The sequence below is a fragment of the Lathyrus oleraceus genome, chromosome 5, assembly GCF_024323335.1.
Source record: "Lathyrus oleraceus cultivar Zhongwan6 chromosome 5, CAAS_Psat_ZW6_1.0, whole genome shotgun sequence".
NCBI classification, from domain to species: Eukaryota; Viridiplantae; Streptophyta; class Magnoliopsida; order Fabales; family Fabaceae; genus Lathyrus; species Lathyrus oleraceus.
In genome coordinates, this window is record NC_066583.1 from 143,678,478 (window position 1) to 143,750,566 (window position 72,089).

Sequence of the window (72,089 nt, forward strand, 5' to 3'; positions counted from 1 at the left end):
GTCAACCATATTTTTTTGGTATTTTTTTGAATTAAAAGTAAATGCAAAATAAAATAAACAAAATAGGGTCAAACCTCAAATTTAATTCAAATCAACTTCAACAAGTCCAATTAAATTCTCATAGGTCTAACATGGTCAAACAAACTTTGACAAATTTTTTCAATAATTTTTGAAATCAGAAACTATTTAAAAACAATTAAAAAATAATGAAAAATAACACAATATGAATTAAAATCTCAAATAAATCTCAAATCAAATAAGAAATTGATGAGACTATTTTTCATTGACTTATCATGATCCATAGGTGTTAGGAAAATATTTTTGGATTTTTAGATATCAAAAAGTATTTTAAAGTGAATTAAAACTATTAAAAACCAAATAATTCACAAAAATAATTAAATGAAGCCACAAAAATAATTAAAAATCAAAATATGAAGCTAGATTTTTCAAGAAATTTTTTGGCATTGGTCTCATATTTTTGTGACTTCAAATAAAATATTTATGAATTTTTGAAAATAAAAGGAATTATCTGAAATTAAAGGAAAATAAGAAAATAACAAAAATGTGCAGCCACTGGATCACTTCATTAATTGACGTGGCAACGCATCAAGGGCTCAGAGGCGCGGTCACATGGTATACTGGAGTCAAGCGCGCAGCACAAAGATTTAAAATAAGTCAATACATTGGACGCATGAGATTATGACATAGCAACATGATCCAATGGCTCTGAAGCAAACACGTGGGGATGGTGGTGGAAACCACCATCTTCTCCGGCGATCTAACCAGTTCCGGCCACCACGCGCAGGAAAACAAAGTGTAATGAAAATAAAATAAAAAAGGACATCAAAATGAAGTTGAGGTGATGTACATCACCCCTGTAACCATGGATCATCCTCACAGTTCCTATTTAGAGAGAAACGTGAGCTTGAAGATCATGGTGCATGAACTGAAATGGCACGATTTGCAAAATTAAGACCACCACTGGCCTGCCTCATGTGAGAGGACTTCAGAAAACAGCATAAACCAAAGGAATTCACATTGTATTGCAAGATCTAAATCAAAAAAGTTTGAGGTTCTACCTCTGAATTGAAGCTTCAAACAGCACGAATCCTTCAAGCTCTTGATCTACTTTTGCTCTGGAAGTGTGATGGTGATGCTAGGTTAAGGAATTGAGCTTTGAAAATCAACTAATGATGTTGAAATTCAAGCTTGAAAAAGAGAAAGAAAACTGAAAATTCCTTTAGTGAGGGTTTGGATTTCAATTCAGCAGCAATTCAGATCTCCACTTGGTTACCATTTGAATGAGATGCACTCTTATTTATAGCTGAAATGTGATGCAAGGCAATGCTTCCCTCGTGTGCATGAAGTTTGAATCCTCCTTGCATGGGCCTGTACAGGCGTATGTAAGGCCCAATAATGAATGAAAATCCATGATAAGATCAAATGGAAGTGAATTGGACGTGCACAAGGGACTGCAGAAGCTTGCACACCAAGTTATAATGTGAAATGCAAAAATGAACATAAACATAAAGCTCTTCGAAACTCCCACATGAAAAGTACAAAAGATTAATGTGGGTAATGGTTGGAAAGCCCTTGAAATAAGGAACAAAAGTCATGTTGGTAAAAAAATTCATTTCGAAATTGGAAATTTATGAAAACTGGCTGTGAAGGTTTGGGTGCAAAACATGTCTAGGTCACCCTTTGAAATTTTCACCCAAACCAAGCCTCTTCAAGCCCTTCTATTTCAATGATGCAAGCTTTAAATGGAAAAACGTCCAACATCAAAGTTGTATATCTTTTCAATATGATAAATTTAGACTTAAATTTTGCATCATTTGGATTTTTCATGAGAAAGTTATGGGCACTTGAAGTTGGGAATTTTTCAAATTCAATGACTTAGGTCCAAAGTGACCTATAATGTTTTGTATTATCACATGTGTTTATTTTAGGATTATGAAATTTTGTCCAACATAAAATTTGAAGTAGACATCTTAAAGTTTCCAATTCATTTGGTCTCACCTCAAAATAATAAAAATTAAGGAAGTTAGGTCCTTGGGAAGTTGACCTAAAATTAGGTTTTCAGTCAAAATGACCTATAATATTTTGAAATGAATGATGACCTTAAAAGTTTCAAATGAATTTTTGATGAACATGAAAGTTGTTCATATGGTTCTTAAGAACACTTTTTATCTTGGGGTCATCTTCATTGTACAAACACATCACAAGTTGTATCTCAGTGATCCGCAGTTTAGTTAGATGACTTGACTGGTCAACTTTTCAAGGCCAAAATTCCAATCTTGATGAATGAATGATTGAGGGGACTCAAATAGGCTCATATATGCATAAAATAATGATTGAAAGAACTTCCCTTGATTAAATTTGATCATAGGTTGAGGTTGCTTCATGAGCAAGGCACAGTTGAAGCACAATGAAATTAGGGTTTCCTTGGGAAACATCCTCAAGCCCTTTGGGTTATCTTGATCAAATTGGAAAATTGAGATACTTGGGAGACATACATGAGGATTAGGAGCTTTGTGGACCATTGTCATGCTTGTTCTCATCTTCATCTAGCCATTTCATTGAGCTTAGAAGCCTCCTAGGAGGATTGGAGCACATGATCACTTGAGCTTCAAAACAAAAGAGTCAATGACATATTTTTGTGCTTTTGGTTAGTAAACAAATAAGAAAAGCAATAATATACAATACAAGCATGATTGGTGATCTCAAACCAACTCACACAAGTCCCATCCTTAGGGTTAAGGAGCCAAACATGCTATGATCCTTGAGGCAATGCACTGAGCAATGACATGACGCCATGAGGGATCTTAGGGTCAAAATTAGGGTCTTACAGATGCCCCTATTTAAGGTCATTCTAGTCGGAGATATGAAGGTTAAAATCTTCGTCTCGACGCGGTAGAATGGGCTTAAATAATAACAAAGAAACGAATTTTGGTCCCTAAGAGACCTCATGATGCAAATGTATGCATGCAAAAATAAAATCTTCATGGTGAATATTTGCCACAAAGGAAAAGAAATCAGAAGAGACTGAAAAATCCGTAGGAGTAACACACTCACTAGGGAGACAGAGACTCCAGGGGAAAGTAAAAATGCGTGAGCAGATCACGACTTGAAAACTTGTTGGGAGACACGATGGGATTCCACGAAAATAAATCGATCGAAAGACTCGAGCTAACGAAAGGATGCATGTATTGGAGAATATGCCAATACACCAGAACTATCCACAAAGGATACATCGGATAAAAATCCAGACTCAGATGGGGACGCCCACAAAGGACTCAGCTGAGAAAGAAACAACGAGATATTACCGATTACTGGGTAATAAACTCAAAGAGAGACATGTTAACAAAACACCGGTTACTGGGTGAGAAAACAACATGCTCAGGGAGAAAGATTATCTAAGACCGGTATAAGGGTGAGAGATATCAATCATCCAAAACATCTGAGGAGGACCCGAAAGGCACATCTCAACTCAGGAAAATCTGACTCCACAGGGGATAAAAGTCATAATAGGGAGCAGAAGGAAGGAACACCAGGGATACCGGTTACTGGGCATATAATAGGTGACCAACCAGGCGTGAATTGGGAACATATCCAAGACACTCATCATCCGAAAGGAGGGCTGAAAAAGCAAACTAGACTTACAGGATGGACATTCGATTCCACAAGGAAATACGAATCTTACTCAACTGGGGAAGAAAAAAAAGACTTCGACTGAAGAGCGCATGAGATATATTATTTATTACCGTCATAACGTAGATAACATACTTGCATGGAAGATTATCCATAACCGGTTATTGGGTTAATAAAGGATAAATCGACCGAAAAGAAGGGACATTGGGACACCAGTTACTGGGTATATAATGATGACCAATCAGAAGGAGAAACAATCATTACCAAACAAGGGTAAATGAAAGATGACTCGGGGGGGATGAATTGCTTGATAAGAGCAATTATCCAAGAGATATATCACCGGTTACTGGGTGGTATACTCAAAACGAAGGAATATCAATACCGGTTACTGGGTAAAGATAACCAACAAATAGGGGATTACATATACCGGTTACTGGGTAGAAAACCACAGAAATCCACCGGGGAAGAAGGTGAACAAATACTGGTTACTGAGCAATTGAACAACCGAACCACAGGGAATCGCAGGGTATAATAAGAAAGGAGTCAGTCTAGGAACAATCTAGAGAGACACAATTAAACAAGACTCGACCCAATGAGGATATAACTCAGGGGAGTAATTCCATTCCCATACATAATTGGGGTGGAAGCTGAAGCAATAATCATCCACGAGGATTTAACTCATTGGGGAATAAAGAAGAAAAGATAGACACTTTCTGCCTATGAAGCTGACTCTAAATGGAGAGATCAGACACTAACATCTGCTTGGGGAAGAACATTTCACCAATAGCAGGAGATAATAAGCAAGGATATATGGCAAAAGATGCAACATGAATATCTGAATGCTATAATTATGCATGTATATGTATGATTTGTGTATGATTAATGCTGACAGACAGACATATCCAACACGAAAAGGCCAAGGATCAAGAACGGACACCCGACATAACATCCCAAAAAGAGAAGGCGCAGCCTACAGGAGAACTCAGTTCTGGTGGGGATGATCAACATCTCCGGGGATAGGTAAGGTCACAACTGCCAACTGCTAGGGACTTCTCGTCCATTCTCGGGAACAAGTGGCAGAATATCGATAAGATCCACCGTAGGAGAAACTCTACTCGGGAACTTATCAAGGAGAGATATAAAGTTATATGGGGAACAAATGCCAAACAAATTCCCATCCATCAAAACACTCCCTTCTAACCGCTGGAGAGACAATTCTGCAAAAGGGGAGGAAGGACAATTTGCTCCGTCGGGGAAGGAAGCAACACATTTTCCTCAACATTTCTCAATTAGGAGAAATCTTCAACCATAGAGGGAATACAAATTATCAAAATCGGGTCAGGTAACTTGCCGGGGATAAATTGTAGGCAACCCTCAAAGGATAACGCCTCGGTTGAGGGAATCAGAAATGGATCCTCTGTTAACACGAGTCATGTTGGGGATGAAAAGGGAAACAAGCCTTTCACCACCTGCTCTAAACCACTTCCTGCTGAGGAAACAACATGAAGGCTGATGAAGAGGATATAAACATGCCAGAATATGAACAAATGTCTTACCCTTTGGGAAATCGTACTATCCTTGGGAGAGCACTGAAGACGTTTCGACTATCCTTTCAGTCATTGTGAATGTTCATTTTGTTTAAAAACAGTTTTATAAAACTTTATTTGTTTAAAACAATGATATTTATCAATTAAAACATGCAAACATTTGTTAAACAGAAACAAGTAAGAGTGCCAAGAATTGGATAAATGCTCAAATTTATTTAATATAATGGTAGTCCGCAAATGGAGAGACTCCATGGATCTTTACAAATTTGAAACTGGTGATATATATTGGAAAAAGGGCTACATTGAGCATAATGACTATTTCTCCACCAACTCTGAATCCAATGTATTTGAAGCTTCAGTTGACGATGACTGAGCGAAAATCTTTGACAGAAGACAACTATAGAACAAAGTCTTGTTAGGATGCAGTTACTTGCCAAATCTCCAATTTTTGCCTAGATTGCCCCAGTGTGAGGTACTCAATCTAGCGGGATATATATATTTATTTTTCAATGTCTCTAACTTTTGCCTGGACCACCCTTTCAGGTTTTCAATCCACCGAGATGCTCATTTTTGCCTAAGCCGCCCTTTCGGGTTTTCAACTTAGCGAGCTATTCTGTTTTTATTTTAGGCGAAGTATTTCTTGACTGCATCTGAATTCACAGGACAAGTGAAATCCTTCCCATCCATAGTTGTGAGCAACAAAGCACCGCCTGAAAAGGCTCTCTTAACAACATATGGGCCTTCATAGTTTGGAGTCCACTTGCCCCTGGAATCGGGCGCGAAAGATAAGACCTTCTTGAGCGCGAGGTCACCCTCTCGGAACACACGAGGCTTGACCTTCTTATCAAAGACTTTCTTCATCCTTTGCTGATACAACTGATAATAGCACATGGCAGTTAATCTCTTCTCTTCAATCAAGTTCAGTTGGTCAAAACGACTCTGGACCCATTCAGCCTCAGTCAACTTGGCTTCCATCAAGACTCTCATTGGTGGGATCTCAACCTCTACGGGGAGCACCGCCTTCATGCCATATACAAGGGAGAAAGGGGTTGCCCCTGTTGAAGTGCGGACAGATGTACGATAGCCATGCAAAGCAAATGGCAGCATCTCATGCCAGTCTTTGTACGTAACAACCATCTTCTGGATAATCTTCTTGATGTTCTTGTTAGTAGCTTCAACATCCCCATTCATCTCGGGTCTATAGGGAGAAGAGTTATGATGTACAATCTTGAACTCGTTACACAGCTCTTTCATCATCTTGTTATTCAAATTAGATCCATTATCAGTAATGATCTTGTCTGACACACCATATCGGCATATGAGTTGGTTCTTGATAAACTTCACAACCACCTACCTGGTCACATTTGCATACGATGCCGCTTTAACCCACTTGGTGAAGTAATCAATAGCTACAAGAATAAAACGGTGACCGTTCGACGCCTTTGGTTCAATCATGCCAATCATGTCAATTCCCCACATGGAGAAAAGCCATGGTGAGGAAATAACATTCAAAAGTGTCGGGGGAATATGAATCTTATCCGCATAAATCTGACACTTATGGCATTTCTTCACATATTTGCAGCAGTCAGACTCCATTGTCAGCCAATAGTAGCCTACTCTCAACATCTTCTTTGCCATAGCATGTCCATTGGAATGAGTACCAAATGAACCCTCATGGACTTCAGTCATTAACAGGTCTGCTTCGTGTCTATCCACACATCTGAGCAAAACCATGTCAAAATTTCTCTTGTAAAGCACATCACCATTGAGGTAGAAAATGCTAGATAATCTCCTCAAAGTCTTCTTATCTTTAACAGATGCCCCAGGCGGGTAAGTCTGACTTTGGAGAAAGCATTTGATATCATAGTACCATGGCTTATCATCTTTCACTTCTTCAACTGCAAACACATGAGCTGGTCTATCCATGCGCATCACGGTAATATTGGGGACTTCATTCCAGTACTTCACCACAATCATTGAAGCAAGTGTAGCAAGAGCATCCGCCATCCGATTCTCATCTCGAGGGATATGATGGAAGTCAACCTCAGTAAAGAAAGTTGAAATCCTCTTCGCATAATCTCTATATGGGACGAGGCCAGGTTGATTCGTCTCTCATTCACCCTTGATCTGATTAACAACAAGGGCCGAATCACCATAAACATCAAGATGCTTGATCCTAAGATCAATACACTCTTCCAAACCCATAATACAAGCCTCATACTCCGCCATATTATTCGTCCATTTGAAAGTTAGTCTTGTTGTAAAAGGAAAATGTGTGCCTTGAGGAGTAATAATCACTGCCCCAATACCATTTCCGTATTGATTAACAGCACCATCGGACATCATACCCCATCGGGAACCAGGCTTTGGCCCTTCATCGAGCGTAGGCTCATCACAATCTTTCATCTTCAAATACATAATCTCTTCATCAGGGAAGTCATACTGCACAAACTGATAATCTTCAATTGGTTGATGTGCCAAATGGTCAGCCAAGATACTACCTTTAATAGCTTTTTGAGCTCGATACTCAATATCATACTCAGATAACAACATCTGCCAACGGGAAATCCTCCCAGTTAAAGCAGGCTTCTCAAAGATATACTTGATTGGATCCATTTTGGATATCAACCAAGTCGTATGATTTAACATATACTGGCGTAAGCGCTTAGCAGCCCAAGCCAAAACACATCATGTCTTCTCAAGCATTGAGTACCAGGACTCACAGTCAGTGAACTTTTTACTCAAGTAATATATGGCATATTCTCTCTTTCCTGATTCATCTTGCTAACCCAATACAAATCCCATGGAATCATCAAGCACGGTCAAGTACATAATCAATGGTCTCCCTTCAACAGGCGGAGACAGAATCAGAGGCTTAGACAAATACTCTTTAATTCTGTCAAAGGCCTTCTGGAAATCCTCGGTCCAATCATGACGCTGATCTTTCCGGAGGAGCTTGAATATAGGCGCACATGTGGCAGTCATGTGGGATATAAATCTGGAAATGTAATTCAAGCGGCCAAGAAAACCTCGGACTTGCTTCTCAGTTTTGGGTGCAGGCATCTCTTGTATTGCTTTGACCTTGGCAGGATCAACTTCAATACCTCTTTCACTGACAATGAAGCCCAATAACTTGTCGGAACAGACTCCAAATGTACACTTGTTCGCATTCAGGCGGAATTTGTACTTCCTCAAACGCTGGAAAAGCTTCAACAAGTGTTCTACATGTTCAACTTCCGTTTTTGACTTTGCAATCATATCATCGACATATACCTCAATCTCCTTGTGCATCATATCATGAAACAAGGTAGTCATAGCGCGTTGATACGTGGCTCCTGCGTTCTTCAAACCGAAGGGCATCATTCGATAACAGAATGTTCCCCAAGGTGTGATGAATGTTGTCTTCTCCATATCCTCGGGTGCCATTTTAATCTGGTTATAACCGGAAAATCCGTCCATAAATGAGAAGACATTGAATTTAGTTGTATTGTCTACCAACATATCAATGTGTGGTAGAGTAAAATCATCTTTCGGACTAGCTTTTATTCAAGTCACGGTAATCCACACACATTCGGACTTTTCCATCTTGAAGTTGGGCATTTTTCAAATTCAATGACTTAGGTCCAAAGTGACCTATAATGTTTTGTATTATCACATGTGTTTATTTTAGGATTATGAAATTTTGTCCAACATAAAATTTGAATTAGACATATTGAACTTTCCAATGCATTTGGTATCACCTCAAAATCATAAAAATTAAGGAAGTTAAGTCCTTAGGAAGTTGACCCAAAATTAGGGTTTCAGTCAAAATGACCTATAATGTTTTGAAATGAATGATGACCTTCCAAGTTTCAAATGGATTTTTATGAACATTAAAGTTGTTCATATGGTTCTTATGAACATTTTTGCTCTTGGGGTCATATTCATTTGACAAACACATCACAAGTTATGTCTCAGTGATCCTCAGTTTAGTCAGATGACTTGACTGGTCAACTTTTCAAGGCCAAAATTCCAATCTTGATGAATGAATGATTGAGGGGCCTCACATAGGCTCATATATGCATAAAATAATTAATTAAAGAACTTCCTTTGATTAAATTTGATCATAGGTTGAGGTTGCTTTATGAGCAAGGCACAGTTGAAGCACAATGAAATTAGGGTTTCCTTGGGAAACATCCTCAAGCCCTTTGGGTTATCTTGATCAAATTGGAAAATTGAGATACTTGGGAGACATACATGATGATTAGGAGCTTTGTGGACCATTGTCATGTTTGTTCTCATCTTCATCTAGCCATTTCATGGAGCTTAGGAGCCTCCTAGGAGCATTGGAGCACATGATCACTTGAGCTTCAAAACAAAAGAGTTAGTGACATATTTTTGTGCTTTTGGTTAGTAAACAAATAAGAAAAGCAATAATATACAATACAAGCATGCTTGGTGATCTCAAACCAACTCACACAAGTCCCACCCTTAGGGTTAATGAGCCAAACATGTTATGATCCTTGAGGCAATGCACTGAGCAATGATATGATGCCATGAGGGATCTTAGGGTCAAAATTAGGGTCTTATAGTAAGGTACATACCTATAAGGCAACACTGATTGCAAAAGGATATACACAAATTCATGGGGTTAACTATGATGAAATCTTTTCATCAGTTGTAATGTTTAAATTTGTTCGGATTTTACTTGCTATCGTTGCATATCATGATTATGAAATATGGCAGATGGATGTCAAAATTGTTTTCCTTAATGGGAATCTTTTTGAGGATGTGTACATGACACAACCTGAAGGATTTGACATACCAGAAGAAGCCCAAAAGTTATGCAAGTTACAGAGATCAATCTATGGATTGAAGCAAGCTTCCAGAAGCTGGAATATTTATTTTGATGAAACAATAAAATAATACGGATTCATCAAGAATGAATATGAGCCTTGTGTCTACAAGAAGGTTAGTGGGAACATGATCGTCTTCCTGGTATTATATGTATATGACATATTACTTATTGGAAACAATGTCCCTACCCTACAACAAGTAAAGACTTGGTTGGAGAAATGCTTTTCTATGAAGGACCTAGGTGAAACAGCTTATATATTAGGAATCGGGATCTATAGAGATAGATCATAAAAACTGCTTGGCCTAAGTCAGAGTACCTACATAGACAAAGTGCTGAGACGCTTTAATATGCATGATTCCAATAAAGGATTCATACTTATGCAACATGGCCAGTGTTTATCAAAAACATAATCCCCTTCAACTAAGGAAGAAATGGATCACATGAATAATATTTCATATGCATCTACAATAGGATCTATCATGAATGCCATGTTATGTACTCGACCAAATGTCTCGTATACTCTAAGTGCAACGAGTAGGTACCAATCTGATTCCGGTGATGCTCATTGGGTAGCTGTCAAGAATATTCTTAAGTATTTGAGAAGGACTAAGGACTCATTCTAGATATATGGAGGTCATGAAGAGCTTGCTGTAATTGGATACACCAATGCTAGCTTCCATACAGATAAGGATAACTTTAGATCGCAATCTGGTTATGTATTCTGCTTAAACGGTGGCACTATGAGCTGGAAAAGTTCAAAGCAACATACAATTATTGATTCTAGAATCGAGGCCGAGTATATTGCTACCTCAAGTGCAACAAAGGAAGGTGTTTGGATCAAAATATTCATTAGTGAACTTGGCATAGTTCCTAGCATTGTGGATCCCATTGATCTTTATTGTGATAACAATGGTGATATCGCACAAGCTAAGGAGTCTAGATCTCACCAACGATCCGAACACAGACTTCGGTGTTATCACCTCATTCGAGAGATAATAGATAAAGGAGATGTGAAAATATTCAGAGTACCTACACTTGACAATATTGCTGACCCATTGACAAAGTCTCTTGCGCAGCAGAAGCATGATGACCATACTAGATCTATGGGTATTAGGGGTATGCCCGATTAGCTCTAGTTCTAGTGGGAGGTTGTTCGTGTAAGACATAGAGGTCAATAATTTTGGTACTTATATTGAATTATTTATTAATAATAAAATGCTTTTTCTTTATTATGTTTGTTTAATAAAGTCCTTAGAATAGCTAGTCTGTTTAATGTATCAAGTGTGACTTAATCATGAGATCCTATTAAACATAAGGACATTATTCTTAAAGTATCCGTAGTAGAGCTTTGTTGTGAAGTGGGATAACATTAAATCATTAAGACTATCATGTATATAGACTGATGATCACATCTCATGAATCATGGATAAGGAGTTATCAAGTCTTAAACATAGGTATGAATAGTAGGAGTAATATTTATATTGGATTGCCCCACTATGAGAATACTACATAGAATGTTATATAAAGTGTCATAAGTTATTCTCATGGTGATAGTGGTGTATACCACCCTTCGACCTGAAACCACTATGGACCCTAGATGTAGAGTCGAGTGCTTTATTGCTGATCAAACATTGTCTGTAATTCGATGACTATAAAGACAGTTGATAGGTACTCCACGAAGCATGCTGAGGGTCATGAGTTACCTAAATGGAATTTTCCCATCCTACGTAATAGGATAACTGTCTGAGGGTTCAATATTGAACTGGACAAGAATGCCATAATCTATGCCTTGTGTTCAATATAGACATAAGGGCGAAAAGGGTAATTATACACACAAGTATTATCACAAAAAAAGGTTTGTCAGATTACATGACATTTTCGTGTCTTGGGTAGCAGTGATGTGTTTCTAGATACCTCTCACTGTTTATTATGTTAAATACGTGATTTAATATAATTGCCAATGTCGCAAAAACCTACAGGGTCACACACAAAAGGACAGATTGATGAGAGATAGAGTAAATAAGGAACATTGTAAGGTACAGTGCACTTAAGTGAATTGTAGAACATTGTAAGGTACAATTCACTTAAGTAGAATACAAAATATGGTAAGGTACCACGCGCTTAAGTGATTTTTGGTATACCATAAGATATGGGCCACATACACTTAAGTGGATTTTTTAGCTTGTAGCCCACACAAGTGGTTCTATAAATAGAACCCTTGTGCAGAAGCATTTCACTTGATTAAATTTTCTCTCTCTCTCTCTCTCTCTCTCTCTCTCTCTCTCTCTCTCTCTCTCTCTCAAATCCTTCATTCGTAGCAGCTAGCACTAAGACTGAAGGAATCCGTTTGTGTGGACTGAGTAGAGGCGTTGTCACCATTCAACGCTCGTGATCACTCCTTAGGTCTACATCAAATGTTTCAATCGCCACAAGAGGTAACAATTTCTATCACTGATCATGCCCATTCGTAAGGATCACTAAAGGAAAAAAATTTAATTTTCGTTGTGTTTTGGATCGCAATTTTCCTACAGTTCTAGCAGGAGCTCCTGAAGCTAGAATAATGGATTTCGACAAAGAAAGCCAAGGATTTACTCTTATGGTTCTAATTAATATTTACTCTTTGATTCATTTTAGACATCAACAAAGAAAGCCAGAGATTTCCTTCCATTTCTTCACCGAAGTAGAATGGACCCCATGGTCTTTATTGAGGGAATCTGGATTTGGTAAGGGGGAATCACACAAAAAAATCTTATAGGGGGTGAAATCAAAACTCGCTACATTGGCAGGGGGTGACATATATTTAACCCTTCTTTAAACCAACTTTAAGAGCATACTGACATATTCATTTATAAATATTTAACAAGTATGTCAGACATCACATACTCATCAAGCCTACCATTTTTTTTTTTGATATTCCTCATTTGAAAATTATAATTCCCTTTTTAAAAGTTATAAGCAAGGAATAACCCCATCCACTAAGCTAAAGTCCTGTAAAATAGAAGAATTATTAAATAAGTCATGAAAGTGCTCTACCACATGATTGGTTATTTAATCCCTTTATGTAACTAGGGAGAGTATCAACATGGTTTCATTATTGATCTTATCTATTCTATGGAAGAAAAAAACATTGTGTTCATGTCCCCATCAAAGTTCCACTTAGAATTTAACCTTTTCTCTCCATAAAATCTCCCCAATGTTAAGGGCATGGTCAAGGTTATGTTAAGCCTATTTTTCTTGGTCTGCAAGAATATCATTGTGACCTGTAGATTCTATTGAAGCATGAATTATTTGGAGATGAACCTCAACTTGTTTCACATTATCTTGAACATTTTCAAATGTTTCTTTATTCCCTAACTTCAGTTTGGACTTAAGAATTAAAAGTTTCTTATTTAAAATGTACATTAGGAAACCTACCACATTTATAGCCCAAGAGGATTCAATAACATATAAACATTCAGGATGCTTTCTCCACATTTGGAGAAACCTAATTTGTGATGTAAATTTGGTGTCACTGCATTCAAAATCTAGCAAAAGAGGATAGTCGTCTGAGTTGGTTTTGATAAGGGTAGAGCAAGATATTGTGGTACATATATCAATCCATTTGTGATTGTAAATGGACCTATCCAATCTTTTTTTAGTGTTAGCTCCCCATATCCTACCATTCTCCCAAGTGAATTTAGTTCATATGATGGGAAGGTGAAGGAGATGGTTAGAGTCTGACCAGTTAGAAAAGCACTCCATGGGAGTTCTAGCAGGTTGGTGAGATCCTGAGTATTCCTAAGCTTGAATTATGGTATTGAAGTCACCAATAAGGCACCAGGGTATGTCAATAACTTAAAGGGTATTAGAAAGATTGTTCTGATGTAACCTTCTTGTGACATGGTTTGTATAGGCATAAACATTAACCATACCAAATATTTTGCACTACTACAAATAATACATTTCATGAAAAATATTACAATTTAGTCAATTAATGCCTTTTTGGAGAAATCTTTTGATTTTTTAAATAAAGTTATTCCCTTAGTGTTTTGGTTCAACCGACAGGAAGTGTCACTCAGGGTTTGAGCTTCGTTTCCTATCACCTATAATTTTGTGTTTTATTTAGAACTAAAATGATGCTCTTATTTTATTTATTTTTTTGATTACAATATAAATCATTTATTCCCTCGATTTTTTGGTTCAACCGACAAAAAATGTCGCTCAAGGTTTGAGCTTCAATTCCTAGCTCCTACGATTTCGTGTTTTATTTAGAACCAAAATGATACCCTTATTTTATTTAATATTTTAATTACATTATAAACCATCTATTTCCTCGGTTTTTTGCCAACCGAGAGAAAATGTTGCTCATTATTTTATTTAATTAAAATAGAACTCGTCTTTAACCTAGACGTCTACTGTTTGACGAGATATAAAATCCAAACAATATTTTATTCGTCATAATGTTAACTCTTATTCACTTTTGCATTCCTCATAAATAAACGACAAGAGTTAGCCCAAAAATAAATAGGAACTAGAACATATTTTCCCATAGCGTGTCATGCTCTATCTTAAAAAAAGGTTTTTATGATTGTTTGTAGGGTAGTCATCAATTGTGAAGAAACTTATGTCAGTGAAATATCTTGAGTTAGTTGGCTTAAATCCTCATGATTGTTATGTTTTGATACAACAACTCCTACCAGTGGTTATCTGTGGCATTTTACCAAAAGGTGTAAGGGTAACTATAGCCAGATTGTGTTTATTCTTCAATGCTATATGCGTTGGACATGTGACTGCACACACAAGAAAGAGGGGGGGGGGGGTGAATTATGTGTTTATAAAAAACTTTGATTTAAAAAACATTCTTTAACATTATCAGAGTTTAAAAAAAAATTGAAAGCATTTATTAAATAAGTCGAGGGAATTTAAATTGTAGAAGGTAAAAGTTAAGGGAAGAAAGAAAACACCAGGTATTATACAGGTTCACTAAAGAAGACTTAGTCTTGTCTCTAAGATTTGATCTTGAGAGTATTTAGTAAATCTTAAGATCTTTTAATAGGTTGAACTCTCGAACCCCCTTATATAAGAAAAGTGAAGTTTCAGGCTAACTTCCAACCAAACAATGAACACTAGAGAGAATAGTCTTCCTTCCAAACGGAGGATTGAAGCGATTAGTCTTCATTCAAAACAACAACTTGAAGAGGCTAGTCCCTAAGATGAACCAAGATTTCTTACGGGCTTATCTCGAACCAAAGTGAGCTTTTGTACCAGGATGAACTCACAAACTGAATCCAGTTTTTGACCAGGTTGGCCATAAACCACTAAGATTTTAATCCTAGCTTATCTCGAACCAAAGTAAGTTTTTGATTGGGCTGAGCTAACAAACCGAACTGATGTTTTACACAGGATAACCACAAACCAACTTAAGATTTTAATTCTGGATGATCTCGAACCAAAGTAATTATTCAACCAAGATAATGATCATTGGTGAATTTACAATTATACCCTTCCAGAATATAGAAAGCACTACAACTAATTTCTAAGTGAGAGAAAGTAAGAAATATTTTTAGAGAGAGTGCGGAGTAAGATATAAAGGCTTATGATTCTGGATGTAGAAATATGAAGGAATAAACCTCTATTTATAGGCTAAAGGGTGTCACAAAAAAGGAAAAAAATTTGGTCTAAATTTAATGAATCAATCGATTTGCATCATACTTCAATCAATTGGTTGGCCTAAAAATAAACATTTAAAGGGTTTTAAAAGGAAATAATATATATATATATATATATATATATATATATATATATATATATATTCGTTACCATTATTTAAGATGTTGCCACAAACTTTTATGGCGCGCTTTTGCACCATCCCAATTGATTGGGTATAAGTGACAATCGATTGGTTAGTACAAAAAATTGTCCATAACTTTTCTTACAACTTCCAATTCAACTGAACGACTTCAAAACTTTTTTATAAATATTTTATTAAGAAGAATAAGTTTTAAAACTTGTTTTAGTGTGTGTGTGTGTGTGTGTGTGTGTGTGTGTGTGTGTGTGTGTGTGTGTGTGTGTATGTGTGTGTGTGTGTGTGTGTGATTAGTCGTATAACTTTACAAAAAAAACCTTGTGTTTTTATAATATTGTGCTCATTCAGACACATTAGGGTGAGTTCTCACACTTCTTCTCTTTCACACTTTGAAGCTTCAAGACTTCTCAGGTAACCCATTCATGTAAAAAAATTCTTGAGTTCTTGAAGATGAGGCTTTATATTTATTCTAAATAAGTACCTGTTGGTGTAAGCCCTAGAGGCCAATACTTTTGGTACTTGTATCGAATTATTTATTAATAATAAAAGGATTTTTCTTTATTATGTTTGTCTAATAAAGTCCCTAAAATAGATAGTCTGTTTAATGTATCAAGTGTGACTTAATCATGAGATCACATTAAACATAAGGACACTATTCTTAAAGTATCCATAGTCGAGCTTTATTGTGAAGTGAGATAACATTAAAGCATTAAGACTATTATGTATATAGATTGATGACCACATCTCATGGATCATGGATAAGGAGTTATCAAGTCTTAAACATAGGTATGGATATTAAGAGTAATATTTATACTGGATTGACCCGCTATGAGAATACTATATAGAATATTATGCAAAGTGTCATAAGTTATTCTCATGGTGATAATGGTGTATACCACCCTTCGACCTGAAACCACTATGGACCCTAGATGTAGAGTCGAGTGCCTTATTGCTGATTAAACATTGTCCATAATTGGATGACCATAAAGACAGTTGATGGGTACTCCACGAAGCATGCTAAGGGACATGAGTGACCTAGATGGAATTTTCCCATCTTGCATAACAGGATAAATGTCTATGGGCCCAATATTGAACTGGACAAGGATGACACGGTCTATGCCTTGTGTTCAATATAGACATAAGGGCAAAAAGGCAATTGTACACATAAGTATTATCACAAAATGGTTTGTCAGATCACATGACATTTTCGTGTCTTGGGTAGTAGTGATGTGTTGCTAGATACCTCTCACTGTTTATTATGTTAAATACGTGATTTAATATAATTGCCAATGCCGCGAAAACCTACAGGGTCACACACAAAAGGAAGGATTGATGAGAGATAGAGTAACTACGGAATACCGTAATGTATGGTGCACTTAAGTGAATTGTAGAACATCGTAAGGTACGGTGTACTTAAGTAGAATACGAAATATGGTAAGGTACCACACGCTTAAGTGATTTTGGCATATTACAAGATATGGGCCACATACACTTGAGTGGGCTTTTTAGCTTGTAACTCACACAAGTGGTTCTATAAATAGAACCCTTGTGTAGAAGCATTTATGCAGTTGCAATTTCGTTTCTCTCTCTCTCTCTCTCTATCTCTCTCTCTCTCTCTCTCTCTCTCTCTCTCTCACACACACACACACACACACACACACACACACACACACACACACACACACACACTCAAAGCCTTCATTCGTAGCAACTAGCACTGAGATTGAAGGAATCTGTTCGTGTGGACTGAGTAGAGGCGTTGTCATCGTTCAACGTTCGTGATCGCTCCGTAGATCTGCATCAAAGGTTATAATCGCCACAAGAGGTAACGATTCTATCACTGGTCATGCGCATTCGTAAGGATCACTAAAGGAGAATTTTAAATTTCGCTGCGTTTTGGATCACTCTTATCCTTCAGTGGTATCAGAGCCACTTACGAAACCATGCATCTGATAGCTGTTTATTTTCTGTATTTTTTGTATTAATACGATTAAAAGACATAATGAATCAAATAATAAACAAGTAATTAAATTTGGCATCATGTGTGTACACGATTTGGATGATTGATGTTGACTATGCTTCGGAATCCGACATTAGTACGGTGAAGCAGCGATACATCGATCGTCCATAGGTTATGCAATTGAGATCGATCAAGTTATATATATGATATAAGTAATCTTGATGCCAAATACGGTATATATGATATAATGTTTCTGTTTCGTTCATTCAAACATTTAATGGTTGTTTTCCTTTGAGCGATCAATGGTCGTTTGCTTCTTGATCCGAATTTAGTATGGTGAAGCAATGACGTGTTGATCAATCATACTGAATCAACAATCGAGATGTGTTTGACGGTCTAAAATTGGTGCATTAAGGTTAATGACGGCACACGGGTTGTGTTGTCAAAGAGTTGTGTGATTAGGGTTGTGACCGGGCAGCGGACCCCCGGCTAACTCTGCATAGTATGATCGATCGCCGAAATTTAATTTGGTTTTAATTAATTAAATGAATTAAAATTAATAATAATAATGTGTTTATTATTATTGTCTTGTGGTGATCGGTTATGGCCTTAGTTTTCCTTTATTTTGTTTTGGGTTTTTAAAATACGACCTGCGTGTCGTGCCTCTCTTTTAATCTCATAATGTAACTTCTTTTCTCATATCACTCCCTCGTATGTAACACGAGTTTCTTTTATGTAATGTAATGTTATGAAGAAAGAGAAGAATTCAATATCAAAGGAGGACAACCTTAAAGATCTTGCTTGGAGAAGCTTAGATCGTTATTAGGTTAGCTTAGGTTCTCTCATTGGCTTGGGAGAACAATTGCGCTAGGGGCCATAACTGTTTCATTATGTATCTTGATGCATGTGAGTGTATGTTGATGCATGTGAGAGACGATTTATATGATAAATAAGCCGGTGAGATCAGAATAATTGCAAATTCCCTCAAATTAAATATTAAGTTTATGCTTTCCAAGTTTTAGCACTCATCAAGACTAGTATCGAATAATGTAGGTTTCGCCTACGTGAGGTGCATGTTCTATATTATTAAGGTGCGATGGGATAATTATAATATCCAATTGCTAAAACAATGGGTCAAAATTAACTAAACAAATTATAATAAGATTATATATGTTTAGAAGCAAGAGTTGGAAATGATCCATGTCATGGATTGGAATAAGGAGTTATTCACTCAACTAAAATATTCGAGAGTTGTATTAGATACAATTGGAAGGAGTTCCTACCTAAATAACCTAGTTTTGTGTAATCCGCCTACGCGGACTTAAAACAAAGTGAAATGTGGGTCTCTACCCACTAGAAACTCTTCCAACGGGATTTTCCGAATCAAATGGTGAGGGTCATTTGTTTTGAATAAAATAGTGGGAGCATATTTAATTAAAGGCCTAATTAAATATGTTATTGATACTTATATTTTCATTATTTTCATGTAGATTACCATGACAACAAACACCTCTAACAATATTTTGCGATCAATCCTTGACAAGGAAAATTTGTCTGGGACAAATTTTCTGGATTGGCACCGAAATTTGAGGATTGTCCTCAAACATGATAGAAAACTGTATGTCTTGGAGAAACCTGTTCTTGAAGGGGAACCTCCTAGTTCTACACCTAAGGCAGAAAGAGATGCTTAGAAGAAGCATGTCAATGATGCCAATGAAACTGCTTGTCTCATGCTAGCTACCATGAACTCAGAGTTGCCAAAGCAACATGAGAATATGGCAGCGTTCGATATGATCGAACACCTGAAGATGCTCTATCAAGAGCAAGCAAGGCATGAAAGGTTTGAAGTTTCAAAAGCCTTTTTTCAAGGCAAGTTAGCTGAGGGAGCCCCTGTAGGTCCCCATGTGCTCAAGATGATTGAGTATGTGGAAAACCTTGAGAGGTTGGGTTTTCCCCTCGGAAAGGAACTTGCGACTGATTTGGTCTTGCAATCGTTGCCAGATAGATTCAGTCAATTTATCCTAAATTTCAATATGAATGATATGGACGAATCTCTTCCTGAACTGCTAGCCATGTTAAGAACTACTGAGCAGAATCTGAAGTCAAAAGGGAAGTCCATTCTGATGATCGAAAATGGAAAGAGACAGAACAAAAGACCCACTAAGCAGGGTGATAAAGGGAAAGGCAAGGAAGTTGCCAAACCCAAACCCACTGTTGCTGCTTTGAAGCCTAGTGGAGGCATAGAAAAGGAAGGCACATGCTTCCATTGCGGTAAGACCGAACACTGGAAGAGAAACTGCCAAAAGTACCTGGAAGATAAGAAGAATGGAGTAGAGACTTCAACTTCAGGTATTTTTGTTATTGAAATTAATTTATCTGCTTTTGCATCATGGGTATTAGATACTGGGTGCGGTTCTCACATATGTACCAATGTGCAGGGGCTAAAAAGGAGTAGAGATTTGGCAAAAGGTAAAGTTGACCTACGAGTTGGCAATGGAGCAAAGGTTGCTGCTTTAGTCGTAGGAACTTATGTATTGATTTTACCTAGTTGTTTAATAATTCAGTTATAGAACTGTTATTATGTACCTGCAATTAGCAGGAATATTATTTCCGTTTCTTGTTTGCACAAGTTTGGTTTTTCATTTATAATAAAGAACAATTGTTGCTCAATTTATTTGAATGATATATTCTATGCTACTGCACAAATGAACAATGGACTATATGTAATTGATCTTGAAATGCCTATTTATAACATTAATACTAAAAGGATGAAACCTAATGAGTTAAATCCAACTTACCTTAGGCATTGTCGATTAGGCCACATAAATGAGAAACACATTACCAAACTCCATAAAGATGAACTCTTGGACTCTTTTGATTATGAATCATATGAGACATGCAGGTCTTGTTTAATTGGAAAGATGACAAAGTCTCCATTCACGAGAAAAGGTGAAAGAGCTAATGATCTTTTGGCCCTCATACATACTGATGTATGTGGACCACTGAACATATCAGCCATAGGAGGTTTTCAGTACTTCATCACATTTACTGATGATTTTAGTAGATATGGTTATGTGTATTTAATGAAACACAAATCAGAGTCCTTTGAAAAGTTCAAGGAATTCAAGAATGAAGTACAAAACCAACTAGGTATGAATATTAAAACTCTTCGATCAGATCGAGATGGTGAGTATTTAAGCCTAGAGTTTGATGATCATCTGAAAGAGTGTGGGATCCTATCCCAACTTACTCCTCCTGGAACACCCCCACTGGAATGGTGTATCTGAGAGAAGAAATCGAACCCTGTTAGACATGGTCTGATCCATGATGAGTCACGTCGATCTTCCAAACTCCTTTTGGGGACATGCACTATTGACAACAGCTTACACACTTAACCGTGTTCCATCCAAAAAGGTTGAGAAGACACCATATGAGATATGGAGTGGTAAGAAACCACATATGTCTTACATGAAGATTTGGGGTTGCGAAGTTTATGTGAAACGACAAATCTGACAAATGCTTATTTGTGGGGTATCCTAAAGAAACAAGAGGGTATTACTTCTACAATCCTTCTGAGGGAAAAGTGTTTGTCGCTCGAACTGGAGTTTTCCTGAAAGAGGATTTCATTTCCAAAAGAATCAGTGGGAGGAAAGTAGAGCTTGAAAAAAATTCAAGAATGATAAAGCATTGATACACCTATGGAGGAATTAGAGCAGGAAACACAAGTAGTTGTGGAAGAGCAACCTGCTCAAGTAGAACAAGACCAGCGTAGGTCAAGCAGGATACGTCACTTACCTGAGAGATATGGATATCTCATAACTGATCAAGGTGATGTATTACTCATGGATCAAGATGAGCCTGTGACCTACCAAGAGGCCATAATTGGTCCTGAGTATGAGAAGTGGCTAGAAGCCATGAAATCTGAAATGGATTCCATATACACAAACCAAGTTTGGACCTTGGTATAGACTCTTGTAGGAGTTAACCCTATAGGATGTGTCGCACCTCCAAAAAATGCGATCCCTCACGATGGAACGCGGAAAAATGTTTTGTTCGAACAAAGTCGCCACCGAACTTTATTTATTCCAATGAAGGAATAGAAAAATATCGAGAAAACCTTTAAGAAATAGAATAATGGTCGTCACAACCATATTCGGGTTCGGGAGTCGATTACGCAAGGGGAAGGTATTAGCACCCCTCACGTCCGTTGTACTCAACGGGAACCTTTTAGTCTAATTTTGCTATTTGACTGTTAATTGACTGTTATTTGCTTGCTTCGAGTGATTATAATTGTTGATAGATATGGATGAAGACCTCAGGAGGGGGAAATGGGAGGTTTTTTATTAGTGTGCTCGCGAAGATACAGCAATTTCCTGCCTACGTATCCTTATGGTGCAATAAGGAAATCAGAGCATTCGTAGTTCGGGCTACTACAAATATTTGGTGTGTTTTGTTTGATGAACGACTGTGTAGGTCGGCGTTCTAACGGCTAAACGTTGGCTTGTCTACTCTCGGTGGAGGCTCTAGCACTGGTTTGTTGTGCGCATTAGAAAGGATTGACGGTGTTCTTTTGAAAAGGGTTTTGGTCACGCGGGGATGACAAGTTGAATTGATGTGTTTGGGTTTGATGGGTTTCGATCGCGCGGGGCGAGAAATTAGATTTGATTTGTTTGAGATGTTTTTGAAGAACAACGAAAGATTGAGCAATGTGGTGTACACCAATCGTTCAATTCTTTCGAGGAATAATAAGGCGAACGCCTTCTACTCCCTTTTCGTTTGAATTATTTTTAAAAGTTTGTTTGCGGATGTTGAATATGCACGGTAGTGAGGCGTGCGCCTCCTACTTTCTTATTCAAGGAATAATGAGGCCATGCGCCACCTATTTCCTTATCCAAGTTTATTTAACGTGTTTTAGTCGGAAGTCGATAATTTGAGCAATGTGGCGTACGCCAATTATTCAAATAATCAAGAGATGGCGAGGCGAACGCCTCCCATCTTTTATCATCCGAGGTTTAATTTGTAAAAAGAAATGCCCTTAGATGTTGTATTCGATTGTGGTTTTAATTTGATGACGAAGATTCGAGCAATGTGGCGTACACCAATTATTCGAATAATCGGAAGATAGTGAGGCGAACGCCTCCTATCCTTTTATTATATGAAATTTAGAATTAAAAGAATTTAGGATTTGTAGTTGATTTAAAGGAAATGATTTGAAATGTTGTGGTTTGATGTTTTAATCGGGCGACAAGAACTCGAGCAATATGGCGTGCGCCAATCATTCAAGTACTTGAGAAATAGTGAATCGAACGCTTCCTATATTCTTTTTCATCCCAAGTTTATAAAAAGATATATTTTGAGTATTACCCTAATTTAGGAAGATGATTTGTATTTTGTATGATTATTAGGGTTTTTATTGAATGACGAAGATCCGAGCAATATGACATACGCCAATTATTCAAATAGTCGAGAGATAGTGAAGCGGAGGCTTACTATTCTCCTTTTCATTCAAAGATTAATTATTAAAATAAAGCTTTTAGAATTTATAAATAATTTGGGGAAGTGATTTTAATTTTATGGAATTTTTAGGGTTTTAATTGAATGACGAAAATCCGAGCAATATGGCGTACGCCAATTATTCGAATAGTCGAGAGATAGTGAAGCGGAGGCTTACTATTCCCCTTTTCATCCAAAAATTAATTTAAAATAAATCTTTTAGAGTATATGGATAAAAAGATTTGGATTCGACCTAAAACAGAGTTAGTCGGAAAAAGTAATTTGGTCAAGATTAAATGATTAATTAAAATAACTTTGATTAGCTAATATAGTAAAAAAAATTGATATAAATATGAGGCTTATTTAATATTGTTGGGAGCTGGGGGTGTATATGGAGACCAAGGGGGTGAAGCTCCAAAGTAACAAACTGCAAAGGCCCCAAAAAGACTTAAAACAACCATACAAAAAAATCAGAATGGGCCCTAAGGCCCAAACCCCTTTTCAAAGATCCACACCGATATGCCAAAAAAATCACAATAAATAAATAAATCTGGGTGGACCTTAAGCCGAATCCGTTCTAAGACCCAAATACTACTGGGAAACCGAATGGGTAGCTACCCTTCTGCCTGTGACCGTTGCGCTTCTCCAGATGGCGGAAAACGCCTGTATCTAGGGAATCATTAATACTTTATGACTATTAATTCACCTGCAGCTATCCATGACTTACCCTTCCCTCATATTCTACCATTAATATAATAAAATGTTTTTAATAGTCATTATCAGCATAAAAAACAACGAATCTTTATTATCTTCTCTCAACAAACACCAACCCTAAACCCATTTGAAAAAAAATGACGAAAAATTGAACACCAAAGCTCCAGAACCACGGATGAACATAAACAAATTTCAACAAGCAAACAGAACACCAACAAGATAGTAATCGATGCAAAACACAAACAAACCAAAAAGCTCATCCCCAATCCACACCCTTGAACCCCGATTTCATGATTTCTAAGGTATTACATGTACAATCAAAATAACCGAAGGAAAAGAAACACAATACAATATCATTTAAACAAAGTTCTACCGAGTTCAGATGATACCGAGATGACTCACAGGTAGCTATTCTTTTCCGATTCGCTTTGCCTTTCTCTTTCTCTTTCGTTCTTGCGTAGTTGCTTGTAGTGGTGATAATGGAAGTTAAGCTCTTCAAGTTCTGATTTTCGGTATGAAAATCAGAGTTGAAACGGGGATTAATCGAGCTTTAGTAAGAAAATGTAATTTTTTACTATTTACATCAAACTTGATTTTTTACCTGCTTGTGGTACTTTAAACCTTTTTAACCGCAGGATTTCCCAAGCCCCTTCTGTTGTTTACTGTCATAAGGATTTATCTCATTCTGATTTGAGCTGATGCACCAATTTTGCTGCTTGGGGAAGTGTGGATCATACAAGAATTTGATTAACATCTACTTTGTTCTGGCTGTTTATTTGTCCATATTTTCTATCTGCATTATTTGTCCATCGATCAGATGTGCTTTTATTATATTGTAGGGTGTACCTGCTCAAGTTTCATCTTGAATGACAGCAAGCATTGACTCCTGTCCCTTTTTCTTTTGCTGTAAATATGCTTTTCATTCCATCTGTCATCGGTTGTCATTGTTTTGTGTAGCCGGTGTGTGTTGGGGTACTGATGTTCTGAATTTCCTGCTCTGCTTGTTTTGCAGGTGCAGTTCCTAACTGATGAAGAATGCAACAATGATTGCGACTTTCTTGAATTCAGATCTAACCGTGAAAATTGGTATGCCTGTTAGTGAGTTATATTGTTATGGCAACTGTTACGCATGGGGATGTTGATCTTACTGTCAACTGTGTTTCGAGTGATATGGTAATCTTGTCTTGAATGGTTTCCTTTTGTTTTCTTTTGATTTATCGCATGTCCCTGGAGTATCCGGAGAGAATGAATGGAAGAAGTAGTCTTGGAGGTTACCACGGTTGAGTAGAATGCATCTGCAAGCTCTGAAGCTTTTTCCCCTGTAATGGTATGGTCTTGTAATCATCCTTGCCTTGCGCCATTTCCATCATGATGAACTGTATTGGTTGTTCATTGGCTTTGTTCACTTCGGTCATCGCTTTAATCACGTCCTGAACCATGACTTGTGATTCCTTTCGGTGTGCTTGTGGTATATCGGTCTTTTCCATATGATTCTAAGCGAAATGGTTAAGCGGTAGCTATATTGTTTCGTTGACTTCTTTGGGTGAATTGCAAGTTTTGCGCTTGGAATTGCTGCGGTGGTCTTGCCGTTTGTGGCAGTTTTGCAGGTTGCAGCTTATGCTTTAGAAGCGCTGCAGTGTTTGTCGGATGTTTTCCATTGCAGCCTTAAATCCACTTAATCGTATGGTGTTAGGGGTGGGATCTTGAGAGTAAAGCCTCCATCGGTTCAATATATAATAATTGTTATTGGAATGGAATGAAAATCTTGCAGCCTTGGGTTTTGAATGCATTTGAGAATAGTGGCTTGGAGTCACTTGGTGGATGTATTCAGTTTAACACACTGTAATGAGTTGTTGCATATAATATGATGCGTAGGGCCTCTTGAATGGTTTAGTTTCAAATTTGTAATTGGGTTTTGGTTAATGTAAATGAGTGGACTTTTTATGTGATTTTGATAGGATGGATGAGTTGTATGGAATTTCTGAAAATTGAATTGTGATTGTGTGATTTTTTTTAAGGGTGCGTGAAATCGTTTTGTGAAGTGAACTGTAAATAGAAAATGGTTATGGAATGTGAAATGAATGTTTGGCTTATAATATAGGTTTGATAAGATGCTTCATGGACAATGGATGATGAAAATTTAAGTTTATTTGGATTAAAAATACAATATAATAAGAAATTGAATTGGATGATGGATTAAAAGTATAAAATTGGATTTTGGACCAAGCCTTGACTATATATGTATATGATAGATTTGAACATGATCCAAACTGATCACATGAACATGATTAATGAACCAAGCTATGAACTTAATGAACCACCAATCCTGAATCAAACAGGCATGATCAGCAATTGAATTTAATCACACTAGGTTTTAACAAACTTGTATGGCCGAATGATATGTATGTCATGTTGTACATATGATGCAAAATAAAATGAAATCAATTCTATGAAAATTTAAATATGCCCGGACAAAATTGGGGTATGACAGGATGCAAGTGGGTCTTCAAAAAGAAGACTGACATGGATGGTAAGGTGCATACCTATAAGGAAAGACTAGTTGCAAAAGGATATAAACAAATTCACGGGGTTGACTATGATGAAACCTTTTCACTAGTTGCAATGCTTAAATCTGTTCGGATTTTACTTGCTATCGCTGCATATCATGATTATGAGATATGGCAGATGGATGTTAAAACTGCTTTCCTTAATGGGAATCTTCTTGAGGATGTGTACATGACACAGCCTGAAGGATTTGACATACCAGAAGAAGCCCAAAAGATATGTAAGTTACAAAGATCAATCTATGGATTGAAGCAAGCTTCAAGAAGCTGGAATCTTCGTTTTGATGAAACAATAAAACAATATAGATTCATCAAGAACGAAGATGAGCCTTGTGTCTACAAGAAGGTTAGTGGGAGCATGATCGTTTTTCTGGTATTATATGTAGATGACATATTACTCATTGGAAACGATGTCCCTACCCTGCAACAAGTAAAGTCTTGGTTGGGGAAATGATTTTCTATGAAGGACCTAGGTGAAGCAGCCTATATATTAGGAATCAGAATCTATAGAGATAGATCACAAAAATTGCTTGGCCTAAGTCAGAGTACATACATAGACAAAGTGCTGAGACGCTTTAATATGCATGATTCCAAAAAAAGATTCATACCTATGCAACATGGCATGTGTCTATCAAAAACACAATCCCCTTCAACTAAGGAAGAAAGGGATCGCATGAATAAGATTCCATATGCATCTGCAATAGGATCTATCATGTATGCCATGTTATATACTCGACCAGATGTCTCGTATGCTTTAAGTGCAACGAGTAGGTACCAATTTGATCCTGGTGATGCTCATTGGGTAGATGTCAAGAATATCCTTAGGTATTTGAGAAGGACTAAGGACTCATTCTTGATATATGGAGGTCAGGAAGAGCTAGCTGTAATTAGATACACCGATGCTAGCTTCCAGACAGATAAGGATGACTTTAGATCGCAATCTGGTTATGTGTTTTGCTTAAACGGTGGCGCTGTGAGTTGGAAAAGTTCAAAGCAAGATACAGTTGCTGATTCTACAACCGAGGCTGAGTATATTGCTGCCTCGAGTGCAGCAAAGGAAGCTGTTTGGATCAAAAAGTTCATTAGTGAACTTGGCATAGTTCCTAGCATTGTGGATCCCATTGGTCTCTATTGTGATAACAATGGTGCTATCGCACAAGCTAAGGAACCTAGATCTCACCAACGATCCAAACACATACTTAGGCGTTATCACCTCATTCAAGAGATAATAGATAGAGGAGATGTGAAAATATGCAGAGTACATACACTTGACAATATTGTTGACCCACTGACAAAGCCTCTTGCGCAGCAGAAGCATGATGGCCATACTAGATATATGGGCATTAGGGGTATGCCTGATTGACTCTAGTGCTAGTGGGAGATTTTTGGCGTAAGCCCTAGAGGCCAATACTTTTGGTACTTGTATCGAATTATTTATTAATAATAAAAGGCTTTTTCTTTATTATGTTTGTCTAATAAAGTCCCTAGAATAGATAGTCCGTTTAATGTATCAAGTGTGACTTAATCATGAGATCACATTAAACATAAGGACACTATTCTTAAAGTATCCATAGTTGAGCTTTATTGTGAAGTGCGATAACATTAAAGCATTAAGACTATTATGTATATAGACTGATGATCACATCTCATGGATCATGGATAAGGAGTTATCAAGTCTTAAACATAGGTATGAATATTAAGAGTAATATTTATACTGGATTGACCCGCTATGAGAATACTATATAGAATGTTATGCCAAGTGTCATAAGTTATTCTCATGGTGATAATGGTGTATACCACCCTTCGACCTGAAACCACTATGGACCCTAGATGTAGAGTCGAGTGCCTTATTGCTGATCAAACATTGTCCGTAACTGGATGATCATAAAGACAGTTGATGGGTACTCCACGAAGCATGCTAACGGACATGAGTGACCTAGATGGAATTTTCCCATCCTGCGTAACAGGATAAATGTCTATGGGCCCAATATTGAACTGGACAAGGATGATACGGTCTGTGCCTTGTGTTCAATATTGACATAAGGGCAAAAAGGTAATTGTACACATAAGTATTATCAGACAAGGATTTGTCAGATCACATGACATTTTCGTGTCTCGGGTAGCAGTGATGTGTTGCTAGATACCGCTCACTGTTTATTATGTTAAATATGTGATTTAATATAATTTCCAATGCTGCGAAAACCTACAAGATCACACACAAAAGGACGGATTGATGAGAGATATAGTAACTAAGGAATACCGTAATGTACGGTGCACTTAAGTGCATTGTAGAATGTCGTAAGGTACAGTGTACTTAAGTAGAATACGAAATATGGTAAGGTACCACGCGCTTAAGTGATTTTGATATATTACAAGATATGGGCCACATACACTTGAGTGGGCTTTTTAGCTTGCAGTCCACACAAGTGGTTCTATAAATAGAACCCTTGTGTAGAAGCATTTATGCAGTTGCAATTTCGTTTCTCTCTCTCTCTCTCTCTCACACACACACACACACACACACACACACACACACACACACACACTCAAAGCCTTCATTCGTAGCAGCTAGCACTGAGATTGAAGGAACCCGTTCGTGTGGATTGAGTAGAGGCGTTGTCATCGTTCAACGTTTGTGATCGCTCCGTAGATCTGCATCAAAGGTTACAATCGCCACAAGAGATAACGATTCTATCACTGATCATGCCCATTCATAAGGATCACTAAAGGAGAAATTTTAAATTTCGCTGCATTTTGGATCGCTCTTCTCCTTCAGTACCATCATCAGAGGATGAATCATTAATCCCTAACTTGTCTGATTGCATCTTTAACAGCTTGTTAACCACATAAGTTGCATTATTAATGGATCTTATTAGTTGTCATCATCAAAAGCATTTCACCATTGAGGTCATGTTGTTGATAGTCTCCTTGATTGATTAACCTCAAAACATGGTTTCACAATATGTAGTAAAGTCATTGATCCTGAAAGTTTATATGAGTCGGAGCATGTGACGACAATTATCTTGTGTCAATTAGAGATGTGTTTTCTTATATTATTTTTTGATATTATGGTTCACTTAATTGTTCATATAGTCATGGAGATTAGAATTTGTGGTCCAGTTTATTTAAGGTGAATGTATCTGGTAGAGTGATACATGAAGATTTTTAAAGGGTATACGAAGAACCATCATCGTCTGGAAGCTTCGTTCGTTGAATGGTATATCACAAAAGAAACTATTGAGTTTTGTTCAAACTATTTGTCAAAAGCAAACTCTATAAAAATTATCGAGTCTTGTCATGATGGGATATTTGGAGGTAGAGGTATTCAAAGTTTAAATGTTAAGACAATGAGACAATATGTAGTTCTTCAAGCACATTTGTATATGTTGAATAACGTTGATGAAGTTAAACCTTACTTGTGTACTCACAAAAGTCTTATTAAGAAGAAATTTCCGCAGATGAGTGAAAAATGGATGTTGACAGAGCATAACAAAACTTTCATAAATTGGTTTAATGAAATGATTTTTAAAGATAGTAATGCATCTGAGACAGTTAAATGGATGACAGATATATCTAAGTTTTATGTAATAATTTGTAGTACATACAACATTAATAAATTTTAATTATATACAATATCAAAGAATGATCGTAGTACCATGCAAAATAGTGGCGTTATGGTTGAAGTTGAATCCATGTATTTCTCTAGTACCAAAGATAAGAATCATGTATTGAAATATATAGCATACTTTGGGGTCATTAAGGATATTTTGGAGATTTATTATGTTATTTTTAAAGTGTCTTTATTTAAGTGCAAGTGAATTTAATGTAACACTCGTGTAGAAACCGATGAATTAGAATTCATACGGATTGATCTTCGAAATGCATCTTATATGAATAGACCATTCATCATGGCATTTCAAGAAAAAATGTTTTTTATGTCACTAATTTTTCTAAGAATAGATGGTCAATTTTGAGACTCCTTCTTTTGCAACACATGTGTGTCTCTTATCTAAAGAAAATGATTCGAATGATGTGTATGATATTCGTTATGATCATCAAAAAGGTATGTGGAAAAACTAGTAAGTAAATATTTTATATGACTTAATAATATATATTTATTCATTTTACATTTGTATACTTTTTACTAATATTTTTTTTTCTAACATGTAGAGATGTCGAAGGATGTCAGATGTTGTATGATTTTAGAAGTAAGATGCTGAAAATTATTACCCCTAAAGTAAATGTTATTATTTTTGACATTCACATATGCTTATAAATTATTTATGTTAGTTGTATTTGTTGATGCATGTTGCTGATATTGAAGTTTGAATGTTTTTGTTGTTAGTGTTGGTGTTGACATTGAAGTTTGAATGTTGTTGTCGTTGTAAAGAAAGTTAATCTTGTTTTTGTAAGTAAAAAGTTGTTATTGAGATTAATGGTATGAAGATTTAATGTTTATGTTGTTGTTGTTGTTGTTGTGAACGATGGTTGAAAGATTTAATGTTGTTGTTGTTTTTTATTATTCTAATTGGTTTCAAATGTTGTTCAAATTGTAGGTGCTTAACGACCGATCATAAAATTCTTAAAAGAAAAATTATAGAAGTCCGTTAAAGAATTTGTATTTTGGTTTTTGTTTTTGCTCATTAATCTTTTGTTTTAGTTTTATTGTAAAAAGAGAATGTATGTGTCATTTTGACTTTGTAATTGGTGTAAACAATGAATATTTTTGATACATAAAAATGTTACTATTTTAAAAATGGACAATTTGGGTCCTGTTTAAAATAATACAAGTTAAAACGAAATATAGAAAAGTTTAAAAAAATAATAATAATAAGACTTTTTCCCTCGGTTATGTTAATAAACCAAGGTAGTGAGACTAATTTTGTTACATCAGTGATTAGTATAATCAATGATCACTATAAAAGAGGGGACAGGTGGGGCAGACTATCCAGTTCTGAAAGAACCCATTACGGTTTTCCTTTCTATGTAAGAACAATCAAGGAAAAAAGTTGCACACTTTTCATGACACTCTTCGTTCCTCACCTAAGAAATCGAGGTTAAATCTCATTTCTAACCGAGATAAACGATGTTTTTCACAGTAGTGTTGTATTAAACTTTAATGGAAAAAGCTACATGATGGTCATCAATATCAACAATAGAAGGGTTCAAAACAGAGTTGCAAAATCACCAAAGATTAGGGTTCATGTCATCTCTTTGGTTAACAACAAAAAGCTTCGGGTGAAGTCTATTAACTCAGTTGGACGGTAATTTAGAGGGAAAAAACATTCAAGATTCAACTACAAAAATACAATGAGGTTTATGATTGGTGATAATCCTTTCTAGGGCCAGTTTGGTAGAAGAATCGATAGTAACTTTCATATTCCAAAATATGCATTTCACGGGGAAGAGTTGTTTTACCGGGTCTTGATCTGATTTAATGTGAATTTTTACAAGACATGGTTAAGTGTGATTTTTAATTTTGGTCTTCCTTTTGCTCATTAGTTCAAATGGTTGACAATTCTTATTTGTGTCCCTAGAATTATCCTCTAGTTCCTGATCTGCCATGTTTGCCCATGAGTTACTCAAAATCTCCATGTCTTTTTGCACTCCTTATGTCCTCGTAACCTTATCATTTGGTAGGTTCTCATCCTCTCATTGGATTTCACCAACAAACTCAAACTCAGATGAGCGGTTAGAGTGTTCTTAGGTACCTACATGAGTGAATACATTTTTGTTAATCATCTGGGTTTCTAAGATCTCCTCCTCCTCCTCCTTAATTTGATGATTGATTTGGTTCTCCCATATGAATTATGGTCTGAGATTGGACCTGAGGTTGAGTCTCATCCATAATCACAACTTTACCTTTCTCCTTGGTAGCACCATCTTGGCTAGGATCTTTGCTTTCAACTTGCTTGTAAACTCTTATTTTCCTTCTTGTTCTTATCATTCTTCAGGTGAAGGATGTCTTCAATTTTCCTTCTCTGGGACAAGCTTCCAAGATATGTCCTTGTCTAAAACTCTAAAAAACGCATATCCTTGTCTTTCAACAAGAACCTTATACCTTAGCATCTTGGCCAATTTTATGTCCACTAAGACTCTTACAAAATAACCAAAAGACCTCTCAAAATTTTCTTTGCTAGTTACAGAGTTTGTGCGCAGAGGCGGTCCAATACTAGATACGGAAAACACTATCTTAGATCTCCAACACTCTTAAGCCAAACCATGAATTCGTACTCATACCTAAGTCGAGGTTTGATTTAGATGACTGAGTTGAAATCTTTGTTCTATGGAAAAAGCTTAAGAAAACCCGATTTGATGTTCCATGTGTTAGTCAACCTTACTCTTCTGACATCTTCCAAAGAGGAGAATATGAGTTTCGTGGTCTTTTTTCACGAGAAGCGTTGAACCCTTGGAACACACTACCAAACCATGCAAATTATGTTTACAAGCTTCTACCCGGAAAAAAAATGTACTTTTCTTCTAAAATGACAACCGCGAGTCAACGATAAATTAAATTAAATATATGCAACTATAAGACCGTATAGTCAAAATTCTTAATAAAAAATTGAGTTATAGTCAATATTTTATTAGTAGTTTCTATTATAAAAAGCAATGAGACCTATTTGAGAATTTGTCGTATTTTTAATATTTTTTAAAACTTTATATCGCCAATCTACCCAATAAAAATCATTAAATTGACGATTAATCAAATGTAAATAAAGGATTCAGATTGTAAAAAAGTAATTCTAAAATAATTGATCTGCTTCAATTTTTTTATGTAATATTAGTTTTTTTTCCAACCATACTCTCTTTAAATACTATCTGCTCAGATCACTTACCCAAAATAAAGTTTGTTCGAAGTTGAGATTTTGAGCAGAAGTGCGCCTGCACATAGATTTGCCTAACAAAACGAATTCTTAACATATTGCTACTTTCATTTTACCAAGTTAAGAGGCAGAGTAGAATGAATTGTAACATTTGAATAATCAAAAACTAAGAAAAACATCCTGGATAATTTATAGGGCACGTATCTAAAACTCACCCTTCTCCCAAAATTGATTTAACATTAGATGAATTACCTCGACAATCAATGGGAAAAGAACTAGAAAGAAAAAGCCTATAAGAAAAACTCATTACAAGGTGTGTCTCTGCAAATTGGTTCATAAGTTAAAGTGTCTGACCTAGTCAGCACTGCACCACCCTCACTGTCAGTCTTCACCACATCTCTTCAACTTCAACTACTTAGAGCTCTTTCTTCTTTTCTAAATTAGATACAGCAACCTGTTGTCGCCTCTTCCAAGCTGGGACTTTACCAGGAAAAGCCCACCTCAACAGTCTCTCCCATGAGTAGCATACGAAAAACATCAGAAAAGCCCAAATCAATAGTTTATTCCTCAAACCCACTGGCAATGGCACCAACTTCAACCAGTCATTCAAATCCCTGAAGAGATCAGATGTTATCGCAGTAAAAAAAACAACAGCAGCAACGAGGGCATAACGGAAAGGCCTGTTTTCAGAAATACTTTGGTTGAAGGGATGGCCCATGTAGTTTACGGCAAATGTGGCCACCTGGAGCATCATGCTCACCATGTAGGAAACAGTATTAACCAGGTTGGGGTGAAAACTTGCATCAGGTTCGATACATTCTTCTGGCATGTATTTTTCAGCTTCTTTGACAGATGCCATAAGAAAAAACAAGTGAACAGAAAATTGTCCCAAGAGGGAAAGCAAGACATAAGCACAGAAGATGTTGGGGTGGGGACGTTCAGCTGAGAGAGTGGGAAGTGGGCGTGCATGTGAAATAAAGAGGAAGAATGCAGCAGTGAAGACACCACTTATTGTTGCTTGTACATCACCTAGCTTCACACCATCCAGATACATAACACTCAAGACATATGCAGTGGCAAGGCAGTTGAGGCCCAGAATTTTAAACATCTGAAGGGTTGTCACTAGGGTACTCCGACCCTGTCGAATTATGTCAGTGGTGGGAGATACAGATGCATGCTTAGCGGTGAACGGGGATGCCATTGAGGCATCACCAAGCTTGACAATGGGTGCACGCCCATCTCCATCTTCATTAAGCTCATCCATCATCTTCTTAAGCTTCTGTCTTTGCATATCAACAGCTGTTTGATGACGGTTAACAGCTGAATGGCTAGTGGAGTCTGATTTAGAAGCAACTTTGGCTTTTGAAGTGCCTTCTCCACTTGGGCTAATACTCTTTCCAGATGTTTCACCTGCAAGCTTGGATTTCTTTTGCTTAGCAGGTTTTGAACTGTCTTCGGCGGATGAATCTGAAGCGGAGTTTCCACCTTTAGCTGGCGGCATTGCATTCAGAAGAGCAACTCCTACATGGGCCTAAATCAGAGAAGTTAGTCTCCAGTCCTGCAGCTTATACTTTAGGTAAAAGAAACACAAAATAGAGACAACTTGTGGTGCAAGGACCACCAGTACCACAGATCAAATAGCAGTCACAATAGAAACAAGATTCAAGTTCCTTTTAAATAAAAAACATGAAAGCTCTATGGAGAATCACATGGCTATAAACAAAAAGACGCTGTATATAAGGATATCAGGAAGATTCCTTAGTATGGTGGCTTTTTGGTGATTATAAAAGTCTTAAATTGTTAACAGATTGAAATTATTTATTTTTCGAACATACTGTTCTATTGATTATTAACATGATTTCATAAACACTAGATACCTGCTTTAAAGCTCCAACATCATTGGTTCCATCCCCACACATCAATGTTACCCGTCCAACTGTTTTAAAAGTGGTCAAGATAAGTTCCTTTTGCTCAGGAGCAACTCTAGCAAAAACCTGACACCAAAGTTACTGTTATTGATGAATGCAATTCAAAAACCCAGTTCTAATATTTAGTTTAGGCATCGATGGGAACCTTCACATAAGGAATGACCAGAAGATGAGCTGATGTCTGTTGCAACATCTCAAAGCAATCACCTCCAACACACAGATCATGAGACTCTGACAAAATTTCAACCTCTTCCTTACTGAAACAAAGTATACCCATGATCAGTCTAAAAATATAAGGAAAAAAATAACAAACAGAAACAGCAGCAGAAAAGAGTTCAGAAGCATTCGGCAGTAGGAACATCATCACAAAATCAGACACTCAACAACTTATCAAAGTGAAAGAGAACAAGTAATTAAACAACCACATATATAAGAATATAAGATAGCACAGCAAGATAAAACAAAATAATAAATCACCTGTATCGAATGTTTTCATTCTCATCGGGGGACACCCAACTATATCCTTCACCATTACTTGCTGGACTAAGTATTAATGTCGGTTTTGATATAATATGCACTTGGCTAGCGACATGACAGGCTGTCAAAGCTTGGTCACCAGTAATCATCACCTATCAATTTAGCCCGAAAAGATGTTGGTCAATTAGTTGTTTTTATTAGTAAAACAAGGATCCTGAAACCCTTTATCCTGCCCCCAATACCCAACCACCCCAAAAATGAGGAAATATGGTTTGCAATTAACATAAATCAAAGGAAGCATTTGATTCAAAGTATGGACTCATATTCCCAGGAATCCTATTCTCGGAAATATTATTCCAAAGTACAATCTACAAATACGTTCAGTAATTATATGATTCCTTGTAGGACTACGTTTAAACCCATTTTAGTTTAAAAAAATAAAAAAAAAGCTGAACCACGAGCAAAAGATATTTACAGAAATTCATAATGCTCAAAAATATAATTTTTGAAACCTGAACCACCCATGGAAATATAACTTAACAGCTGTAATAATCTATGAAAACAGCACAAAGAAGCTGTACAAGAAGTATATCTCAACAATGGAGACCATAAAGCGAAAAAAAACTAAACAATATGTTGAACCGAGGTGCTTGAAGATCGGCAACAATAATAACCAAAATTTCTCCCACTATATGAGAATGGCTGTGTGAACAAACGACAGCATAAAGCCCTATCTCGAATGTAACTCATTTACTTGTTTTAAAACTCGGACCGGCCAATATAGTGGGCTAGAGGTCGGACCACTGAGTCACTAGTTGAACCACATGACTCGGTCTATAAGTATAACCAAAAATGGAAGATTGAGACATTAATTTCATACGTGACATAATTATAATCTTCTGACATGATTTATACATCATTAATAAAATATTTTCTTAAATTAAAATACACTGTAATGCATGGTAAAATCACTGACATAGTGGAATGCACTATTTGGTTAAACTACTGGTAGTGGGTAATAAATGTTCCTTTTATACTGGACCAAACCTTATAGTAAAATAAATAAAAGACCAAAAAAGGGGGCCAACTCACAATACTAAACCCACGCCTACTATGTTTTCATCATTTGTAAAAACACAACCCAGAGGCCATAAGAAAATAACTAAGGTTTTCTGTTCATTCCCCCACAGTGCCCCACCACCCAAAGGCTGATGTATATAGCTAGCAAGATGAATAATTTTGCAATCTAAAAAGTTCTGTGGTTTGTTTGTTTTTACAAAAGTCAATTTAAATGCACACTTACCAAGTCATGTGAAGATTCTTTCAATCCTGATAAAACATCAGCTGAATCTGATCTTATGGGACAATTAAACACCTAAATTCAACATAACTTCAACTTTAGCATCAAGTCAATGAAGAGGGAACTTGTCTAGAATTTACAAAAGTTTCATGTGAGGAGTCAGAATATCAATTACCACAAAACCGGCAAAAGTAAGTCCACTTTCCACCATATCCCTATCCAAGCTTCTAGCTTCACTGACCTTCAAGCAGTTAACAAATGATAAATAACAGTCCAAACAAGCAAATATTGAAACTTCAAGTGATCTTATGATCCAATAAATGGTAGGGGAGAAAAAAAACCAAGCATTCTACAGCTGCAACGATGCAAAAAAAAAACACAGTTCTAGTTCTCTCAGTTACACTTGAATTTAGGATTCAAGGTCATTGAAATGATACAAAAGATAAATTAAATTGGTATGTCAAACAAATTATACAAAATTGTTAATAGGAATAAGAGATGAAATAAAAACAAATGGGAATTGTTCCCAAACAGTCTATGTACTTTGGAATTACACTGATTATCCATTCATATTCCCCTTTGCATAATTTAAAATATATTCTTACTGTCATGTCTGAAAGAGACTTGTGAGCCAAGGCAAGAACACGAGACCCCTGGCGTGTATATTTTTTGTAGGTCTCAACATACGATGGAGGCACATCAATGAGCCTATCTTGTATAATTTCTGGGGCCCCCTGAAATATAAGGTAAAGAAAAATTGCTGAGAGAATCAAAAAGGAAATATCACAGTAGATCTTAAGTTACCACTACATAAAACACTCAATATATGTGTCCAAATGTTCACTGCTGATTAATAACAAATAGAAAACACGATAAAAATAAAGAAAACAAATGTTGAGTAAGAATTTGAAACTGTATGGAATCAATGTGTACAGCGCACAACAGCTATGAAAAAAGATTTTTGTTATACATTTTTCTGACTTATAACTGTAGTGCCCCTCTGTAAATTTAAACAATAATGAAAAATATCAGATCCAGTTCTCAGAACCTTCCCTGCAATTTCTAAACTTCTCTCAGATTATCCATCACTTACCTTTATTTTCTCTTATGTTGTTTTTCAACAAGTAAACAACATAAAATATTCTAGTTCTGAACTCTTTGATGACTAATTACTTAACCTACATCAGACATGGATATTCTACACTGGTTATTTTTATTACCAGCACAGACTTACATTTGTTGGCCATTTCGTAATCCCATACATAAAAGCTATCACAAGGTGTCATTTCCAAAAACTGTATATACTTTTACTCAGGAACAATGAGAAACAGACAAACCTTCACAAATGCAAAAAATTCCTCCTGAATACGAACAATAACTGCCATTCGTTTTAAGTGAGATGCAAAATGATACCGCTGAACAATTTGAACAGGATGGCCATTTCCCCTGAAATTTGAAAACATTCGAGACTCAAACTATAAAGCATTCAAACCATGGTCCGGAAACATTTTATGAATCGTGAACCAAATCTTATTATGATTAGTAGGATACATGATCAATAAAAATATGACAGTTAAAAGTAAAAACATGTGACATAGTAAAAATATATGTTGACATATCATATACGAACCTCCAAATATTCAAGACTCAAGTCATAAATCAAATGACAAGAAAAAGTGGCAAGATACATGATCTATAAAAATGACATTCTAAAGTAAAAACAAGTGATATAGCAAATATATATGTTGACATATCATATAAGTTCAGATTGTGATACATTAATGAATTAGAATTCATCATAGTGAATCATATTATTCATAGTGAATTATATTATTCATAGTGAATCACAATTCAAGATAAAATTCATGTCCAAAATAGATATCAAGAGATTAGTATAGAATGGGTTCAGTTTTATATGGAATTGAGATACAAACTGCATGTATCTTTACTTGAAAGATATTGATAACTACGATTCAAACTACAAATAGAAGAACGCGCAAAATTGAAGACGTATTCGCAACTAATAATCAAAACTTATTGTTACCAGCATTCAAACCGAATATAAAAGAAATATGTTTGAGCTTCCAAGACTTAATAACTCCACTAAGCATTAAAAATAAATACATACAGGTGATTGCTCATATGGAATCACAATCTCCAAGCTATTCCTCGTCATCTTATTCACTATCTTTACTACTAGACTATTTGTTCAACACCCTCCTCCACCTCCTCCTCTGTCCCTATGGTTTGTGCCTCTATAGGGACAGACTGGTTCCTAACTCTTCCAGGCCCAAGAAGAAGAGCTTGTGTTTGGCTGTTCAAGGAGAAGAAAACAAATGAGGGTTTACCTGATTTTTAGGGCCAAATTGAGGGCACAATCGGGGTTTTGCAATTGGGCTTCTATGTAGTGGCTGCTACTATTTGCATTGCTATGGCCACTACTCAACTAAAATGTTATGGGATTTTGTGTAGCACATATGGGCTACTGCACTACTCAACAGCGCTATAGCAACCACTATTAACTACCAACATACATACACATATATAGTAACATGTCCCCGTTAGTCAAATATTATTTGTTTTTGCATTATATTTTCTAGCTTTGGCAACAGTAACACTGAATTGTAAACAGTTTGTTGACAGTGATGGGCAACAATCAAATTAAATGAGCTCAAATACCAAAAAATTATCATAAATAAATTTTTGCTTCATTGAAATAAATGGATAAGACATGCTGAATTAAGATACTTGAGCAGAAAAATATTCACCTTTTAGGAACGGCCTTCTCATCAGATTTATAACTCCAATCAATTCCCTTGAGTGCGGCCTTCTCGAGAGGATCGCCAACCTGTGGGATATTAAGCAGTTTATAATAATATAGTATCAACAAATAATAGCCAGGATAAAAGGGGGAATTCTAATTCTTATAAGCTCTCAACCCATAATCATCAAGCAAATGCAATAAAAAATATTTGTAACCTAGAAAAGTAGAACTTAAGAATGATAACGAAATGTGGAAAGGGAGTTAAAAGATTATTTTTCCAATCCCTGGAAAATTGATTTAGCATGAATTTGTGAGTAAGCAACTTCTGGTCTTATATCAATCGATAAGAAATGTGGTGACGTGGACAATAGTCTTGGCTTAAAAAAGCAGTTCCAAAAAAATCTTACAGTGGTATTTGTGTCATTTAAAAAGGATTGCATAGAGCTTGTTCGGATACAGGTCACATTACCACAGGTGTTTCAAGGAGTAATAATAAGCTCATTTCAATACTAGAAGTGGTACTTGTGTCATTTAATTTATGGCTTTTGACATTTAAAAGTGAATTGCTTATGCGGATTCCAACAGCTTATCAACATCAGCTTGCGTAAAAGCTACCAGAAGAGCTTATGAGCAAGTATCGTCCAAACACATTAACCAAAAAACAGCTACACACGTCAGACCTCTAGAAAAAGCTCTTATCCTATAAACTTTATTAGATAAGCTTACTAAAACAAGACCTAGGTCTTCCTTACCAAAATCCCAAATCAAAATATCCATACTTTGCCCTCTCCTTTCTTATCTAAAACATAACAATTTCAACACTACATCACAGTGGTCTCATCTGCTATGAGCTGTTTTGTCGCTATTCCCATGCTGAGTTCCTTAAAATATGAAATTATGCTGTAACAACAACATTATCTCCATAACTCCTAGGGGTTGGACTGGCGGTGAAGGCTTGGGAGTGTGCTTTCTAGGTATCAGGTTTAAATCCCTTAGGTGCCAACAATTCTTGTGTTGGGTCAGTCCCGGATTAGTCGGTTCTTGGGCTGGATACTGAGTTTTCAAAATAAAATCTCCATAACTCCTAGGGGTTGGCCTGGTGGTGAAGGCTTGGGAGTGTGCTCTCTAAGTATCAGGTTTAAATCCCTTAGGTGCCGACAATTCTTGTGTTGGGTCAGTCCCGGATTAGTTGGTTCTTGGGCTGGATACCAAGTTTTCAAAATAAAATCATTATCTCCATTATTTTTTTCCTTTGTATGAGTGTTCACAGATTCCAAACATCTTTTCTCTCTCAGCTTGTTAGTTTGTTTTTCCTGTCTGCTTCTTCCACAACCTGTCTCAAATGTCTTATATAAGTTCATCTTAATATTATATCATTTCAACAATCTTTGATCATCCCGGATGAAGTTTAAGCCCCAAAAATTATTGACTAAATGATGAATTAGTTGTGACTCATACCAACCTCCCAAAGTGAGTCATACACTAATAGTGATTCCACCTATCTCACTGATGAGACATGCGCAACGAATTATCCATGATTGTTTTAATTTTTGAGTATTTTAATTTTTCATTTAGTCTTGGTAGATTTGGAGAAGTTTGAGATCTAGTTGCTGATCATTACAACAAATCTTCTTCCGTTATTCATAGCAGTCACTCAAGTTGATATGATTATTTCAATCATCTTTCTGAGGGAGTGCTGATGAAGGAAGAAACATCACATGATGTTTGGGCTGAATATTAGAGCAATTTAAATTAAATATCTTATATCATCTCTTAGAATTGGTTTCTATGTTTCTTTGTGATTTCCTTACATATTTAAGTAGCATTAGGAGTCTAGCAACTATCATGATAGTTTCCTTATTTAGTCAGGATTAGGAATCTATTATGGTACTAATATAAATAAGTCTCACTTCTTAGTCTTTAGCATCAAAACCATAGCTAAACATCGAAGCCTTCATAGTTAAATAGAGGCATACAATATATGTGAACTTGCCCGTTGATTAAATTAAATTGAAAATCAATAATGATACTCTTCACCCTTAGTTATAAGGTTACCATGCCTTACATCATTTAATCAAAGAACAGTCTTATATTCTTACACATAGGGGTAATGCATCCCAGATCTAAAATGTTAAAGTCGGTCTCACTAAGTTTCTTTACACAAATCTACATTAAGAAACTATAAACCAGAGGACAATGGATTATAGAGGAAAAAAGTTGAGAGAAAATATTGAACATAAATCCATATTCAACAGCATAAAAAGGTCCGAAAACTAAAACTCAAGTTGAACCACCCACAGAGAGAAGAGAACCATACCAGCTTATTCTCAACAAATACCAATGCATGGCAAGAAGCCAGGATTTCTACTGTTCGCACAGGCACTCTACTCATGTCAGATTCCAAATCTGTAGTTTCTGTCAACCCAACCACTCCGGAAAATTCCTATAAAATGGGAATGAAGGTGGTTATAATGCAAAACATTGTCTAAGATGATAAATAAATATCACATGTTTTATATGGGTATTATACCATGTCATCAGATGTAAGTGTCCCAGTCTTGTCAAAACAACATATATCAACCTATAGGCAATGTAGGAAATTCAACAAAAACCAATGTCAGTATATGATCTATATTTGACAAAGAAAACGAAGTGCAACAGCAAAAACAGTAAACCTCCAGTTACCTTCCCAGCAAATGGTATCCGAAAAGGTTCTGTGCAAAAAATTCCTCGGCGTGCAAGTGCAATCAGAGAAGTATTAACAGCTATAGATAATTCCATTGGTAACTCGGGAGGTATCACAGAAGTAACAATAAGAGAACAGTTAAGTATAAGTTTATACTTGCTCCTTGAGGGGTCTTCTAGCCCCTGCAGCACATATCATTTAAATATCAAGTCAGATCACAAATTGCAATAAAAACCAAGCCATATATTTAACACTCATCAGTGGGGAAGCATTACCTTAATAAACACATAACCAGCCGCAATTAAAGCAAATACAACCAAGAATAAAATGAACAGTCCACTTTCCCAACTATTAGCAGTCACCTACAATTTGTCAATTCAGAAAACAGGAAAAAATAATAAAAAAATTCAGCAAAATGAGACTGAAAATATGTGTTGGGGATTAATAAAGTCTATAACAATTTACCCTTTCTGTAGAGAATAAGATTGTTCGCATCAACTTTCCTTGACTTGTTTCAAACCCAGTTCTAAGGACAACAGCCAAGCAGCCACCATCAGGTGTTTTTAGAGGAAAGGTCTGACTCCAAAAAGATTGTTAAAAACAAAAAGGATAAGAAGCATGAACACTAGTTCAACTTTAAACAAAAGCATATTTTTTCAGCCTGAAATAACCTTATCTGCAGAGTGCTGCAATATTTTGGTTCCACCATATAAAACATGGGCTTTATCTCGCTTTGCTGACAACTTCTCCTCAATACCCCTACCCGCAATAGAAATCTAAAAGGAAGATCAGTTCTAAATGAGAATCGGCAAAAATAACAACATAAAAAATGCTCCAGTGCTTGGATATGCCAGATAGCTATAAGATTGAAAATGTCTTATTCCAGCCTTATTTCATGGGAAAGAGGGGTTCAGGGATGATAAAATAATCACAAAATGAGCCCCATGGGTCCATGCACATGACACAAGTAAACATAGACATGCAAATAAAATTAAAAATTTGGTAAGAAAAAATGAAACAAAAATTGTATGTTTTATGTAAATCATATAGCAATGAAATCACATCGCAGTAGGTAGGCATATATTAAATAAAGGCATGAGGCAAAAACCAGCATGTGGCTAAGCAAAATATTTATCATATCTGTCTAAGCAAGTGGCTAAGCTTGACAGGTAAAAAAACAATACAGACAAAACAAGTATCAAGTTTGAAGCAAAATGTTTCATCATATTAGCAATATTTGTCTAAACAAGTGGCTAAACCGCAGGAGGTCTCAACAAGCAACCACGGTCAACCATGTCCAAACCAGCAAAACAATTATATCAAATTTGGCAATCAAACGCAAATTCATGACATTTTCAACTGCGATCAACAACGTCCAAACTAGCAAAACAATTTAAACATCACATATTCATTATTGCTTAGACATAGATGATGAAAAGAGAAACACCTTCCATTGAGGAGTAGACTCGCCTGTGAGAATAGCTTCATTCACAATTGCACTTCCAGCCAATATAAGCATGTCTGCAGGTACAGATTTCTCCTCTCCATTCTGACCAGAAGAACGGCCTATAGAGACAACGTCTCCAGGCAAAAGGTCTGTACCAGATAGCTTTACCCATCTATAAAAAACACAATATACAAGAAAGCATTAAAATCGCAATGCATCAAACCCAAAAACAAGCTTGCTAATGTTGAGATAACATACTTGCCACCACGATGTACCATAACAATCTGATTATCCACTCTAACACGTCTTAACTCAGTCAGAGTCCTTAACCGACTTTTTGCCATGGTCGACTCAAACATAAACAGCATAAATAGAGTGAACAAACTATAGTACCAATATTCATCCAAACACCAGAGACCAACACAAAAAACCTGGTCATAAGCAAGAACCAGTCCAAATCAGAAGTAAGATAAAGACCAAACACAAATAAGAGAGAAAAACAACATCAAAGATTTACCTGAAACACAAAAAAAGGTTCCATGCAATGCTCTTTCATCAATTTCTGAAATGTTGGCTGAGGATAATCAAATCTAAAAGATCAACCAGCAGAACATTAGAGTACAAACCTAAAACATAATCCTAAGAGAACAAATGAGAAAACATCTTGTTTTGAGAAAGACAGAAGTAACGAATAATATCACAAGTACTAAAGTATGGGGTTGCATCTAAAACGTTTCTAATTCATAAATATTGTATGAGCACAAAATTTCAATAGCAAACACTATATTTCACCACAATCTTGTACTGAAGTGAAGTAAATGGATATGGAAATAATGACGATAATGATCAAAGTAAAAGGACACCCACACATTCCGCCCCCATTTCTCGGTAGCAGCAAGAACTTTGGCTTCAGAGCCATGGCCACTACACTTGAGATAATGTCCAAATGTTTCCTTGGTAGGATAAGAAAGTTTGTAAAAAGTCCCCTTCTCCTTCGAATAAACAAAACATTGTTTTCTAAAATCAAAGTAGATCTCTTCCAGATCCACTGATGAAGAACCTGCAGACTGCACAACAAAATACTTAATCACAGTAGACAACCAAAGCAAAAACCTTTGAAGAAAGAACAAAACACGAAAAATAAATTCAACAACAAGGAGTCAGTAAGCAATGAAAGAACATGAAAACAAAGAAACAGCAGGCAAGTGGGACAACCCTATCAAAGCACAAGGATGCAATAAATATAGCATATAATTTATAAACAATACCTTTAATTTTAAATTATCAAAGAATGACACAACAATTATGCATATCAAGCATTATCAAATAAGAATATATAATCAAAAGAAAAATTTCAAACAAAAAATCAAGCAAAGATTATACATCAACACAAAAATCAACACAAAACCAGAGAGAAAACAAACACAACAAATTAGCAAATATATCAATCTGCCTTTATAACTACACACAATAAAGAAACCCCACCAAAATGATTGGAATCCTAACAACACAGAAACAGAGATCGTTTTATCCAATAAAAGAGGTAGCTACAATAAATTGTACTTGAAAATTAATCTGACTTTGCTTTACAAACCATAGGCAACCGGTCAATGCATGTATTGCTAACTGCCCAAAAACAAAAACTTTTTTCCTGATTTACTCCTCTCAAAACCTCTAAATTAGAAATGAATAATTGCTCTAAAATTCTGGACAAATGCAATTTATACAAACCTACCTAACCTCAACTGGTTAGTTTCAAGCATATTCCATGCACAATCTCACCCCAAATCAAAGAAAAACAACAGCCATGGAAGCAATAGATGAGACAGCTCGGCGGCATGTATTAGCAACCTTAAACACTAGCAGTACACTTTCTTCCGATTTTCATAGGAATGAGTTACAAAAATCTTCGCTTCACTTTAGCTTTTTCATGCATAAGCTCGATATATTTTTCTCCCCATAAATTTCAATATAGTTTTCTCCTCTTAAGATCCTATAAGATCCGAAAGACAAGCTAAGCAGGATTGAGGATTAAAATATAAACAGTTGCAGAGATCACACTCATGTCAAGAGTTAATACTTTTCAATATATTTTCCAATTAGTACATTCAAATCTAAAAACATATTTCACCTCTCACCATTGCAATACAACACCAATTAAACAAAGAAGAACGTCACTCTAATTTCAATTCAATCAATAAAAAAAAGTAAAAGCTTACTGATTTCCGAGAATTAAGAGGTACAACTTCTTTAGAACCACAAAACTTAGCCGGAGTTATCTTACAAGAATCAGCCTGATCAATATTTTTGACCTACACACAAAACATACTATAAACAAATATTCCGAAATTCTACCAGGCCCACGAACATTCATAAGTAAAAACCATACCTTGCTATAATATGCAAAACATTTGAAATCAACTGACCAAGCGGTGAAGAGACAAACGAGTATATGACTAGAAGACAAAGCACCTAAAACAATACAGGCATCAACAAAATCAAGGCTGGGAAGAATAACTGAAACCCACGCGCCGTAAAAAACGGCGAAAGGCCAAACGTCTAAGCGCCATAACAATTGCTTCTTCCTCAGCAAATCAACCTTGTCGACGACCTTGCCGCCGACGTGAAAAGTCGACATTGATCGCTTTTCTGGTTAATCGGTTGAAGAGTGGAGAATTAGGGTTTGTAGATCTAATTGAGAGTTTTGGTGAATGAGAGAGCGGTTGGGTTGAACGCCTCGCCACTCGCGAGGATTTGGTCTCCTTCTGCGACTCTTCCCAACTAGGATTCACTCTCTAGTCTCTACTTTCATGTTTTTTACTTTCAATCTAGGTTTTTGTTATTATTAAGAGTTAATGCCCAATTTGTAATATATTATAAATTTTATAATAATGACACTAACTTAGTAAAAATATATGGAAATAGATTTTTTTTATTTTTTTTATTAATTTTTTTTAACCATCGAAATCTTTTTTATTTATTTTTAATAAGAAAAACCAATCAGCAATAGCAATTACAACATGGGCTTATCTTTTTGGAGTTTGGTGATTTTGTTCATCTTCTATTCAGACCTGGTAAAGGGTAATTTTTGCAACTCTAGCTAATTGTGTGTCGCTTGGTTTCCATTCCTACCACCAAACGATACCCTAGCACACTGAAACCCTTGAAACTTCCTTCGCATAATGTCATTGTTCTATTCTCTCATTTGTCATTTATCATCTTAACAAGTGTTTTGTTATCAATTTCAAAGAGAACCTCATAGACGCTATAATCTTTAGCCACATCAATAGCTTTATTCAACGTCATTGTCTCCGCTAACAAAGGATTGTCCTCACCATCCATAAAATGGGTATATGCAGCCATTATTTTGCCTTTTTAGTTTCTAAACACCGCTCTCAAACCCCATTTCCCTTTTAACTCCAAACTAGCATCAATATTGCATTTGGTCCAGCTATCATCGGGTCGTTTCCATTCTTGCTTCTTTTTTTTTGCTTATTATTGTCATCGTGATCATCAATAATGGTTTCTATGTTGTTTTACAGGTTCCAATTTTCACTAGTACGAGGTATACATTATATATATTTTTCCCAGTTGTTCTTCTCCTCAGCCTTATCTCTGCTAACCAGTTGTATCTCTGCTAACCAACCTATTTGTACTCTTGTAGGTGGTCATGTGGTTGTGTTCCACCTCTCTCATCCTAACATTATGAGGTTTTGTTTTTCCCTTCTGCACTCTCTCATTTTTATGTTGTAGTCTGAATGATCAGTTGTTTACCCTTATCGTTATTCATCTTGAACTCATAGTTTCCCTTGTCAATTTTCAATGCATGCAAATTGTACTTTGACTTTGTCGTTTCTTCTGGTTATTTTCCCTGAGGCATTCCCTATCCTCATTAGTTCCCTTTCTCTGGTAAATTTATGCCATTATTCTCTCCCTGTTTATATCAGTATTAACAAGGCTTTGAATATTCTTATTCTCAATATTCTTCCTTTTTTTCAGCGTTTTGCACATCGCCTCTTTAAAGTTTGTTATGCTAACCTGAATTCTTTTAAGGATGGATTCCACTGGTGTGTCTCTGCTTTCATGGGCAATTATATTTATATCTCGTCATATATTATCAATTATGTTTAAGATAATAGAGGATGTCAACGCATCCATCTTGGGCAAAGTGATTTTGATCCAATCCTGGAATGTCATATTTAGGTCGGAGATTTTATAGACAATTATGATCCATACCATATTTGAGACGCTTTTATGCAATGCATAAAGCAGTGGTCAATAGTCTTTAGTTTGTTGTGACATCTAGGGCACAAGGGATCATATTTGATTCCTCTTTTAGATAAGTTGTATTTTACAGGGAGAGTGTTTTGTAGTATCCTCCAAACAAGGAATTATTGTCTGGGAGTGGTTTGAATCTTCCACATTTTCTTCCAAACAATGTTGTCTCTATTTGTTTCAGAGCATCCTATATCATAATTGCTCTTCCACATTTTAATGCTTTTATATTCGAATTTAACTTAATAATTTCCATATTTAGTATACATCCAACATGATATATTTTCCTCATCTATGTTGTGATGGTGTATAACACAAATAACACTCTGGTTTATTGGTAGAAAGTTTTCCTTTATGATGCTCATGTTCCAACAATTTTCCTCCTTCACAATGAGGCTCCTGACTCCACTTACCCTTGTTCTCAAGGGTTTGCGTTTCAAAACCTTAAACCTGCAATGAAAGGGGATTCAGTTGTCTTCATAGATATTCGTCTTGCCCTCATTCTCAATGTGCCAACAAACACCTTTGTTGAGAATCCACTTACTATGATGTAAACTTCTCCATATGTAGCTAGATTTGCTTCATATCTTAGCCTTTAAGATATCACACTTGGGTAGTACTTGGCTTTCATGATCTTAGCCACCATGCTAGTAGGGTTAGTATGCAACTGCCAAACTTGTTTAGCTAAAAGAGCTTCATTTAAGTCTCTTATGGTTCTAAATCCTAACACACCATCAGTTTTAGGTTTTCAAAGATATGCCGAAGTTTTCCAATGCATTTTATTGGTCCCCTCATTTGTCCCCCACCCGAAATTGCTTAAGGTACTCTCAATTCTTTTGCATATTCCCTTAAGCAATAAGAATGAGGACATCAAGTAAGTATGGATAACTTGCGCAACAGCTTTGATGAGAGTTACTCTACCAACCTAGGAGAGATTTTTGCTCTTCCATCCTTGCATTCTCTTCTTAATCTTGTCAATAATGAAGTTCATGGTGTGGCCTTTAGAGGTCCACATATGTGTTGGTAACCTTAGGTATTTGTTGATTATATCGGTGATAGGTATGTCAATGATGCTTTAAATAACCTCTTTAGTATTTTCCTGCACAAAGCTACTAAACACCATATCAGATTTACTAGTTGATCTTTTGTCATGAGGCTTCATGGTAGATATTCAATATGTTGACCAGGTTTATAGTGTCTTTTTCCTTTGCCATACAGAATATCAAATTGTCATCAACAAATAGGAGATGGGTCATTTGGGGGGCATTATTAGTTAAAGATGTGCCAATGATGTCATTTCTCAATTGAGCTTGGTTGATCATATTAGACAACACACATACTAAAAATATAAGGGGATAAGGGACCCCCTTGTCTAATGCTTATAGATGGAGAAATAATCTTTGTGGGATCACCATTAATGAGAATAACAAATATGGCAGTAGAGATACTGAGTATGACAGTATTAGTGATTTTAGTATGGAAGCCATGTCCATCTTAATATAGGCATAACCCTGTTTTTTACTTTTTAAGGTTTTTCAATAAATGAAAAGTTTCATAGGCTTTGTTGGTATTATCATTGACGAGTCTTTGGTTAACAAAAGTATTATAGTTCTTAGAGATTATGTTAGCCATGGATTTTTTAATCTTATTAGTAATTGTTTTAGTGTCACTACTATTGCAATGTTCTTCATTGTGTCATACCAGCACACATCTAAAACAAAACATTGGTAGTTTTTCATACATGAAATCTATTTATGTGATCCCGTTTGCCTTGCTACCAATGTATGTGTCTGGATTAATTTGTTCATTGATATGAAGTTTGACCTTTACCTTTCACTATTAATGCCATGTCTAGTATTTCAAAGATTCCAGGTTCGCATCTTTCACCAAGCCTATCTCCTAGTTTCATTCCCATTTGAGGGGTTTTCCTATTGATTGGAAGACCTCGGATCTGAACCCATATAGGTATTTTATTAAATTCCATGTGGTTGGTTAGTCCTCAGCCAAGGCCCTAGTGGGTAACCTCATTTATACCATGTTTAGGGTTGTCATTGCTATTGCGATGCTCTTCATTATGTTCTATCTGCCCACATCTGAAACAAAACATTAGTAGTTTTCATACATGACATCTATCCATGTGATCCCATTTTCCTTACTACCAATGTATGTGTATGGATTAATTGGTTCATTGATTTGAAGTTTGAACTTTACCTTTCATTATTAAGGCCATCTCTGATATTTCAAAGATTCCAGATTTGCATATTTCACCAAGCCTATCTCTCAATTTCATTCCCATTTGAGGGATTTTCCTATTGATTAGAAGACCTCAGATCTGAACTCATATAGGGATTTTATTGAATTTCATGTTGCCTATGAACGTGATTTCATTCCACTCATGAAGAACAAGCCATGAGTTCCTGAAAATTCAGGGGTTTCCCTTTAAGATACGTTTGTGGTCTTCTCTCTTTTCCATGGTGATTTTGAACATAGCTGGTTTAAGTTCTACAATAATTATGTTTGATGGATTGCACCATATATTATATAATTTCTCTTGGATTGACCCACGATGGATAGGTTTTTCTGTAATTAATTTTCCCATGATACATAAGTCATTCAAGACTTGTTGGTCTTGGATTTCTTCCTCTTCATACTCAAACATGTCATTTGTGGGAGATGATTGTGACTGGTTTGAAGTTATTTTTGGGTCTATTAGTGTTGACTGATGTGTTTGATGTGTTTTTCTTATGGGAATATCAATTTCCAAAATATTTCTTTTACTTTTGGTTTGGATAATATTGATTGATATCAAGTTGTGTGCTTGCAGGTTTTGGTATTAATCAATTTTTTCCTCGATGGATTGGTATTGGTAAGCCCTATTAGGGTCATTGCTTATACCAACATGCTCAACAAAATTCCCAATTGTCAGAAGGGCTCTTGATATATCGGTGATGGGGTTTATCTGTTTTTCCATGGTCGAGTAGCAGACGGAAAAAACTAGAGATAACAGAAAGAATAAACCAGAAAAAAAGAAGGGAACAAGAAGAAGGACATGGGTGTAGTAGAAAGGATAAACGATGAACCAAAAGATAGCGGGAACGAGACACAACAGAAAGAATAAACCTAGTAGGGAAGTGAGTTATAAGGTAGATAAGAGAGAAAGAGACCCAACAGTTAAAAAGGGGAAAGACTTTAGCAGAAGGAACACTAAAAAATAGAGACTCATACGTTGGTGAAAAAACAAAAAAGAGGTGAGTTTCTCCGCAACCCCAAGAAGGGAAGAAGCAGGAATGGGGAGAGAAATAGAAGACAACGACAGAGAGATCAATGAGAATGACTATGAAAATGATGATCTTTGAGAGAGGATATTGGAGGGTTCTTTGATCTTATTTCTAGCGTGTTCCCACCATCTAATCGGAGGATATATATGTGTTGTCAGCCATTGGTATGGAATAAAGTAGAACGGAATAGTGAAATAAAAATGACATTTTATTGTATTATTTGAATATTTCATAATGAAATTTGGCAAAATATTCATTTCATTAAAAAAATGAAAGAATGAGATGAAATAAATTTCATCATGTTATAATTCATTTTATTTAATGAAATTTAAACCTTATTAAAATTCATTTTATTTTATTTCATTCTATTCCATTTTTTCTATTTTATTTCATCAATTCAAACATAAATAATGTTCGAGTTCAATTTATGTACTCTCTCAATTGATAAAAAGATGTTTAGATATAACTCATATCAAAAAGTTATAATAATGTACTATATAATTAATTAATTAAATAATAATAAAATAATAATATAATTTTACAAGTGATATTAACATTTATTGAAAAGTAAACAATTTATTAAGAAAAGAATATCGATAATTTGTTAAAAAAATCTCAAGTTTTATTTATGTAGTTGTTCATTTAAAACGTATTAGAATTTTAGGGAAAATAGATGTTTTGTTTAAAGGTTAAAGTCGTGAAGAATCAGGTCAATATTTTACAATTCCATCTATTTGAGATTATAAAAACTGTAAAAATTAAATTTATGTGTTCGCGTGTTTGTAGTTAATTTGACTTTTTAAAAGTAAATGATTAGTAAAGTGGGTAAATTAAGGTTGTATTTTAACCATCGTGATTTTTTTAAGAAAAAAGTATTTCAATTAGACGGGCTCATGTTCTTGATGGATTAAGCATGAATACAAATGGGGTATCTTCAATCCATACCCGATTAATGAGGGTTTTGGCATTTTTGGCAACATATGATCTACTTGGTTTGTTTCTCTCTTTGAGAAACAAACCTTGGATTTTCTAAGACCTTTAATCTTCTTATTTGCGTATTGCTAACCATGTCAGCTCATGTCCTTTGTTGGGATTCCTACATCATCATCCTAACTACCCATTTGTTATTCATTTCAAACACAAATTTTATGAAGCAACTCTTGAGAGTCATTTCAATGGCTTTGTTAATCATCATCGTTTCCCCTGTCGTGGAGTTATCATCATCGTTTACAAACCATGTGTTTGTTGCCATGGTTTTTCCTTTGTGGTTTTTGTAAAAAGCCTCAAGACCCCATTTTCCTTGAAGATTTAGATATGCATCAGTGTTGCATTTTATCCACCCCCGAGCAAAAAGATTCCCAAGTGTTGTTTTGAGTTTCATTATTGTTTCTCATACTCTTCCAGATGGTGTTGATTTGAGTTGTGTTTTTCTCCAAGGGTGAGTTCTATCTCAAAGTTTTCCTTTTCGTTTCTTTATTATCTGACTTGTTATTGATTTTATTGTTCTATATGTTTATGGGTTCATGATGTTGGATGTTGTTCATCTATGAGAGATTGTCTTGCTTAGCTTGATAGTTTGAGAGGTTATTATGGTTGTGGAAGTTTGATTGAACTTGCATTTAGACATGCACATTATGCATGTCATTTTTACCCATTGGTAAGTTCAAATCCCCAGATTTTCCTTTCCACTTATTAGCTTTTATTTGATTTTCAGTGTAGTTACTCTTTTTTTATAGACTTTAGATGATATGTATTATTCTTCCATGTGTTCCCTTCCTCGTTGTAACAGGCTTTAGATTGGTGGTGAGTGCCTTACGTATTATGTGTCTAAAACTAGTCATCCTACCTCTTGTTGCACTCATCAGGTATGTTTTGGTTCATGCTTATTTTTTCCTAACTACCATCTTTGTTTATATTCTTCATACATTTTTGTTTGTGATGCTAGAACTATATGTTTCATTAATGGTGAAGATGGTAATGTTGCCTATGTTGGTGAGAGAATAAAGGTTATCCCATGTGGGTATTTTCTCTTTGTTTCTCATCAGATTATACATTTGATTTTTAACAGTCTTGTTATTTATTCTTGTCATGTTATTTTGTTTGGTTTCAAATGATTCCTTAGTGGTGTCTTCAGATCACTCTTTATGCATGCATTCATATGCCTTCTGTCATACCCCAATTTTCTCCATACATTTTAAAACTTTCATACATTTAACTTTAATTTACATTGCATCATCTGCATAGCATAACATGTTTTTCATCACACATAATGCCTAAAATGTCGACTAGAATAAATTTTCGAATCTACAGACGGATGGGTTCAATCAATTTTCAAATGTAAGTAAAATTAGTGGGCATAAAGTTTCGAAATCTAGCTTGCAGATGCTAGTATTATTAATCTATGGTTCGCATAGTTTAACTTGACATGCTCGTTGTATTTTTTCGACTACTTTTTTGGTCGCATTTTGATCAGCCTGAGCCTTTTAACCGATCATTTTTTATTTCAAAACATGTATGCTTCTGAGAAATTTATTTCGCGCTGATCATTTTAGTGCATTCTTTTAATTCTTCGAGCATTTTTGTGTCCTACTTTTTATTCATTCTGAGTCCTTTTGTTTTTATTCTTTTGTCAAAAGGTTCAGAAAAATTAAAGAGAATTATTCATGTTTTCGTTTTATTTTTGTTGTATTTATTTAAGAGTGTGTGAATTTTAGAGGTTTTAATTGATTTAATTAGTTTTTTTATCAATTAAAGCTTCTAGAAGATGCATTCTAGGCATTTTAAATTGAGTATTAATTTGTGTTTCCTTGCTTTAATCTTGATCCTCGAATCTGGTTAATCAATGTATGAGGGTTATCCTTGTATTCCCTTATCATCCAATCAAATAAAATCAAATAATAAAAACTAAATAAAAAGATGGAAAAACATAGGGGAGATTAATTCACGCTGGTAGCTGTAAAAAATGGAGTTGATTTCCTTTTCAAAACGGAATCACCAAGTGTCAAAAGGAGAGTGGAAGAGAAAAAATATCAAGAAAGGATGGAGCAGAAAACGTGTGGGGGACTCTAAAAAAGGCAATTATTCTCTTTCTGAGGGTACACACGCGTTATTCACTTCTCAGGAAAAGGAATTTAAAACTTTTCCTTCTAATCTTCAAATACCAAAAAACCAACTTCCACCAAACTGAATAAGAGGTGAAGCGCCACCACCTTATTTTTTACACCGTCGCCACTCCTTACGCTTTACTTGACTTCACCCAACCACGGTTTCCTCCCTCCTACATCCAACAACCTCCATAATTACTTCCTCTTCGCAACTTAAGCCCCCTCTGATCTGCTTCAACGAGACGCATACCACCTTCATTCAAACTTAACCCCACCGTAAATAACCTCTAAATCAACCTTTAGAATCTCACCGATCTACACTCCATAACAACATGCATACCCATTTTTTAATGGAAAAATTCCTTATGCACTCAGAGGAACCTAACCTCACTCTAACTCGACCATGACTTTTTCGTCCACTACCATTAGCGACACCTTTATCCACACTTCTGTAACTCGTCTACCTCCGAGCTATCATCAACAACCATAAGTTCCTTCAGCCATGCAACCCTCTCTGATTGCCCTTATATTTCAAACACCACCTTCACACCGAAAATCTCTGTCGCGTCGAACCACCTTGTACAAACCCACCACTAACATGGCATCAACATAACCACATGAAATTCCATTATAACTTAGTGACATTGCAACGCAATAGCTTGCTGAAAACGAAAACTTATGGTCCTCTTATTTTCTCTCAAGACAGTGACAATGATCTTAGGCATAAAGCTCAGTTGCGGAGTTTGAACCAAGGGGAAGATTTGCGACAAGTGTTGGTTTTCAATCCGGCGACAACATTCATCTTTGGGGTAACGTTTCAAATCAAAATCCTTTTGTGTTTTATGTGTTGTTTATTATTGCGTGCTTAAGATTCAAATATCGTTTGTGAACATTTGGTGTTAATTCTGTTGGATTTGTTTTATAAATATTGTTACAGATAATATTAGACAAATATGATGTGAGTCAACTAGCAGTTGGTTTCAATTTTGTATATCTATGTTTTCCTTACTCTGTTTTCTTTCTTTCATCATTCTTTCTATTGTAAATATTATTTTTATCATAATGTGGCTTTACTTCTTATTAAAATAGTATATTTGTTTATTAACTAGTTAGTTGTTTGTAATTGCATCAATTATGTTGATTTTATTTTGATTTTGGTTTCACTGCATTGCCTATAGATTTTGTTTGGAGACTCATAATATGCTGTAAATAACCTATAAGCTTGTAGCATTGTAAATAATATTGGTTAGTTGTTGCTTTAGTTTATTTCATTGCGTTTAAATCAGATTTTAATCCGTGGATTCCATAATTTTATGTCGTTATACTGTTAGATTTTCTTTTGATACATCAATATGATATTTTTGTCGTGTTTTGCTCCTTACGTACGACACTTCGATTATGTTATCACTATGTACAAACCGACTTTGAGCATATTGTGGTTAACTCGCTTCGATCCTTTTGCACTCGATCTTGTTGCTTATTTCTTTTTTAATTTAATTAATTAATTAAATATTTGTTTAATTAGATAATTTTATTAATCAATTTTAATCAACTTAATTATTTGATTACATTAATTTTTAATCAAACAATTTCAATAATTAATTTTGATTAGCTTAATTAGGTGATTTGATCAAATTTTAATCAATTTATTTTGTTAATTAAATATTATTTGACTTATTTCACTATCATTTCGCAATCATTTTCAAACCAAGCTCATTCAATATCATTCATATTAAAAACCATTTTCATAATTCAATTCATCTGCAACGCAAATAAAAACCTCGATTAATATCAAGTGCGCCTTTTCCAAATCAACTTAAAACACCTAATCAGGTTAAACACCATTTCATTAAAGATGAAAAGGGGATGGTCTCGAGCCTTCGATTCCTCTCCTCAATTGTTTGGGCACGAGTTCCCTTACTTGACTAGTCAAATAATTATCATCTCTTAAAAACTTCTAATATGATTCCCCTCAAATCCTTTTCATAATTAAATCAAATAAAATCATGTTCACAATAACTTGGACGAAAAAGGAAGTCGTCTAAAGCCTTCTATTCCTTTCTCGAATACTTGGATATGAATTTCCTTACTCGCCCATTTGAGTATTCATCATTTATCTAAAAAACGTAAACAATATTTAAACCCTTTCATTAAGGATGAAAAGGGAGATGATCTCGAGCCTTCGATTCCTCACCTTGATTGTTTGAACACGGGTCCCCTTACTCTACCATTCGAGTAATCATCATCCATTAAAAAACTCCTAATCAATTTAATCAAACTCATTTTCATAAATAACTTAGACGAAAAAGGAGATGGTCTAGAGCCTTATATTCCCTTCCCTGAGTACTTGAATACGAGTTGCCTTACTCGACCATTTGAGTACTCGTCGTCCAATCAAAATACATTAACAATATCTAAATCCTTTCGCAAATTAAGGATGAAAAAGGAGATGATCTAGAGCATTCGATTCCTCTCCTCAATAGTTTGGATACAATTTTCCTTACTCGACCATTTAAGCAATCTTCATCCCAAAAAACACTCAACACATCAAACATAAATTTTTCTCTCCCCCGTGCGTTCGAAATCTTTTCACAAACGGACACCGTTTAGTCATTTCTAATGCATACACGAACAAGCATTTAAGCCTCCCATGCGTGGGCATACAAATAAATATTTAAACTGCTAGAACGCGATCAAACATGATTCTTTCTACCGCAAAATAAATGGATGCTAAGTCTTATATCCACGAGCAAACAAGTCAATGTTTAACTGTTAGAATGTGACCTAAATATTCGTTCACTAAAAACAACCAACCAACACTCATTTTCTACCAAGAACTACGTGGTTTTTAGTTCTCCGTCGGACCTGGAGATACATAGGAGTGAGATTCACGTCTCGTTAAGCACTATAAAAAACACCAAAAATATCTTTTGTCTTACCTAAAACTACGAAGCTTTGAGTTCCTCATTGTACCCGAGGATACATAAGAGTAAGACCCACAATCTTGCAAGCACCATAATAAAAACTTTTGGCAACCCCTTTTATTTTCCTTTTGCATTCTTTTATTACTTGAATAAAACAATTGACATTAGCTAACATTCAATTGCAAGTTTAACTAAAAGGTTCTCATTGAGTACAACGGACGTGAGGGGTGCTAATAACTTCACTCTACGTAATCAACTCCCGAACCTGAATTTGGTTGCGACGACTATTTTAATTTTCTTTTAAGGGTTTTATTTATATTTTCCCTTTCCTTATTTAGGACTAAATAAAATTCAGTGGCGACTATGTTCGAATCATTTTTTCTGCGACTTTACGAAGGATCGTATTTTTCGAGATTCTTTATTTTCAAGACAATTTGATTGGAGCATCATTGAACTGGTATATGAAGTTATAAAAGAGCCATATTCAGTCATGGTTAGACTTAGCCAACCCCTTTTTGAAGTAGTATAAGTATAATTTAGACATGGCTCTAGACTGAAGGCAGATGCAAAGCTTATCTCAAAAGAGCAATGAATCCTTCAAAGGATATGTGCACCAATGGAGAGAATTGGCAGTCCAAGTGCAACCACCACTCTTAAATAAGTAATTTGTTGACTTGTTTATGGATACCTTACAGGAGTGGTAAACGGGCATATTCGCCCCCGTTTAGGCCCACCCCGCAAAAGCCTACAAAAAACGGGTCGGGCGGGGCAGTCATAGTGGAAGATGTGGGCCTAAAACTTAGGCCTACCCCGCAAAAAAGTGAGGGCGGGGTGGGGAAAGCCCGCGGGCACTGCACTCTTTAAGCCTAAAAATGCAAAAATTTATGTAAATGCACATGCCCGCAAAAGCCCGTGAAAAAAATAGGGTGGGGCGGGGCGGACACATTAGAGGGTGATGGCCTAAATCCTTGGCCCGCCCCGCACAAAAGTGAGGGAAAAATGGGCATGCCCAGCGGGCCGAGCCCGTTTTACCACCCCTATCATACATGACCCATACTTCGAAAGGATGGTAGGTAGTGCGACATTAGACTTCGCCCACCTAATGACAATTGGAGAGCACATCGAGAGTGACCTCAACAGTGGAAGGATTCAGTATTCCTTAAGTAGTGAGACTGGCGAGACAGAATCCCTCAGCAGTTCTTAAAAGGAGGAGGAGGATGAAATTAATGCAGGCATGACAAATATTGGCTATTCTCATGGTGTACCAGCCAGACCTTATGGTTCCCCGTCTTTTCAGTAGTCATCATGTCTAGCATCATGTTATCCTTATGAGAAACCAGCAATGCTCATAGTGCCATACCAGAAACCCTGGACCGTTCCTCATTCAAATCATCAAGCCCATGGTCGAAGATATCATAATCAACATGAAAACCAGCCTAGGCCTCGAAACAAACTATAAAGAAAGAATGCTCCCCTAGATCAAATTCCTATGATATACAATCAATTTCTGTCATATCTGATTCAAAGCTCATTGGTAGATCCTAAATCGCTCAAGCTGTTGCCACATCCATACACACTTGGGTACAATCCCGATGTGCAATGTGAATATCATGTCAGATCAGTAGGGCACTCGACTGAATATTGCAACGCTTTTAAAGCTAAAGTACAACAGTTGACTGTTAAAAAGTACATATCTTTTCCAGAAGGAAACCTGATGATGCACGTCAACCTCTCGCCCGAATGAGTTTGAAGACTTCATGGAGAGCCTCCTAAAGTCGGTAGTTCAAACAGGAAGACATCTTCAAATGCTGACAATCTTTGGGTTGTTTTTATCATTTGCATTTGTAATTTATTTTATATTAAATGCTGCTTGTTTTAGACATTGTTGTTTTTTAATGGTAATGTTAATGACGTGATCATGCATGTTTTAAACGAATACTTTCGTATTCACTCATTTTTATTCTCTTATATCAAAAACAAAAATACATCCATATTTCTCCCATTCATTTTTATTTATCAAATTGTTGTTTAGAAAAGATTATAGGGAGGATGACAAAAACGAAATACCCCAAACTACTATGGTATGCTTTTGGATAAAGCCTTGTTGATGATGTATGAACATTGTTTTAAATCTACAAACACTAGAGAGATAAGGAGTTAGTCCCTAGTTAACCACTTCGAGCGTAAAAGTAGGTGTTTCTTTCATATCTAAAAACCCTTACGCTTAACCCGGGGCAGGGTAGTTTGTTCAGTTAATCTGACCATGCGTTTGAATGGAAAAAGAATATATCCCATATTAGGATCATCCACATACCATTCTTCATGGACATCCTGAAGTGTCGATGGAACCATGGGAAATCCAAAAGTTATGTCAGGTTGTTAAAGACCAATGACTTGGTAGTCACAACCCTTCAGCAAAATCAAACAAAAATGAAAGTCGGCTATGTCGAACACCCAAAGAGGCGACTTAGACAAAAATTAGGGTAATCCTGGTGGACCAAGAGCTTAAAAGAAGTCGTAGAAGCAAAAACTAGGATCAAAAGCAAAAAAAAATCAATCAAAAGAGGTTGTGTAAATCCTCAACAAAAGCAAAACAAGATTCAATGACTACCATATCAGAATCAAAGGGTCACCGACATCCATGCAAAACCAAATAAGGTGACTGCCATTTAAATAAATAATCTTTCATCTTCACTCTTACACCAACAAACTCTCTTGGAAGTTGAATGTGTGTGTTAAATCAAATGAACATAGGACTGGAGTTTATCAAGAAGAAGGGGTAGGTATGAATTAAATTTTGAGCCATATATCCTTTGTTTCGAAAATCGTGAATCAGGCCATGTTACAACTCTCAAAAGACCTAATTGAAGCAAAATTTATTATGAAAGCATACTACAACAAGGTTGTAACACCCTAAACCCCATAACTTATCTATTAAGAATTATAAGACAAATTAAGGTGTTACCAACAACAAACCTCTAAAATCATTCAACGATTAATAAACATGGAGTGGAATATACTAACGTCATACAACACCTATCATCCCACACTCATCTTCACGTGGGGTATCACTGTGGCAGTATCGTTCCTAATTGGATAAATAAATATAAACTCAACATTTAGTCATTAAAACTCATTTAAGTAAAACTTCTTCAAAAACAAGAGTTATTAAACTCAACTCTTAAACACTTCAACATAAGCCAATTAACTATTAAACTTTAATAGAATAATCAAATAAAATATTCTCGACCTCGATGTTACTAGATCAAAGCAAGACTTCTAAAACAATGAAACCAACGAAGTAACTCCTTGAACTAACTTCACTTGTTGCAGCAATTACTCATGAGTATCTGCAAGATGTCCATGGAGGAAAACATTCAAGCAAAGGGGCAAGAAATACATTCAAATAATAAATGACGCATAAACAACCAGAGTAGATTAAATACAATACAATTTAAACATAATCCACTATACACCACAAAGCATGTATTCGAGCTTCACCCACTTCACAAAAATACACAATTAATATGCAATGTGACTCTCAACAACATTATAGACTCATATGCATGCGGTATCGATCTCAATAATGGTTCTCATTATGAACCGGGTTCTATATGTCGAACCCATGAGCCCAACATCGAGCTCTAAGCCTAAACATCAAGCTTGGGAGAATTACCAGTCACCAATATCGAAACCTGTAATACACTATTTCACAACAACAGAAACTCATGATGCATGAATGAATGTATGCATCATCACAACAACTCAACAATACGAACGGTATCACATTGAACTACATAGTTGCATGTAAAACACCAACAAGATAGTTTCACATCAAAACCATACATCACAAGCCACATGTCATAAAAACACAAGAATCAAACAACTTGCAATTATATTAGCAATTTACCACATCAATTTATCAACAACAGACACTCAACATTTTGCTAAACGGTTCATCACATCCTCATGAAAACCACAACAACAGTATACACATGATCCTAATTTAATTATCCCAACTCTCACAACCACTGTATAGTTCAGCGTGTCAGCTTTCCAACACTTCAAACAACATCTAAATTGGAATTACAGAATGAAAGTTATGACCAAAATCGTCGGGATATGTCAACTAATTCGAAAATAGTTTTTTCACAAAATTATAATGTGCAATCAAGGTGCAACCGATTGTCACAGAAAGATTTTCCAAATTTTACACTATGCAATTAATTGCAATCAGGGTGCAGTCGATTGTAATTGAAGGATATTCCAAAAATAACGCTAGTGAATCGATTGCAATCAGGGTGCAATCGATTATCACTGAAGGGTTTTCTATAAAAAAAATACTTTTTTCTATTACAATTGCATAACCAATTCCAACCCTTCAAACCTCATGCCAGTCCCAAATTAATCAGTCAAAAACTCTTAAAGTCACATTCTAACATCCCTAGTGGATCAAACATACTTAAATTGACACAACTATAATTTTTTCCTCATGATTTCATCACTCAAAATCATGCCTTAAAACACCAAATTTTCATCAAAACTCATGAACACACCACCCAACAACCATACATCATTACACTTTAAATCAATCCATGGCAAACATAATCAAGATTAACATACAGACAAATTTATCATTCAAATGTTCATGAATTCACATCACATATTCATAAATGATCAAACACTATTTGAGGTTAAGGAAACCCCTATATCCTTTCATGATTTAACACCCATAAATGAATAGTTCCTCCCTTACCTTATATTTTAGAATTTCCAGCAAGAGCAAGGTGAATTGGTGTTCTTCCCTTAAGCCCTAACACTCCTTTTCAAGCTTTCTCTCCAAAACCCTTTTCTATTTCACGTACTGTTAGAATGAGAGTTATTTCTCTCTAATTTTCTATTTTTATAAATAATTAATTCTCTCTCTCTCTCTCTCTCTCTCTCATTACATATTTGGCACAACTAACTAAACCTCTTACTCTTTGCTCCCCTTGATTTCTATTAATTCACACTTTCCACACCATTCTTGATAATTCTCTATTTCTATTATTTTAATTAATTTTACCCAACCAACTAATTAATTCACATAATTTACACAAAATAATTATTTAATTAATTTCACACAAATTAACTTAAATAAATAAACAAAATAATCGATAATTCTAAATTGGGGTGTTACAACTCTCGTCCACTTAAAGAATTTTCGCCCTAAAAATTTACTTGAGGAAAACATAGTCGGGTATGACTCTCTCATATGCTCCTCTCGCTGCCAAGTCATGCTTCCACCAATTGGTCATCCCCAAACTACCTTTACCAAGGATATCTCTTTACCACGCAACTGTTTCACTTCCCAACCATCTATCTGCACGAGACATGCCTCAACAATCAGGTTCTCTCTCACCTGCATATCACTCACTTAGATCACATGAGATGAATCTGAAATGTATCTCCTCAACTGAGATACATGAAACACATCACGAAGATTAGCAAGTGGTGGTGGCAACGCAATCTGATATGCCACCTCTCCTATCCTCTGTAAGATCTAGTATGGACCAACAAAATATGGAGTGAGCTTCCTAGATTTCAAAGCTCAATCGACCCACTTACCGGTGTAACTCTTAGGAACACATGATCACCTTCTTTGAACTTAATGGCTTTCCTTCTCATATTATGGTAACCCTTCTATCGACTTTGATAAGCTCCCATCTTCTCTTGAATCAATTTAATCGTTTTAGTTGTTTATTGAACAATATTCGGTCCGAGCATAACACTCTCGCCCGATTTGTACTAACATAGATGAGTCATACATCTTCTCCCATACAAAGCCTCGAACGGTGCCATTTCAATACTATAATAGAAACTGTTATTATAAGTGAACTTCATCAAAGACAAGTAGTTATCCTAAATGCCTCCTTATTCTAGCATACAAGCTCTCAATAAATTCTCTAAAGATTGAATAGTCCTCTCTATTTGACCGTCCATATCCAGATGATAAGAAAAAATCAACCTTAACTTGGTATCTAACACCTTCTGCAAACTCTCCCAAAATCTCAAAGTGAATATCGGATCTCGATTCGATATAATACTCAAAGGAATACCATGCAAACTAGCAATCTTCTCAATATACAACTCGACCAACTTCAACAAGGGATAATTGATCTTAATCAGAATAAAATGAGCCGATTTAGTCAACCTATCAACAATCACCCAAATTGAGTCACATCCCTTCGTCGTTTTAAGCAGACTTCTCATAAAATCCATAGAAATACTATCCCATTTCCACTCTAGATTGCTCAATAGTTGCATCATGCCCAACAACTTCTGATGTTCAATATTTTATTTCTGACATATCAGACAAGCACATACAAACTCGACTACCTCTTTCTTCATACCAGGCCACCAAAATATTTTCTTCAATTCTTGATACATCTTAGTAGCATTGGGATGAATACTTAACCCACTCATATGGCCTTTTTCAAGAATACTCTTTTTAATTTTTGGTACATCCGAAACGAAAACTCTATTTCCAAATCTGATCACACCGTTCTCACCGACTCTGAAGTCACCACCCTCACCTCGGTTAATCAACATTAATTGGTCAATCAATCCTAAGTCGATCTTCTGGCCTTCTTTGATTTCTTCCAGAATGCCAGAAGATCGACTTAGGAGGATCATATATGTGCAAGATGATGCAATATGAAATATATGTGCAAGATGATGCAATATGAAATATACCTTGAAATATATGTGCAAGATGATGCAATATGAAATATACCTTGAAATATCTGATCAATTGATGAGGAAACTTGTTGAGGAAGTCACACAAGATACCCAGATGAATTAGGGTTTCCAAGGCAAACAAGCTTCAAACTCTTGATGATTTCTTGATCAAAATGATATGTGAAGACCATAGGGATCCATATATGATATGTAGAGTCAATTTGAACCATCTCTATATTGATCTCCTTACACTAAGGGTCTAAAACCCTAGATATAAGCTTGATGGAGCATAGGTGAGCACACACACTACCTACAAAAGAGTTAAACTATACATTGACATATTTTTGGCATTTTGGTTAGTAAATAATGAAAAACAAAGTATGATACAATCAAATGTGCTTGGTGATCTCTCCCAATGCAAACCCAATGAATGAGGCATAAAGGGGATGCCAAGGTGTGATCCCAAAACCAATGCATATGATGAGATATCATGAGGGATCTTAGGGTCAAAATTAGGATCTTACAGCTGTCCCTATTTAAGGACATTCTAACTGAGGATGTGAAAGTTAAAATCTTCGTATCGACTCAGTAGAATGGACTTAAATAATAACATATAGAAACAAATTTTGGTCCCTAAGAGATCTCATTATGCATATGATATGAAATGTTAAGAATAATCTATGTGGGGAAAATATTGCCACAAAGGAAAAGAATCCGGAGAGATCGAAAATCCACAGGAGCATATTTCATTCCATAAGGAAAAGCTCATTAGGGAGACATAGACTCTGGAGAATAAAAGTTGTGCGTAGGCCAGGCTACGACTTAGAAACTACTGGAGACACGAGAGGGGTTCCATGAAAATAAATCAATGGAAGGACTCGGTCTGGGGATAAGGGAAAATCTGCAGGGGAAACGGGTAAATCAGAACAAAACTGAAATACTCGTACCAAAACAGGGGATTGGTGATTTCACCAAGGAAATACACGCTCAAACTCAACTGGGGAAGAACGATCTTCAATACAGGAGTACCAAAAGTACATTATCTAATACCGGTTACTGGGTAAGAAAATAATATACTCTAACAGAGAGGCATCCATTACCGATTAGGGTAAACATATCAAGGATGACCCGTTGAGGAAAAAGAAGGTATATTCTTTACCAGTTACTGGGTAAGAATATCCTACTGGGGGAATATCAAATAGGATTTACAACTATCAGTTACTGAGAAGAAGACCAAAGAGAGAGAATATTTGTCACCGGTTAAAGTGAACATATAAAGGAAAGACTTGGAGGAAAAATATCCATCATCGGTTAGGATGAACATATCAAGGATAGACTGCCTGACAAAGTAGGAATTATATCTATCGATTACTGGATAAAATACCAAAGAGAGAACATCCGTCACCGATTAGGATGAACATATCAAGGATAGACTCAACAGGGGAAAGCAGGATATACAACTACCGGTTACTGGGTAGAAGACCGAAAAGAGGAGAAAATCCGTCATCAGTTAAGATGAACATATCAAGGATTAACTCGCTGGGGAATGAAATAGGAATTACAACTACCTTTTTACTGGGTAGAAAACCAAAAAGGGAGAATATCCATTAACGGTAAGGATGAACATATCAAGGATATACTGCTTGGGGAAATGTGAAAACGGATATGATGGGAAAAGTAGGAAATAGATTACTCTTACCGGGTATTGGGTAAAAGAAAAGTACTCAAAATCGAAAAGAATATTACCAGTTACTGGGCAATAGACTCTCGGGGGACCAAAAGTATCTGTTTAGGTAAGAGATAGAAAGAAACGATCAAACAAAGACTCAACCCGATGAGGATTGTAGCGGGGTTTTCGTTACCTTTAGGTTTATTGATTAAACCGAAAGTCAACATACAATTTGAGTCGCCACCACACTTTTATTTGTCCAAAGGAAAGGCTAAAAAGTGAACAAAAGCCAAGTAAGAAGTTTTTCAAATCAAAAACTAATAAAAATGTCAAAGATCTAGGTAAGGGGGTTGGTTATAAAATGGGAAGGTTTTACGCACCCAAAACATCCTTAGTACTCTAAGGGAACCCTTTTTGCAAATATGTGTTGTAGGTTGGTATTTGTGAAAAGATTTATGCAAAAGATTAGAGGGATGAGAAGAGAATATATTATATTTACAAATTTGTTGTTTGAATGGATGAACCCATATCCTACGTACCATCACAAAGGAGGATCAAAACCTCGTAGTTCGTGGTAAAAATTTCAAAAATTGGTGAATTGATTTTAATCAAAAGCCTTAAGGTCTTTTGTTATCAAAGGGAGAAAACTCAACCTAAACCAACAATCCACCATGTGAGGAACGCTTCAACATGCTAGTGAGGGGTTAACCCTATAATAAGCATGAAAGGCTTATAATCCAACACTAAGGATGGTGTGAGATTTACATCAACCACTATGATAACTCAAACCTATGACTAATGTTTTTGAAAAGAGTTTAACAAGTGGCCATTGGAACCATAAAACAACTTGAAATGGGTTATATTTACAAGTTAGATTTATTTACAAAATGAGGTCAAAGTTGGATCAAAGTTTATTTACAATGAGTATTTATGAAAATGGTTTTTGAAAAGTCAAAGGCCTAAGGCCTAGGTTTCTAATTTGAAATAAATTCAAAGTTTTGAAAATGTTTTTTGGCTTGGTTAGATGGGGGAGAAGAGAGAAGGGTTATTCCTAAAGCATACAAAGATAGGAAGGGAGAGATAACCCTTGAAGTTCCTTTTCTTAGAGTCATAGAGATGACTCAAGATGCTCATTTCCTTTGGATTTAGCATAAAAAGCAAGCAATTAATAATTTGAATTCAAGCTCCTAGGATCTCCATTTGGCTTGGCTCTTAACTTGGCTACTCATGACAATGGTCCTATTTTCACAATCTTAAGATGAGGTTCCTATCACACAAAAGCACACATTAAAAATCTCACAACATAATAAAGGGAATGGACAAAGAATAAGTTTGAGGAGAAGTCCTTTGAGATCAACTTTGAATTTTAGCATTCTAAAGGCATGAGGTCTAATTGCTCTTCAAAACATTTTGCATTCTAAAGGCATGAGACCTAGTTGCTCTTGAACTCCTTTAAGCAAGGGTGAATCCTAATTCTAAGTCCTTTCTCCTTTTGTATTTTGGTTCACATCAAAACAAAAACAACACAAAATAGAAATATATTTATATACAATAATGGGCTCAAATGAGCAAAAGAAAAATGACATAAACATAAAATATGTGCTCAAGTGAGCAAAAATGAAAATCAAAATGAATAATGAGTAAGAAATAAATGACATTAAAAGTAAATAACAAGAATTTAAAAGCTCAAATTAAACTTAGTAGTTAGTAGAGTTATGTTAGCTTGTCATAAGACAATGTAGCGCTATGTTAAGCAATCGTAAGTGGACTAATATAGTAGTCACACCTATCTGAGACCGATCAATAAGAATATAGGCAAAGAACACAAGTTAGAGGTCATGACTAGTAAGCCAAGCTCCATAAACTTGCCATGCCAAACAAAAGGGGAAGGGCCTTATATTGACTTTTGGTTATTTGCTTAACCAAGAAGTAACCTATCTTTGACACAAAATAACTCACTTGATCATGGATCAAGTTGAGTTTGGTTTGGATCAAAGAAGATTAAACTTCTATTTGTCAAGACCAACCTCAAGACTTTAACTCATTGGCCATTGAGGGAGAGAAAAGGATGAAGATGAAAGGGAGGGGGTAAGAAGTCAACAACCAATCCCAATTAATCAAGGGATAACTCATCCTTGAACAAATTCATTCATCTTTCTAAGTGATGATCCTTAAGGATTCTCAAACCACAAGATCCATCGAATTTGATCAAAGTTGAATCAATTCAACCTTGATCAACACCAAACAGAAGAAGAATGAATATAACAAGTCAAGAAGTCAATAATATTTTTTTGGTAATTTTTGAATTAAAAGAAAATACAAATAAAAACAAACAAACAAAGTTGAACCTCCAATTCAATTCAAAACAACTTCAATAAGTCCAATTAAATTCTCATAGGTTCAACATAGTCAAACAAGCTTTGACTAATTTTCTCATAAATCTTTAAAGTCAGAAAGTAATTAAAATCAATTAAAAATAACCAAAAATAGCATAATATGAATTAAAATCTCAAATAATCTCAAAACAAACAAGAAATTGTTGAGACTATTTTTCATTGATCTATCATGATCCATAGATGCTATGAAAATTGTAGGTGTTTAATTGGCTGCATTATATGGTAAAACACTAGCTGGTTACAAATGTCTTGACTGATGTCATGACATAGTATGTATGTGTGACTACATTGTAGGTTAGAATATCTAACTGTGCTCTGATGTCTTGACTGATGTCATGACACACTTGAGTAGTTACTGCAGAATTAGCTAACACAGGATTTATTGAATGTCAAACTGGATGCTGTGACATTCATACCTGTCAACAGATACTAAGAAATAGAACAGCTGGTGTTCTGTTAGAACTTAGTATTTATTTCCAGTCTGGTTATCAAGGAAAGACCAGACCTGGCATAAGGCCTACTGACTGAATGTCAAATTGGATGTTATGACATTCATCACTGACAGCAGCTACTGAACATTAGACAGAGTGGTGTTCTGCTATACTTCAGCATGTAACTTAGTTTGTTCTTCAAGAGAATAACAGAACTAACTTAAGGCCAAATGTGTAAATGTTAAGTTGGACACTTTAACATTTATTAATGTAAGCTGTTACTGTAGTATGGTCATTTTGATCATGTACAGGTCAGCAAAATTGTACAGTCTGTTTTTTGGAAAAACAGACTCAGCATATGGACCTTGATGTCGAGCTGAATGTCGTGACATTCATTCCTGACAGCATATGCTATATTGTAGGTTGTTCAGTTTTCTGTTTCAGCTTTTTCTCAGGCTATTCTTCAGGGATTCAACAACTGAGAGAAAATCCAGGAAATCAACAACCAAGCTACATTCAATGAACCTAACAAATAGCCTATTTGTTAGTAACCTAAATGTTGAATTTATGGGAACTCGCGTGACCTTAAATTCAGGAGAATACAGGTGCAAAAGCCCAGGGTACTGCAATATAAAAGGAAGGCGTTCCTTCATTCAGTTTCAGGGATTTTGAGGCGTGAAGATTTTATGTGTCCATCATACTTCACTGCTGTATTTTTGTGAGTCTTGTATTAGACGTAACTTGTAAGTCAAGCCATTATCAAGTAGATGATTGCTGTGGCATAGGGTGTTCATTGAGTTGTAAGTGTTGTGTCACTCAAAGCTTTTAAGCGTGAGTGCTGTGTATCTTGATTAAAGGTGTGAAGCACAATCAAGAGTTGTTTGAAGTGTGACTTCAACTTGTCTTTAATATTGTTTAAAGATAGTAATCAATGAGGTGATTGAGGGGGAGTGAGTAGGAACTCTGATCTTAGGTTAAGATTGAAATTGCATTGGGTAGGGATTAAGTGATAAGTTGTAAACGGGTGAGTTTAGCTTTGAATTGATACTACTAATAGTGGATTTCCTCCCTGGCTTGGTAGCCCCCAGATGTAGGTCATGTTGGACTGAACTGGGTAAACAATTACTTGTGTTATTTACTGCACTTACTTTTAAGTTCTGCATAATTCCTGTCTGTGCAGAATTGGATGTCATAACAACCCGTGTGACATCCAAAGTCTGATAACTAGAATTTCAAAAATATTTTTGTATTTTTTTAAAAGTCAGAAAGCATTTTAAAATGAATTAAAATCATTAAAAACCAAATAATTCATGAAAAATATCAAATGAGGTCAATAAAATAATTAAACATCATAATATGAAACTAGATTTTTCAAGAAATTTTTTAAAGTTGGTCTCATATTTTTCTGACCTCATATGAATTTTTAATGAATTTTTGAAAATGGAATGAATTAAAAGAAAATAAAGAGAAAATGAAATAAACGAAAAATGCTGAGCCACCGGATCCATTTCATTAATTGACATGGCAATGGTACACGGTCTGGATATGAGGATGCATGATGCACTCCAGTCAACAGCGCAACACAATGCATTAAAAGAAGTAATTGAAATGAACGCACAAGATTAGATCATGAAGGAGAGATCCAAGGGTTATGGTTAACACACATGGTGGTGGTGGTGGAAACCACCATCTTCTCCGATCAACCAACATATTCTGGCCAGAAGTTGCAGAAAAATGAACCTCATCAAAAGTGAAAAACAAGGGCATGGAAATGAAGCTCATGTGATGTAGATCATCAAAGTACCATTAGATTCCTCTCATTCTTCCTATATTGAGATAAAGATGAAGGAGAAAATCATGGTGTCCATACTGATTGTTCTTGAAATGGCAAATTGAATGCACTATAAGCTTGCCTCCAGTATGAGGACTTCAGAGAACCACAAAAACACAAGAATAATACATTGAATTGTGAGTTTTAGATCCAAACATTTTGAGCTTATACCTTCAAAATGGTGAGTTTCTGGCCACGAATTCTTCAAACTTTTTGCTCCTCTTTGATCTCTGAATGTAGGGGAGATGACTGGCTAAGGAATCTGGCTTTCCAACTCAACTAATAATCTGAATTTCAAGCTCGAAAATATTGAAAAATGGTGAATGATTCCTTTGGTGAGGGTTATGGTTTCAGTTCTGCAGCATGTGGGATCTCCAAAAGGTTATCAAATGTGTAGCAGGGTATTCGTTACCATTAGAGATATTGACTAAATCCAAGGTAAACCATACAAGTCGAGTCGCCACCGCACTTCTATTTATCCAAAGGAATGGTTAGAAAGCGAACAAAAACCTAAAAGTTTTATCAAATCAAAAACTAGTAAAAATGTCAGAGATCTGGGTAAGGGGGTTGGTTATGCAATGGGAAGGTTTTAAGCACCCAAAACATCCTAGGTACTCCTAGGGAGCCCTTTTCACATTTGTTGTAAGGTTGGTATTTTGTGAAAATTTTGTTTGTGCAAACATGATTGAAGAGATGAGAAGAGAATATACAAGTTTATTTACATTTTGTGTTTGGATGGATAAACCCATTGCCTACGTACCATCTTAAAAAAAAAGGATAAAAACCTCGTAGTTCGGGGTAAAATTCTCAAAATGAGTTGGTGAATTGATTGGTCCAAAAGCCTTAAGGTCTTTTGTTGTCCAAGGGAGAAAACTCAACCTAAAACCACAAATCCACCATGTGAGGATAACTTCAACATGCTAGTGAGGGGTTAACCCTATAATAAGCATGGAAGACTCATTGTCCGTCACTAAGGATATAGGTGAGTATTACATCTACCTCAAGGATAACTCAAACCTAATAGCTAAAGGTTATGAAAAAAGTTTGATTAAGAGAGTGGCCATTGAAACCACAAAAAGACATTTGAATGGGTTATATTTACCAATGAAAAGTATTTACAAAATATGGTCAAAGTGGATTTAAAGACTCAATTCAAAATAAGTATTATGAAAAGAAAGTTTGAAAATCAAAAGCATAAGGCTTAGGTTCCTAATGTTGAAAACAAATGTTAAATGTTTGCACAAGAGTTTTGGCTTGGGTTAGAGTGGAGAGAAGAAGAAGAATGGCTAAAGTCCTAATCATACAAGAGATAAGGGATAAGAGAACAAGACCACAAATGGAGTTCCTCTCTTGAGATCATATTGATGATCCAAGTAGCTCCCATCCTTTGGAATAAGCAAGATAAACAAACATTCAAGCAAGCAAACACACAATCACAACAAACTTCTAGAAATCTTCCCATGGCTTTTAGATCTCTCTCT

At 35.8% G+C, this 72,089-nt stretch overlaps 1 protein-coding gene and 2 long non-coding RNA genes across 3 annotated transcripts; 2 read left to right on the forward strand and 1 right to left on the reverse strand.

The window, feature by feature from the left end:
• The first annotated feature begins 23,849 nt into the window (after nt 1-23,849).
• On the forward strand, nt 23,850-26,056 carry LOC127078776 (uncharacterized). Its single transcript, XR_007787874.1, has 3 exons — nt 23,850-24,391; nt 24,827-24,893; nt 25,000-26,056. It is a non-coding gene; the product is annotated as an uncharacterized LOC127078776 (long non-coding RNA).
• A 7,455-nt stretch (nt 26,057-33,511) lies between these two features.
• On the reverse strand, nt 33,512-46,811 carry LOC127078777 (probable manganese-transporting ATPase PDR2). Its single transcript, XM_051019210.1, has 21 exons — nt 46,370-46,811; nt 46,200-46,292; nt 44,848-45,047; nt 44,498-44,570; nt 44,239-44,411; nt 43,981-44,152; nt 43,205-43,309; nt 42,999-43,109; nt 42,809-42,895; nt 42,533-42,715; nt 42,378-42,428; nt 42,165-42,290; nt 39,852-39,931; nt 38,421-38,529; nt 37,689-37,817; nt 37,259-37,324; nt 37,087-37,158; nt 35,784-35,935; nt 35,452-35,563; nt 35,256-35,372; nt 33,512-34,909 (listed from the first exon to the last, which is right to left on the reverse strand). The coding sequence occupies exons 1-21, from the start codon at nt 46,616-46,618 to the stop codon at nt 33,794-33,796; spliced, it is 3,576 nt and encodes a 1,191-aa protein (XP_050875167.1). The 5' UTR covers nt 46,619-46,811; the 3' UTR covers nt 33,512-33,793.
• Nucleotides 46,812-46,990: 179 nt separating this feature from the next.
• LOC127078778 (uncharacterized) lies at nt 46,991-51,891 on the forward strand. Its single transcript, XR_007787875.1, has 3 exons — nt 46,991-47,545; nt 47,645-47,690; nt 51,080-51,891. It is a non-coding gene; the product is annotated as an uncharacterized LOC127078778 (long non-coding RNA).
• The last annotated feature ends 20,198 nt before the right edge of the window (nt 51,892-72,089 follow it).

Coding starts and splice junctions, on each gene's coding strand:
- LOC127078777 (XM_051019210.1), bottom strand. CDS start 46,618: ATGTCGACTTTTCACGTCGGCGGCAAGGTCGTCGACAAGGTTGATTTG. Junction 46,293..46,369: donor GTTTTGCATATTATAGCAAG/GTATGGTTTTTA, acceptor TTTTGTGTGTAG/GTCAAAAATATTGATCAGGC. Junction 34,910..35,255: donor ATGTTGGAGCTTTAAAGCAG/GTATCTAGTGTT, acceptor TCTCTGATTTAG/GCCCATGTAGGAGTTGCTCT.